Source organism: Cryptomeria japonica, chromosome 4, assembly GCF_030272615.1.
Source record: "Cryptomeria japonica chromosome 4, Sugi_1.0, whole genome shotgun sequence".
Classification (NCBI taxonomy): Eukaryota; Viridiplantae; Streptophyta; class Pinopsida; order Cupressales; family Cupressaceae; genus Cryptomeria; species Cryptomeria japonica.
Genome location: NC_081408.1, coordinates 712,817,499 through 712,889,587, shown reverse-complemented (window position 1 = coordinate 712,889,587; position 72,089 = coordinate 712,817,499). Strand labels below are relative to the sequence as shown.

The window sequence follows — 72,089 nt, the reverse complement described above, 5'->3', positions numbered from 1 at the left end:
AGTTAAACGATCATTCTGATCTTCCCCCAAAATGGTAGGTATACTATCTAGAAGCTCCCTTTGGGCCTGTATATTCAAATTCTGATCCTTAGCAAGTAAATTAGAGAAAAATTAATAGAAGCCTTGCTCATGGAATCATCATCTTCAACACATCTACCATTCACTTTAATCTGTACAATTCTATTTATGGCCTTATGTATTAGGGTGGACATATGGAAGTATTTAGTGTTCCTATCCCCCTGCTTTAACCAAACATTTCTCGATCTTTGTTTCTAGTAGGTTTCATCTTTAGCTATTATTTCATGATATCTCATAAGAATAGTATCTTTAGTGTTTCTAGACATATAGGTGTAACCATTGTTCTATATCTCATCTTGGATTTCCTTGAGTTCTAAGAGGGTTGTCACTTTTGAGGTAAAGATGTTCCCAAAGCAATCCTTATTCCACTTCTTGACATTGTCTTTAACATTCTTTATCTTTTTGACCACTTTATACATAGCATTGCCTTCAATACTGACCTGCCACCAGTCCTTAATCTTACTTTCCAGATCTAGATGTCTAGTCCACATTTTTTCAAATCTATAAGGGAAATGTCTCCTTCTATTCTTTACTTCAGCCATGAAGGTTATAGGGTAATGATCTGATCCTACCCTTATGTGAGACGATAAAGAACATTCATGAAGATTAAACCAATCTAAGGAAAGAAGCGCTCTATCAAGTCTAACCTAAATCAAATTCTCACCACTTCTTCTATTAGTCCAAGTGTATTTGACTCCTTGCAATTCCAGATCATGAATGGCATTATTGTTTATAAAGTCCATTAGGTCCAATCTGCTATCCAGATTAGCCTGACTCCCTCCCTTTTTCTCATTTTCCTTCAAGGGAGTGTTGAAATCTCCTATTATTATCCAGCTGTCCTCAACAAACCTTCTACTCAGCCTAGTAAGATATTTCCACATCTCGCTTCGACTAGTCTTAGTGTTAGGAGCATAAACATTAGTTAGGACCCACATAGTGCAATTCTTAATGTGCTTAAATCTAATACATGCCAGATTGTTGTCCTGAATTAATACCTCTCCTTCTATATTGTTTTTGTTCTAGAAAGTAACAATTCCTCTCGAAGCACCTTCTGAACTACCTCCATTGACTCCTCCATTTTTGAAAATATTCAAACTTTCAACTTTATCTTTAACCATCTTAGTTTCTTGAATCAAAAAAATGTCAGGGTTTTTGTCATGTTTCTAACTAAATTATGTTTGTGAGGATTATTAAGTCCCATAATATTCCAGGAGATGATTTTCATGGATTTTTAGAAATACCTGCCTCAAAGATGGTTCTTTGGGTACCATCTGCTAAATTCCTCTTGTTTCCAATGATCATTTTTTGGTGTTTGAGTGTTTTCCTAGAGAAGTGTGTTGCACTCCCACACCACCAAGCCTACTTCTAGTGTTTCTAGTCAGTGTACTATTTACTAGGTTATTATTATTCTTTTTTTTGTTCTTGTTCCTTCTTTTATCCTCTGCTACTTCTTCGTCCTTCTACTTTGATTCATTCTTCCCCAGTGCCTTTTTTATGTCCTCTTCATCTCCCCATTTTGGATCTTGTTCCTCCAAATAGGCCAACTTTCCCTTTGCTAGGGTGGTTAATGAAATTTCTGATAGCCCTTGGCTCAAAATGGTATTAGGTTGCACCTCCTGGAACCAGTCTATTTCTTTATCCTAATCTTGAGATTTTGAAACAAGGTTGAAGTTATCTCCTTCCTCTTTATTATCTGTGGGTTGTTTATCTACTTTCTCTACCTCTGTCTTGTCCTCTTTCTGATCCTCTTGCTGAGTGTTGTCTTTTTCTTTGTGTACTAAGTCCTTTACACCCTATTCCAACATCTGAATATTTAGTTCATTACCCACCTCACTGGTGATTTCTTCCTCCACCTGTCCTATCTAAGACTGCTTCTCCTGATTAGGATCATTGGATTCCTGAGCTTTTAGTGGCTTGTCTACTTTTTTCCAAACCTTAGTTTGGATATGGGGTTTATCCTCTATCAATGGACATTTTTTAGCCTAGTGTCCTACTTTTTTGCAATGAAAATAGGCAAAGGGGATTGTTTCATAAACAATATTCTGTTTCTACTTCCCCAGTTTTGATTCTATCTCTATTTCCTCTGGCATGTTCGTATCAGGTCCAACTCCAACACAGATCCTAGCATAGATCAGCCTTCTTCTAGAAGCCATGATCTGATCAATAGCGATAAGCTCCCCAAAGGTGTTGGCAATTCCTGCAAAAATGTCTTCCTCCTAGAATTCCATTGGGAGCCCGGGGAGCTTGACCCACATTGAGACTTGGGCTAAAAAATTATTTCCTTTCGCTACATTAGGGTACCACTTCTGGATGTACATGATGTATTTGCCTATTGCCCAAGACCCACTACATAGAATGTTTCTTCTATCCTCGTCACAAGAAAAGGAGAAGGATAGACAACCTTTGTTCATTGCTACCACATCAACCTGACCTTTCAGGTTCCACTTTCTTTTGACAAATCTATGAACTATTTCTATGTTAGGTCTAGATCCAAAGAAACAACCAATCAAAGTATTTTCCATTCAGGCGATGTTTTGATCAATGATTTGGTCAGGAACAATGATATAAAACTTGCCCTGAGACACATTCAAGGAGTTTTTAACAGGAGGTGATGAGGACTTACCTTTAGGCTTAACCCCAAACAACGAGGACCACTTATGTGTCTGTCCATTGGGTCCCCCTTTAGGGTCCGTTGACAAAAGAACCTTTTTTGGATGATCTTTACCTTCCACCGTGTTCTCTGAAACATAAGTCATTTGTTTTCCTTGGGCTCCTTCCAAGTTGTCGTCTTCTATTTTTGAAGTTTGAACCTGCCCTTTCCTTCTCTCTATTGCTAACTGCTCTTCACGTGGTGTTGGTCCTCCCCCTAGGTCCCCCAAATTCACGGGATCATCGAGGTCCTTGCCATCTGAACCTCCTCCTTTAACAAGAATCTCTAAATCATCTGTCGCATGCTGTCTCGATGCCGATCCAGAATTCTTGCTCAAATTTGAATTCTGGAATCGCCCGCCTTCCATCCGCCCACCTTCCATGATTGAATTGTTGTTTTTATTAGTTTTTTGTTTTTACATGATTTCAAATGATTGAATTGTGATTGTTTAATAGCTTGATTCCAAAAAATAGTGATAAGATGCATATTTATGGTTATTTGTTTGTTTATGAACTTTTCTTTACATATATATGTAATATGATTCTATTTAGGACAACTGATATCAACCATGGGAAAGAACAAGCGAGGAACAATGGAACAATGAGAGCCTCAAAAGGAAAGACAAAGGCAACGTATGAAGAAATTGCATGGCATAAGAACAATGGGAGAAGAAGGTATGTCATCCTCAACATCTCAATTCATTTTACCAAATGAATATAATGCACATAATGCAATTGAAGAAGAAACATTTGATAATTTACTGTTTGAACCTAATGCAATTGAAGAAGATATCACATTGAATAATCAATTAAATGATGAACATATTACACCTTCTCTACTTGATGAATTAAATGTACATAATGCACCAATGTTAACACCTCCTAGAATCATTCGTAGGAAACCAAACTATCTAATTGACATTGATGAGAATATATTGAAGCTAATGCCCAATAAAATGAATGAATGAACTTGTAGGAGAATGGTTAAAAGAATATGGCAAAACTATTTTCAAAACATAAATCAAACCGCAAGATGTCAATTAATTGTTCAAATGATTAAAAATTTGAATTTTAGAGAGACAATGAAAATTCTAGGCCTAAGATCATCTGAAAGTAACAATGAAAGAACTATTGTGAGAAATCTATTTGATGCATATCAATCTATTGGTTCAAAATCACGTAGTAAAGATTCTAATGCTACTCGACATGCCATTACATCAACCATAATGAGCAAGAAAATTAAAAAAGATCATTTGATAAGCAAAACAAGTCATTAAACGTTAGTAGAACAACATTAAGTGAAGCATTAAAGAGGTGGGCAAATCAAGTGCATTCAAAAAATCCACAAAGCTCAATGGCCGTTGTACATGTAAAATAGATAAAAAATAGTAATCAATCTACAAACCCCAACTAATACTTGATTTCAACATTTTCAAACAATTGTACAACTAAAAATGTGTTCAAGTACCTTCTTCACACATTTTGGCATCTTCAAGGAATTCTTTTTCGTAGGACGAGCCCTAGACGTGGAGGGGGTACCCTAAAAACATAAAATTAACATGAGATATTATTACAGATAATAAATTAAACATAATTTTAAAAATCTAAAATGAAATGACTTGCATATTCCATCAAAACAATACATAAAAAGAGTTGTACAAAATTTGATACCGTATAGCCTTGTAGGCCAAAATCGATCGCCGAGAATGTGATGTCATCAATCTAGGACATTTCGTCCCTTGTCAACACCTACAAACCAGAAATTAGACCAAGCATTAAAAATAGTTAGTATATCTTGTATTTTTTTTTAATTCAAAGTGTACTATTCTATTTTAACATGTTACAAAATTTATACCTCAGGCATCGAAGTTGCAGCTATAGTAACTGGGGGAGGTGTATGGGATATCGCTGTTGCATCCTAAATTGCATATTATTTGTCTCAATTTAAATCGATGTATAAATGAAAATTCATTTATGTAATTACAAATTTAAAGTGACTGATAAATAAAATGTTAGGAATTCAAATCAACATGCCTGTGTCTGTGGCTCATGGGCAAACACCATGTCCATCAACTCATCTGTCAGTGTGACATCCTCAACCGTGTGAGCTTGATATTTACAACCACAAATTGTGCACAAATGATATGTGGATCCATCTGTTGGCAATATAGCATTATAACAGACAATAGGAGACTGTTGATATTTCAATAAGGATATTGAGAAGGTTGTTGATGATTATGGATATAACTGATTAAGGATGTTTACTATCTTGATATTATTATCATTTCATTGATGTCAATAAAATAATTTTCTAACTCAGTATGATGTTGCCATATCTTGAGAAGTATGACTTGAAGAATATAAAGATATCGGTAAAAGGCACAGGAAAGATTATGATGAATAAGGTATTCAATGGGAAAGTATTACTGAGTCAGACAATGATGAGATCGTGATGTTTAGATTGTTTTAACATCATACATATGTTGTAAATTATAAAGGTTAATACTATACTATGTTATCAAGCAAGGAACATAGTCGGTAAACCCTAAGGTTATCACTATCAGTTAATGAAGGCGAAATGTCTACCGAGTGAAGTTTAGTATTTACCAAGTTGTTACCGAGTTGTAACCGAGCTATAACATAATGCATTAAATGGTTACATGCATTATTTAATGAAGGAAGCTGATGAGATGGAACTGATTAAATGATTGGTATGTCATAAATATAGTTTTTTAATGAATCTATGGCAAAGGAAAGTTGACATGAAGATCTACAACGCAGATTGAACCGCAATACCCTGGCACAAGTTCCAAGAAATATATGCAAGTTCCTAGGCGGGGTAAAACATTTTCAGATCGAAAGATGCATTGAACCTGGACAAGATTGAAGATCTGATGGCTATTATTGATCATGGGAAATGTGATCAAGGAGATTAAGCAGTTAGCTAATTGTTTATAAATAGGAAACTGTTGATAAACAATGCATGCGAGCAAGTGTATGCACAAGGGATGCTACATAGTGATTACCGAGCATAGAAGCTTGAAGACCTATTTGAATAACAGAGTATATAAGCATAGCAGATGGACAAGATTATTTCTATGTCTAGATGTATTGAATAAATAAGAATCTACTTTAGCATTTTATATGTGAAGTTGTAGATAGATTTTTATTACTGTTATTTTGTGAAAGTGACAGAAAATCTCTTAACTGAGTGGACTTAACAGTCTTATTTGTAAAACCCTCTAGCAAGGTGACATTCCGATTGAGTGTTTGAAATCCTTTAACAAGGTCACTTCTAACAAGGCGAAGATCCTAATAGATCTAAGGAAAATCCCTTAACCGGGTCACATCTAGCAATGTGTTTGTAATCTTTAACAGGATTTGCTTTTAACCGAGCATACTCTAGAAGAGTATATTTCTTAGTGGGTCCGAAATCCCAGAGTGGTTTTTCCCTATTTGGGTTTCCATGTTAAATCTTGTGTTATGAGGTTTATGATGTTTATATGCTTTTGAGTTTGCATGTTTAACAATTTTTTTTATATTACTAGAGTATATGTTACCGAGGTTGAATCTAATGTTTTTATGGAAGATTAAGTTTGTATGATTTACCCCCCCTCTCATCTTGTTGGTTATTGGATCTGTACTTATATTAAGTATCAGAACTATCAATTGGTATCAGAGCTTCTGGACTCTAGAAGAAAAGTTTAAAGAAACTTGAGTTAAAGATCCAAAGAAGTATAAGAGGGATGCACCGAAGCTGAACAAGTCAAGTTTCTCTACATGGCAGAAAAGGATGAAGCTGCATCTATCAGGAGTTGGAGAATATGTTGTATACTATCTGGAGAATGATTTTGTTACATCGAGCACCTATCCATTGACTATGGAAGAGATAAAGGCAAAGCAAGAACATATTCAAGCAATGATTGAAATAACATCTGCATTGACCGATTCAGAGTTTAATGATCTAGAAGGTTACAATGATGCAAAGGCAATGTGGGACAAGATCATATCAATGTATGGAGGAGATGAACATGTTCAAAGAGCAAAAGTAGATAGTCTAAGAGGACAACTTGAATCTATGAGGATGAATGAATGTGAGAACATAACTCAGTATAGTACAAGACTAAAGGAGATTGTTAATCAAATCAAAGGAGCAGGGGGAACTAGGTACTATTGAAGAAAAGGATATAACAAGTAAGTTGTTAAGAACCCTTCTACTGGCTTATGAAATCCAAGTCTCTGCAATCAATGAATTGAGGTCTGTACCTAATATGCCAGTTTCTTTAGATGCTACTATTGGTAAGCTACATGCATTCGAGTTAAGTAACTTTGATAACAGTGGATCTTCGGTAAATAAAGTTGAATCTGCATTTAGTTCTTTTCATCTTGATGAATCTAATGATTTCAATGAAAGAAAGTATAAGTACTCTGAAGGAGATCACAGTGGAGCGAGTGAAAGATTTCATAAGAACATGGAAGAAGTACACAAACTATATGAGGAAATCAGAAAGCAAGAAGAGTTTGAAGCACTATTAGCCAGAAGGTTACTGAGAGGCAAAGGTAAGTATAAAGGAAAACTACCTTTGAAATGTTTCAATTGTGATAAGATAGGACATATAGCTTATAACTGTCTTGACAAAGATTCTACTGAAGAGAGAGATTACCGAGATGATAGACAAAAAGATAATCATTACAGAGGACACCGAGACTTTAGAAGAAGAGATAGAAAGACATGCTTAATAGCTGATGAGGAATCTAACGATGATAAATCAGATGAAACTGATACAAAGGAAGTAGTTTATGTGGCTATCAAAGATGGATCAGATGAAGAAAGGTATGAAGAAAAAGCCCTAATATCACACATAAACACTAATGATTCTTGGATCATAGATAGTGGATGCTCACATTATATGACAGGAGATAAACACAAGTTTGTTATATTAGAATATTATGATGGAGGCTATGTTAGATTTGGTAATGATGCACCATGTCCGGTGAAAGATAAAGGATCTATAACACTTCTTGACAATGCAAGATGCAATGATGTTTATTGGGTTGAAGGTTTGAAATACAATTTGTTGAGTGTAGCATAGCTAAACAACACAGGTTACCAAATAGAATTTCAGAAAGGAATTGTCAAAGTTCATGACAAGAATGGAAAGTTAGCTACTACTGAGACACAAACAAAAGTTAACACATTTCACCTTTACTCAACTCGTAACAAGTGTTTGTATGCAAAGATAGATGATACCTGGTTATGGCATAAAAGGTTTTGTCATGTAAATTTTGATAATCTGATCAAAATAAGCAAGAAGCACCAAGTAAGAGGTCTACCGAGTCTTGAAAAACCTGAGAATGCTATGGGCCGAGGATGCCAGATGGGTAAGATGACAAGATCAAGCTTTACAAGTAAGTCTTACACTTCTAAGGGAATTTTAGATCTAATGCACACTGATCTTTGTGGTCCTATGAAAGTTCAAAGTTATTATGGTGATAAATATTTCATATTATTTGTGGATGACTATTCAATGATGATGTCAGTAATGTTTTTGAAAGATAAATCAAAAGCTTTTCAGATGTTTAAATGGTATAAGGCAAGAGTTGAAAATGAAACAGGAAGACAACTAAAATGTCTTAGATCAGATAGAGGAGGAGAGTTCACATCTGATGAATTGAACTTATTTTGCAATGATCATGGTATTAAAAGACAAGTCTCTGCACCAAGAACTCCACAGCAGAATGGAATAGTTGAAAGAAGAAATAGATCTATTGTGGATTGTGCTAGAACACTGATGATTGAAAAGAAGGTGCCACAAACATTTTGGAGAGAAGCAATAAACACATCAGTTTACACCCTAAACCGAGTACAATTGAAGAAAGTTACTTTGAAGACACCATATGAAATCTGGTATGATAAGAAACCTAATGTAAGTTATTTTAAAATCTTTGGAAGTAGACGCTATATACACAAAGATGATAGAAATGGCAAGTTTGATTAGAAAAGTGAAGAAGGAACATTTCTAGGTTATTCTTCTAGAAGCAAAGCATTTAAATGTCTGATCAAATCATCTAGCAAAGAATTTGAGATGTCATTAATCAGTGAGATAAAGTATTTTATAGGTCTACAAATACTGCAAATGAAAAATGAGATTTTCATTACTCAATCCAAGTACATAAAGGAAATCTTGAAGAAATTTGGAATGGAGGATTCAAAACCAATAAGTACTACTATGACTACCAATTGTAAATTATCAAAGAATAATGAATCTGCATCTGTTGATGAGACACTTTACCGATCCATGATTGGGAAACTTCAATATGTTGTTCACAGTAGACCAGACATAGCACATGCAGTAGGTATAGTTGCAAGATTCTCTGCAGATCCTAAGGAAACACACATGACAACAAATAGTAGATATCTTCACCAAGCCACTACTAAGGGACACTTTTGAATATCTTAGAAGTAAGTTAGGGGTCCCACCCCTATCTTCTACTCACTAACCGAGTTCGGTGAAAGCATCAATCCGATGACTATCGAATATCTTTTAGGAGTTGATGCTGCATTATACACTTTAGGATGTTTTCTAAAGGTGTACAGGAAATATTACGAGAAACAATATAGGGAACAAGAATTGAAGAAAAAATGCTCTGACCGAGACTAAATTGACACATTACAGTAGGAATTCACTTCATACAGGAAGAAATTATGTTTTAGTTCTTTACTTTTTGGCATTGTTGTCAAAGGGGGAGAAGACTAATAAAAAGGGGAGAAGACTGAAGTTTGGAAAGAAGACTGAGAAAATAGGAGAAGTCTAATTAATGGGGGAGAAAGTCTGATGACAGCAAGAGAGCATTTCAACATTTCAGAATCATAGCAATCAAAATCTTTTAAGGTTAAATCAATTGGTTTTGCCATCAATGCCAAAGGGGCAGATTGTTGGCAATATAGCATTATAATAGACAATGGGATATTGTTGACATTTCAGTAAGGATATTGAGAAGGTTGTTGATGATTATGGATATAACTGATTAAGGATGTTTACTATCTTGATATTATTATTTTGTCATTGATTTCAATAAATTGATTTTCTAACTCAGTATGATGTTGCCATATCTTGAGAAGTATGATTTGAAGAATATAAAGATGTCGGTAAAAGGCACATGAAAGATTATGATGAATAAGGTATTCAATGGGCAACTATTACCAAGTTAGACAATGATGAGATCATGATGTTTAGATTGTTTTAACATCATACATATATTGTTGTACGTTAGGAAATAGGAAATCATCACAAACAATATAAACATACTATTCATTAGCTCAATCACAAAAGCACTCATTGCAATGATCTATCCTAAACAACACTCAATAGAGACATGAAATAAAAACATTCAAAAGCAAAGATTATGCAAACCAAAGATGTGATTTGAATGCTCCTTCATGCGGCTCCATTGTTCTTCTTTCCTCTCCAAATAGCCTTTGTTGTGGATCTCACCTACAAGTGCACACACATAATTGAAAGCAAGTAGACAAGATTATTGATCAAGAGTACTAGAAATGTGATTGACTAGAAATTCGATAGTCTGATTAGTAATTAGCTTTGATTGATGAAGATCATCCAATTTATAGAAGAATTGGAGAAAAGACAAGATTAGCATGATTCAATTCAAATAAAAATTGCAAATCAATTATGTCAATTATGACAAATTATGACAAATTATGACAAATTATGCACTTTCTATGCAAAATTTGTTGATTGATAATTTATGACAAATTATGACAACTTCTATGTCAAGAATTGATTGATTGTCAATTATGACAAAATTATGACAAATTGACATGTCATTTCCATGAATTTAGGAGAGAAATAGGAGGAAATTGAAATTAGGAATTAGAAAATTGGAAAATTAGAGAATTAAGAATTTAGGAATTAGGAAATTGATGAAAATTAGAAATTAGGTAAATTAATTAATAATTTGTCATTTATTAATTAAATCACAAAGAGGAATAATTAGCCAATTAAATGACCATTTAATTGTGACAAGAAGACTTAGGATAAATAAACAATTTATTAATCCTAAAGGAAGAAAATGAAACACAAGGTTAAATGATGAAATCACGAAACTCTAGAAGATGAATTAGCAATGCGAGAATGACAATTAGGTCTTGACAAAGGATAATTGATATCGATTCGATTTAATTTTGGGTTGATGAATGACCAATGTGATAAATGATTTTGATTGAGAAAATGCGCCAATTGACAAGGAGCAATGACAAATTGATCCAAATTGACATAATTGAGACAGACAATGATCGATGGCAAATCGATCACAAAATGACAAGATCGAACAAGAGGACAAGGATTGATGACAAAATAGATTGCAAGATGACAGGTTTGAAAATGACCACGATTATGACAAATCAATCGCAAAATGACAAGATTGAACATGACAACGACCGATGACAAATCGATCATTTAAATGACAAGATTGAAAATGATAAGGATTGATGATAAATCGATCGCCAGATAACAAGATTGACAAGAGGACAACGATCGATGACAAATCGATCGCAAGATTGAGAAAAGGACAAAACCCTAATTAGGATTGACGATTTCTGAAATGATGACAAATAAGAACGCACATTGATGCAATAGGATAAGATCGATTAAAATCATGATTGGATAGTGTTGTTGACAAGACCAAATTTGAGAGCGAGATGATTGAAGAATGTAGAAGAATGACTCGATGCTCGCAAATGATAAAAACCAAGTACGAATCATAGGAGAAATGTTAATGCGACGCAAAAACCTAAAATGAGGCAATGCGCAAATGTTAAAGTATGACTCCGCAAGCGTTGACCATTTTTAGGTGTCTACAATTGTAAATTGTAAAGGTAAATACTATACTATGTTATCAAGAAAGGAACCTAGTTGGTAAACCCTAAGGTTATCGCTATCAGTTAATGAAGGTAGAATGTCTACCGAGTGAAGTTTAGTATTTATCGAGTTGTAACCAAGCTATAACATAATGCATTAAATGGTTACATGCATTATTTAATGAAGGAAGCTGATGAGTTGGAACTGATTAAATGATTGGTATGTCGTAAATATAGTTAGTTAATGAATCTATGGCAAAGGAAAGTCGGCATGAAGATCTACAGCACAGATTGAACCACAATACCCTGGCACAAGTTCCAAGAAATATATGTAAGTTCCTAGGCGGGGTAAAACATTTTCAGATTGAAAGATGCATTGAACCTGGATAAGATTGAAGATCTAATGGCTATGATTGATCATGGGAAATGTGATCAAGGAGATTAAGAGGTTAGCTAATTGTTTATAAATAGGAAACTGTTGATAAACAATGCCTGCAAGCAAGTGTATGCACAAGGGATGCTACATAGTGATTACCAAGCACAGAAGCTTGAAGACTTGTTTGAATAACAGAGTATAGAAGCCCAGTAGATGGACAAGATTAGTTCTATGTCTAGATTGTATTGAACAAATAAGAATCTGCTTTAGCATTTTAGATGTGAACTTGTAGATAGATTTTTATTACTATTACTTTGTGAAAGTGACAGAAAATCTCTTAACCGAGTGGACTTAACAGTATTATTTGTAAAACCCTCTAGCAAGGTGACATTCTAATTGAGTGTTTGAAATCCTTTAACAAGGTGAAGATCCTAACAGATCTAAGGGAAATCCCTTAACTGGGTCACATCTAGCAATGTGTTTGTAACTTTTAACAGGATTTTCTTTTAACCGAGCATACTCTAGAAGAGTATATTTCTTAGTGGGTCCAAAATCCCATAGTGGTTTTTCCCTATTTGGGTTTCCATGTTAAATCTGGTGTTATGAGGTTTATGATGTTTATATGCTTTTGAGCTTGCATGTTTAACAGTTTTTGTTATATTACTAAAGTATATGTTACCGAGGTTGAATCTGATGTTTTTATGGAAGATTAAGTTTGTATGATTCACCCTCGCCTCTCATCTTGTTGGTTATTGGATCTATACTTATATTAAGTATCAAAACTATCACCATCTACATCGGTTGCATCATCTATCCCCAAGCATATCCCTGAGCAACTAACACACATATGCTCGATGGGCTCTCTGTCGCCCTCTAATGGCTCATCATCGAATACAATAGGGTGTGCTAATGACATCCCATGCTGGATGATGGCACCAGTCAATGTTGCGGCCGCGTGAAGAGTTTGTAGGTCTATCGACTCTTTTAGCTCTAATGGGACAACCTGATGCACCTTGGGTTTGGGTGCTAGGGGATGAGGACTCTCCATGGCTAATCGCCTACATGCTCCAGGTCTATCTTGGGCAGAGCCACCACCTCTACCATGAAACTCTCTCATGTCAAAATAGTTTGGTCGCACATTGAGCACAAACTCATAATATATTTTTCTCAAAAAATATAATGGCACCTCATAATTATTACAAGGTGGATCGTCAAAGACCATCCACCACCTCTGCCAAAAAAGATTCTTCATCTACATATTGGTACAAAAATGTATGGGAAACCTCTTTGCATTAAGAGGTAATGCCTAACCAGTTTTGGGATCAACAAAAAGGGTACATATTTGTTGTTTAGTAATAATTTTATTTTTTACTCCATCTTATGATAGTCCATTGGCATAGAATTGACGACACCTATCCCTAAAGCTTCCCCATTTGGTAATTTTTTTGGAAACAACTATGGTACCACTAGCTAATGTTTCTAGGCTAGTGACAAGGGATTGATGATGGTCAAGTTCAAAAATTTTCAATTTAACAATCATTCTATTGATTTTAGACATATTTTGTCCTAACAGATTATTTAATTCTTCCCATGTTTTAGGTGTACGGTCAAAAGGAGGAATTGGGGGTTTTTCTTGTGTGTTTTAAGGAGGTGCATTTGGTTGTTCTTATGGGTTTTCAGGAGGTGTATTTGGTTGTTCTTGTTCTGGATTAGAAGAATCTGGTTTTTGAAACAAAAAATGAAAAAACCTAATCAAAATTAATGAAATTAAATTCAAAATGTAAAACAAATTGCATAAACCGGAAAGAAAGACAAAAATAAACAAAAACTAACCTTGATCGATAGCTCGGAGGACAAATCTAGCACCTTGTTTGTGGTTTAGGAGAGGAAATGGGGAAAAAATGAAGTTAAAAATGTGCTATTCACGGGTAAATGAGACCTGCTTTTAAAAAAAAAACTTTTCTTACCAGGCACCGCGTATGCGGTTTTATTTGGATTATTAGCGTGTGCGCGCTCATTTTCCTATGAGCAGTGCGTACGAGCTCATTTTCCTAATCATAGTGCGTATGCGCTTATTTTTCTAAAAAGAAGCACGTATGCGCTATCTTCTCTAGGCTCGAGAAGAACAAACCTAAGTGGGTACACGAAAATTTTAAATTTTAAAACCGCGTACGCGCTGCTTTTTTTCCATGTTTTTTTTGGGTGGTGTCCACTTTTCTGACCACCATCTTTGTGCACATGCCCATATATATATATATATATTCATATTTAAATTTATTTTATTATGGGTATTATGTTATTTTAGTATTATTTTAATACTGTAAAAAATTAATTTATGATTTGACATATATAATGTATATATATATATATATATATTTAATTTAAAGTTTGGGTGTTTTCAGAGAAGCTTGAAATTGTTAGATTTTATATTTATGTTGGAAACACATTAGGAGATTAATTTTTGTGTGATTGATTTAAACCTTATTGGACAAATGATGAGATTGATTTATTATCTGGAAAATCTTTATTTGCAAGTTATTTATGCTTTTGGTTGTTTTAAGAAAAGATTGCCTATATTAGGATCTTGTGTAAATGGTGGTTGCAGTCAATATTAATTTCATTGCAATTCTGGTTGAGTTGTCATTATGTCATATGTTATTATATCTCCTTAGTCATGTGTTGTTGCATAACCTTATTGATGTGAGCCATTTTGTGTTTTGTCCAAATGGTCAATCTTGGGTTAGTGATTGTGTATCCTTTACCTATAGTTTGTTAGGATTAGTTATGGCTATCTGTTTCACCATAGAGTTCTCGTAGAGAGACCTTTCCTGTTAGTGTCCTATGTGAGAGAGTGGCTTTCAAGCAAGGGCCACACTCAAAGTGGATGGCAGGATAACCCCGCGAAAGTTAGTTAAGAAGTGATAACCTAATAATTGATTAGGGGGTGGGTAGAATAAATATTAATTAAGATAATGTACCTCGTGCATAGGTGAGTGCTAGTATAGGTCTCATAATGTTGCGAGAACACCTAGAATGGAAAACTTACCACCTTGTCTTCATGAAAGGATAGGTAGAGTCCGCATGAGACTTAGATAGAGCCTGAGGTTTGGGAGAGGTTACTAGGATAACCCTGGATGGGGACCAGGACCTATGGAGGCCTACCATGGTAACCACCATAAGCCATGCGATGACACTCTCTCCTTAGAGTCACTAGTGTTTATGAGTTGAGTCACATAGATGTTTGTGGAGTCATTTAGTTCTTTCGTACTTGTCTTATTTTTCTTTCTTGAGGGTTTTCTACTATCTCCTAGCATGGTGGGGTGGTTCCATTTTGGGATCACATGGTCGGGTGGTAGTGCCACTTCCCATCAGATGTTTTGGATTGTATCTTCAAGTGAGGAAAGGCTTCGTTGGTGTTTCTTGGTTCATGGTTCATGTACCAGCTCAGGCTCATGATCATTGTTCAGTTGAGACCTTGTGGTCATTGTATCAGACTTTTATGTAACCTTGATATTGTAACTTTAGATTTAGTGGTATTTTTGGAAGCCATGTAATTATGGATATTATAATATTATGTCAGTGGAATGTATGTTAATTTAGTTGCTTTGATCTTATGTATAAATGAAATATGGATAAATAAATGCATCAGAATACTTTGATTCTTTCATTTTGGAATTTAGATGTATGTGTAGGTTTTATCTTAAGCATTTAATTTATCTAATTAAATGGACAATTGGATTAACCATGGTGTTAATATAATCTATGAATTAATCTTCATTGGTAACCCTTAGAAAATCACGTGTCAGACTTCCGTTGTGTTAGTAAATGTGCAATTATTATAGTTTATGCACTTAATCTTTTAAAAAAAAATTATTTCACCCTTTAGTTGCCTAGTTGTGTTGTTTTCCTTTAGGGTTTCGGGCAGGGCATTACATTTGGTATTAGAGACCAAGTTTCAATACTGGGTACTCTGGGTTTGTAGTGAGCCTTTCAGTTGACCTTTTTATTTAGGTCTTAATGTTTGTATTTCTCTTGTCTTATCCTTGCCATAGATCTGAACCGTTTTTCTTTTGTGGTGCTAGGTCATGGCTAGGAAAGCTAGGGGAGGTGGCCAGTAGAGTTTAAAATAGGTGTTTGTGTTTCTATAGATGCCTTTATTCCTAGTTGTGAGTTGGACCTAGGAACCATAGTTACCTCAATTGACCTTCGAGTCATTCCTTTGGGTTCTTATGGAGTTGTGTTGGGGATGGATTGGCTATCATCTCATAGTGCTCGCGTAGATTGTCGCAAGAAGACAGTGGAGTGTTTAGATGACTTTGGTAGAGAAGTGGAGATTGTTGGAGTTCAGAGATCGATATCCCTACATATGATTTCCACTATGCAACTTAAGTGGTGCATGCATAGAGGGTGTCAGCTTTTTGCAGTTACTCTTGAGGATTTGGATGATTCAGAGAGTCAAGAAATCACTCTTGATAGTGACCCTATTTTTAGAGAGTATGCTGATGTGTTTCCATTGGATATTCTTGGTATGCCTCCGAAGCGAGACATAGACTTTCGTGTTGATGTGGTTCCTGGTGCAGAACCTACTTCGAGAGCTCCATATCGAATGACTACTCAGGATTTGAGTGAGTTGAAGTTGTAGATAGAAGAATTGTTGGCTAAGGGATTCATTCATCCTAGTGTTTCCCCTTGGAGTGTGCCTATTATCTTCATTAAGAAGAAAGATAGTTCTCTTCGGTTATGCATTGATTATCGATAGCTGAATAAGGTTACCATCTGCAATAGATATCCATTGCCTCATATAAATGACCTTTTTGATCAAGTTAAGGGAGCCAAGGTGTTCTCTAAGATTGACCTGCAATCTGGATACCACCAATTGCGCATTCAGGTTGTAGACATTCATAAGACAACATTTTGTACTCATTATGGTCACTATGAGTTCACAGTGGTGCCATTTGGGTTGATGAACGTGCCTTCAACCTTCATGAGCTTAATGAATGGAGTTTTTTGGACCTACCTTTATCGTTCCATAATTGTATTCTTGGATGACATTCTGATTTATTCTAGATCTATGGAAGAACATGAGGATCACTTACGTCAGGTATTGCAGTGCTTGAGGGAGAATTAGCTTTATGCCAATTTGGCAAAGTGTGATTTCTTCCAGTCTGAGGTGAACTATCTTGGTCATGTGGTTTCAAGAGAAGGTATATTTTTTGGTCCTTTAAAGATCCAAACCATTGTTGATTGGCCAGCGCCGACTAATGTTTCTGAAATTAGGAGTTTTATGGGTTTGGCCGGATATTACCGTCGCTTTGTTGAGGGCTTTTCTCGGATAAGACACACGATTTCTTCTCTTTAGAGAAAAGGGAAGAAGTTTGTTTGGTCATAATAGTGTGAGGCAACTTTTTGGACCTTGAAGGAGCTCCTTGTCAATGCTTCGATTTTGGCAGTTCCTGATCCATCTAAAGACTTTATGGTATGCACAAATGCCTCTTTGGAAGTTATAGGTGTAGTGCTTATGCAGGATGGATGTGTGGTTTCTTATGAGTCTTGCAAACTCAAGAACCATGAGTTGAGCTATCCAGTTCACAATTTAGATTTGGCAGTTGTAGTTCATGCTTTGGTTAGATGGCAGCATTTCCTTTTAGGGCATCGATTTGAGCTGCATAGTGATCACTGCAGTTTGTAGTATATATTCACGCAGACAAACTTGAATGCTCGACAATGGAGATGGATGGAATTCTTTTGTGAGTATGACTTTGAGGTTTGTTATATTCGGGGGAAAGAGAACGTAGTGGTAGATGCTTTGAGTCGTAGGCGGCATGAAGTTTCAACATTGTCCCTCAGAGTAGACTTGAGAGAGAGGATTCTAGGAGTTCTTCCTTAGGATACTTGGTATCAAGATGTTAGAGCCGTGATAGAGTCTGAAAGGCCTTTAGAGGGTAGATTTCCTAGATATAACCTTGAGGTAGATGGACTTCTTTAACACCTTGGACAGATCTATGTACCTCTTTTGGAGGGTCTTCACATTTTGATCATGACTGAGGCCCATTGTGCACCTTATTCGGCACATCCAGGTGTCAACAAGATGCACACAGATCTTAGATAGATTTATCATTGGGCTGGTATGAAATGCAACATTGCTGATTTTGTGTCAAAGTGATTAGAGTGCCAGTGGGTGAAGGCGGAGCATCAACACCCAACAGGACTTTTACAGCCTAATTTGGTACTGGATTGGAAATGGGATATCATTTCCATGGATTTCATTGTTGGTTTTCCTATCTCTTCGCGTCATCATGATGCTATCATGGTCATTGTTGATAGATTGATTAAGGTTTCTCATTTTGTTCCTATTCGAGCTTCCTATATGGCAGTAGTGGTGGCACGAGTCTTCTTGGAAGATGTAGTGAGATTGCATGGGAGTCTGAGGTAGATCATATCTAATAGAGATATTGTCTTTACCTCAGCATTGTGGACCTCACTTCAGCATGCTTTGGGGACTCAGTTGAATTTTAGTTCATCTTATCACCCAAAGATAGATGGTCAGATAGAGCGAGTGAATCAGGTGTTAGAGGACATGCTTCGCATGTATGTGATGGACCAGCAGTCACGCTGGGAGGACTATATCTATCTAGTGGAGTTTTCCTATAATAATGGATATCATAGCTCCATAGGTATGTCCCCTTTTTAGGCATTGTATGGTTGTCCTTTCCGCACTCCTTTGAGTTGGGATCAGCTAGAGGACAGGGTGCTTATAGGATCGAATATTCTTCGAGAGATGGAGTAGTAGGTACAGCGGATTCATGAGCATTTGGTAGCTACACAGGATAAGAAGAAGAAGTATTTAGATGCTCAAAGGGTAGATCATCAGTTTTCTGTTGGCGACTGTGTGTTTTTGAGAGTGCGTTCGTGGAAGAGCGATCCATTATGGAAAGGGTTCTAAGTTAGCACTTCGGTTTGTTGGACCTTTTGAGATCCTTGAGAGGATAGGACCTGTTGCCTACTGTCTAGCCTTGCCATCGAGTCTATCCCACATCCACGATTTATTTCATGTTTCAGTTCTTTGACCTTATCATCCTGATGTGACACATGTTCTTGATTGGAACTCTTTGTAGGTTGAGGACGGACAACTTTCCATGGAGCCCGTGCGCATTCTTCAGCCTCGGGATTTGATGTTGTGAAGTTTGGAGGGAAATGGAGTGAAGATAAAATAGATATGGCAAAAAAATAGAAAAAATGTAAACAATATAAACAGACAAATAACAGAAACGGACAGTCACACTAAATTTAACAAAGCAGACAGTTGCACTAACTTTTTTTTTTTTTTTCTCAATTTAATAGAGCAGACAGTAGCACTAATTTTTATTTTTTTTTAAATTTAACAGAGCAGACAGTCACACTAATTTTTTTTTCTAAATTTAACAGAGCAGACAGTCGCACTAAACAGAATAGAAAAGTGCCAAAGGTCTGGATTTCTGATTGTCTAGATAGACAAGAGCATACTCTCCTACTTTCACACTTTCCTGTGGTCAAACAGATTATAATTAAACAAAGTAGAAATAGAAAAGAAACATAATTTTTAATTAATTCCTACGGTCAGACAAATTATTAAACATAAATAAAAAAGAAACAGAAAATAGAAGAAGAAGAGTGAGGAGGATATGGGAGAATGCACAGAGCGCTCGCCCTAAAATACAGTCGCCAAAGATTTTTTTTGTTTTTCTACAGTCGCGCTATTCCGGAACCTGCATCTCACAACTCATAAAAACTCAAAAAAAAAAAACATTAGTTCTTAGGGACGTGGGTCGCACCGAGCATGCCAAAATGAAGATGATAAAAGACTTGTGAGGTGGATTAGTTAATAAGCATGCAAATCAGTCATGAAAGTATATGAAATCAAAGACATGATTTGAAATGCTTGAAAACATGAATAATGAAAATGTATACCTCACAAAACCTTATACCTCTCCCTCGGATTGAGATTGATGAAGTGAAGGCGCCCCTTAGTGATGCTCCACTTGATGTGCTTCTCTTGCTTTCTTAAATGCATTTCTTATGTCCACACTCCTCAAGGTACATTGGGGAGACTTCCCAAGGTACCTTGAGAAGAGCAAAGTGCATTGGGAAGACTTCCCCATGTGCCTTGAGAGGAGTAAGGGATGTGACATTCCTTGAAGAATGGGGAGGAGGAAATTTAAAATTCTCCAAAAAGGGATAATCATGGGGATTGGAGGAATAAGAAGGAATTTAAAATTCCTTGGGAGAGGAGATGCCTAGAGGATTGTGAGATTTTGGAGATCTCACATTCACCTAGGAAAAGAGCATTAAAAGCTAGTAGTTGGAGGGAAGGGACAAGGAGTTGACTTCGTGGCTAATCATCATGATTAGCCATTAGCAATTCATTAGGAGGGGGATTAGAGGAAATGTTAGGTGGGATTAGGATTTGTAGGAGGATTTGACTAGGAGAGAGAATGAGTGGAGGGAATTAAAAATTAGAAGAATAAGGTTAAGTGAGTTTTAGGGAGTTTCTAAAAGACTTTATTAGGTTAATGATTTATTAAGAAGATGGTTTGCAGGAAGCATGTGGGTTAACTAATTAATTGAAATTAATTAGCTAAGAGGGAGATTTGTGAGAATTCAATTTTTAGAAGAATAAAGAAAGGGATTGACTTATTAAATAAATCAGTCACATACTATAGTGACAATATCAATTATATTTAATTAATATTGAGGAGAATTTGAATTAACATAATTAATTAATTAATTATGTGAGGAATTAAAAAAATTAAAAATAATTATTTTTAAGTGTCTACATTCTGCCCATCTTTGAAGCGAGGTGTGATGACGTATTGATTCAAAGAATAATCTTGTTTGATTCAATTCATAAGATCTAGATTCAGTCTGGTTTCAAGAAGAGTTCATCCTATATAAGACAAAGGTGATTAAAACATCTTGTTTTAGGAAGGATTCATCTTGTATAAGACATGATTGATCACAACGTCTGGTTTCAGGAAGGATTCATCATGTATAAGACATGATCAGAGCGTCTGGTTTCAAGAAGGATTCATCCTGTATAAGACATGATTGATCACAACGTCTGGTTTCAGGAAGGATTCATCCTGTATAAGACATGATCAGAGCATTTGGTTTCAGGAAGGATTCATCCTGTATAAGACATGATTGATCACAACGTCTGGTTTTAGGAAGGATTCATCTTGTATAAGACATGATCATAGCGCAACGTCTGGTTTCAAGAAGGATTCATTCTGTATAAGACATGACTGATCACAATGTATGGTTTTAGGAAGGATTCATCTTGTATAAGACATGATCAGAGTGCAACGTCTGGTTTCAGGAAGGATTCATCTTGTATAAGACATGATCAAAATCAGAATTAATTATGTGAGGAATTAAAAATAACTAAGATAATTATTTTGAAGTGTCTACATTTTGGCGATGTGTAGAAGATAGAAGAAGAAAAGGATGCCCCAGCGTAAAGCATGGGAGGTGTTGCCCCCTCGAGATTTTTTTCGAAAAAAGGATGAAAAATTCTGGAAAAAAAGAGGAAGAAGAATCAGAGTGGAAGGGATAAATGAGGAAGAAATATGAAGCAGACGTGAAGAATTTGCATAGAATAATAGTAGAGGTGAGACCGTGAGGGAAGATGGGCCCTCACGGGGGCCCATATATGTTGCAACGAACCCGATGAGGGGTCATTGTATCATGACGGACATATTTTCCTCTTTATATATATATGTATACATGATTCAATTGGTGATAGATGATGTGTAGCATTTATTGTGATGGATTATTTTTGTTTGTCTTATGATGTCATATATGGATGCAATCATGGATGTGCTATGCTGACCTATTTTGTGATGCAGAGTGAATGCTTATGTATGTATGTTTATGATGTGTTGTTGACATAGTTTTTGGATGCAGGATGAGTGTTTTTTTATGCTTTATGTATAAATACACATGTGTGAATGATTTATGATGTAGTCTAGATGTAATGTTATATGGATGAGTGTATATTTTATTTATGTGATGCAATATTATATGGTAAATGTTTTGTGGAAAAAATATTTGTCTAAGAAATGCACTCTACATGATGTGAATGAATTAATAAAAAGAGGGAATATGCCAATAATAACACAATGATCTTAGATAGAAGAATATGGAATAGATGGGAAGTGGGGGAAATTGAGAACTCCATGGGATTATTGAGTTTAGGATTTGATGGGATGATGGTGAGATTTTGTGCACAACAAATGTGGAGAGCCAACCTAGTTTGATGTTTCCCTAAGCACCACTGATTATAGAAATCAGGATGCCATTAGAAACCCAGGGCGTGGACTGACTCTGTAGACAAACGGGAATTTCTTGCACACAATAATGCAAGTGTTAAGAAACACTGATACAAAGTTGTGGGTTCATGCAAGGAAACCCTCAAACACACCGATACCTCTTGTACACAAGAAGGTAAGTACTGATAAACACTAGTACCAAGTCGCCAGTTTATACAAGAGGGATCCCAAACATGCCATACTATGAAATATGCCCTAGTATGCACCTATCATAACATACTTGGGTATGGAAGAACCCAGGCAATCATAAATAGTGGTAGTCATAGGGCAAAAGATGCAAGTCTATATGAAAAGATCTAACAAAATCTAACAAGTCACTTCCTTGCAACCAAATGATACCTCTTGCCAAGAGTAGAACTAGGATGAAAGATTAGGTTGCCAAGCGAAGGAAGGGGTCATCCCTAGGGCAAAGTGGGCTTTTGGATTAGGCAAGTGATTCTATGGTTTTGGAAAGTGACTAGTGGATTGGGGATTGTTTCTCAAGACTTCTTGAAGCTTACACAAAGGCATAAAAGCTCAGTTTTAATGGGACATTCCTTGTTCATGACTTAGGCGAAGAATAATCATCATACGCATGTTTTATTGGGAGGCGGAAAAGAAGGAATGTTGCGCATGGGTGGGCTAGATGGCAGATGATTTGTAGTATCGACATGATAGACAGTGGATCTGGTTATTTACCTTGGCACTTGCACAGAGGTTTTCACCAAGGTACTTGTCCATAGCACCACAAAGTGGTTTTCACTAATGGACGAATTGCTTTTCTTTCTTTTTTTGATTTTTTAATTTTTTTGTGTCATAAGGCGCCTGTTTGCTAGGTTTTCACCAAAGTGACAATTTTTTTCAGGATCTTTTTCTCATTTTTTATATTTATTTTTTATTTTTTTCTTGATTTTTTTGACAATTTAAGACTTTCTGAGGACTAAGCATAAAATCTTTTGAGGTACATGATATTCATTGGATCATCCAAAGGATCGCCTTCAAGAGTAGCCAACTAATAAGCTCTTGATCCATATTTTACTGTGATTACATATGGTCCAAGCCAATTAGGCTCGAACTTGCCTTTCTTTTCTCTTTCTTGTAGATTTTTTTGATTCTCCATGAGGACAAGATCACCAACTTGGAATTCTTGGGTTCTGACTCTTTTGTGATAACTCATCTGCAAGCAGTTTTGATATACCCAGAGATGGTTCAAGGCCTTGAGGTGCCTTTCATCTAACAATTCTAGCTCTTGTAAGCGGGCAATTCTGTATTCTTCCTCTGGTAGGATGTCTTGTAGCAATACCCTTAGTGAGGGGATCTCGATTTCAAGGGGAAGGATGGCTTTGGATCCAAAGACCAGGGAATAAGGGGTGGCGCCTGTGAGGGTGCAGATGAAGGTGCGGTAGGCCCACAAAGTGGGATGGAGTTGGAGGTGCCAATCATAGCCAGCTTCATTGACTATCTTTTTGAGGATTTTGATTAAGGTTTTATTAGAAGCCTCAACCTGGCCTTTGCCTTGGGGATAATATGGGGTGGAGAAGTGATGTTAGATGTTGAATTTTTGGCAGAGTTCATTGACATCCTGGTTTTTAAATTATTTGCCATTATTTGTGATAATAACTTTTGGGATGCCATACTGACTGATTAGATAGTTTAGGATGAATTTCAATATTTGCTTACCGGTGGTGAAAGTAAGAGGGATAGCCTCTACCCCTTGGTGAAGTATTCGGTGGTGGTGATAATGAATTTATGTCCATTGGAAAATGAAGGGTGGATTTTCCCAATGAGATTGAGCCCCCACTATGAGAAGGGCCATGGTGTAATGAATGGTTGCAATTCTTGTGATGGTGCATGAATCTTGTCACCATGTTGCTGGCAAGGGATGCATTTCTTCACATAGTTGTATGCATCTTGTTCCATTTTAGGCCAATAGTATCCTGTTCTCAAAAACTTTTAGCCAATGTGATCCCACTTGAGTCTGCCCCACAGATACCCTCATGTACTTCATGTAATGCCCATTCCATCTCTTGTTTATCTAAACACCTTAGGAGGGAACCATCAAAATGCCTTCTGAATAGGGTGTTGCCGAGGATGGTGTAACGAGCACATCGGCGGATGAAGGTTTGTTGTTGGGTTTTTGTGAGATGTGAGGGAATGGTGTTGTCTTTGAGGAAAGAAAAGGTTTCTTGGTACCAAGGGGACTCAAGACCAACAAGAAAACACACCATTTTAGACTCTGGTAGGTCATATGCTGGTACAAATAATTGCTTGACCAAGAACTCACACTTCTGACTGTGTGTTGGCATTTGAAGGAGGGAGCCAATGGTGGCCATTACATCTACAGCCCTGTTGTTTGATCATGGAATTTGATTAAATGTGATTGTTGTGAAATGTTTCTTAGGATCTTCAACCATGGTACGGTAAGGAAAGAGTTTATCATCTTTTGTCTAGTACTCATCATTGACTTGTTTTATAATGAGCTAAGAATCACCATAAACTTGTAACTCCTTTATTTTCTAGGGGATAGCCAGACACAAACCTGTGATGAGTGCCTCATATTCTGCTATGTTATTGGTACATGCAAAGGCTATCTTATATGATTTGGGGATGCCATCTCCTTGAGGTGTGACCAATAATATTCCTGGCCTTGATCCATTTTGGGTGCAGGATCCATCAAAGTATAATAACCATGTGGAGGATGTGGAAACAATCATAATGAACTCATCTGGTAATTCTGTGAGAATAGGATGGTCACTTGGAAGTGGAGCTTCAACCAACTGATCTGCAATGAATTTTCCCTTGATTGCCTTTCTATCCACATATTCGATGTCAAACTCACTTAGGAGCATGACCCATTTGGCGGTTCTACCAGTGAGAGCAACTTTTGACAGGAGATATTTAAGTGGATCAATTTTAGCAATTAATTTTGTCTTGTTGTTTACAATATAGTGTCGTAGTTTTTGTGTGCTAAACACTAGTGCCAAACATGCTCTTTCAATGGGGGAGTAATTGAGTTCATATCCTACCAATGTCCGACTGATGTAGTAAATGGTGTGTTCCCTTGATCATTTGTTTGTGCCAGTAATGCCCCCAATGCCACTGTAGTAGCACATATGTACAAAATGAGGGGTTTTCCAGGGGTAGGTGGCATCAAAACTAGAGGTAATGCTAGATATTCTTTTAATTTCTCAAAGGCCTTTTGAGATAAGCAATCCCATTTGAATTTTGTGTCTTTACGCAATAGGTGTGCAAATGGATGGCACTTGTCTGCTAGCTGTGAAATGAAACGCCTGACAGACTGGAGTTTTCCCTGGAGACTGCGCAGTTGTCTTAGAGTTCTTTGTGGAGGCATTTCCATAATAGCTTTTACCTTTGTGGGATCAACCTCGATGCCTCTGCGGGAAACAATGAATCCTAGTAGTTTTCTCAATGTGATGCCAAACACACACTTTTTAGGATTTAGGCGTAGCTTGTATTTTTTCAATCTTTCAAAAATTTGTTTTAGAATAGGGATGTGCTCTTGTCTTGTCTTGGATTTGCCTAGCAGATCATCCACAGAGTCCTCCATAATTTTGTGTAAGAGGTCATGAAAAATTGTTGTCATGGCATGTTGGTATGTAGCTCTAGCATTTTTGAGACCAAAAGGCATGATCCGATAACAAAAAGTACCCCATGGTGTTGTGAATGCGGTTTTATGTTGATCCTCATCTACTATCCTGATTTGGTTGTATCCAGAAAACCCATCCATTAGTGATAGCATTTCATGTCCTATTGTAAGGTCCACAATCATGTCTATATTGGGGAGCGGGAAATCATCCTTAGGACAAGCTCTATTTAGATATCAGAAATCTATACAGATGCAGATGCCCTCGACAGGTTTACCGACAGGTACAATGTTAGAGACCCATTCAACGTAGTCTACTGGTTTGATAAATTTTGCTTCTAACATCTTTTGGAGTTCCACCTTGACCAGGAGTGCAATATGTGGGTGCATTTTGTGCAATTTCTGTTTTACAGGTTTTGCTTCTGGGTGGATAGTGAGATTGTGAACCACCAAGGCAGGATCCAACCCTGGCATATTGGAATAGGACCATGCAAAATTGATTTTTATCTCTATAAGGAAGTTGATGAAGTCTTATTTCTCTATTTCTGTGAGGGATTTGGCAATGAGCACATTTTTCAGAATGACTTCGATGCCCATGTTGATGTTGTTTGTTTCTTCTATCAGTAAATTTGATTTGTCTTGTGGAAGGTAACCAATGATAGGGAGGTCAAGTCCCTCCTCGTCAAGTGCCTTTTCCAAGTTTTTACTTTCGGATATGCCCTTTTTTTTTTTTTTTGTTCATCCAAAGGTGCGTCAGGGAGGTTTTCACCTAGGGAATCATGTCTTTTCCTTCTATTATCTTTTTTGTGGCTAAGGGCATTGACCTGACTACCAAAGTATCCCTTTTCATGTAGTTGAATACCCTTGATTCTGTTACAATCTTCTAGGTTTTGCGCTGTCAAGAGAGCAATGAGAGGATTATCATCGACGCAAATATCTAAAGTGGGTTTGTCTTGTTGGCCCCAATCAATGAGTTCAGGATGGAAAAGATGTAGCTCGTGTGAAGTGGGAGGGGTTACGGGGGTGATGGTATTGATGTAAGTGTTAAGGAAGATATCTTTCTCATATTCATAGGGCATTTTGTGGAATTCCTCTTTGTTAGCACTTTCGATATCCAAAGGACTAGAAGGGGCACCAGCGAGAGTAATTTTAGGCACCGGGGTGTACCCCAAGCCTCTGTGGTATCTGTAGGAGATAGGATTTATGGGTGCTTTTCTTCCTTTCCCCTCTGGTCCCAGGCCGTGTCCTTTGTAACCCATTCTTTCAACCATGGCAGATGCTTTTGGGTACATTTTTTTAGATATTTTTGCTAGATCATCATCCTCTTCCTTGTACAACTAGGAAGAGACATCTGCTTCAAGGCTCTCCTCATTAAGTGGGCCCCATCGCTAGAAGGTGGTATCTTGGCATTACATGACTAGTTTCAGGTCCTTTTTGAGCTCTTTTGGTTTTCCAAATGACTTAGGAGAGAGAGGGAGGTTGCCTATTAATAATATGTCCTCTAATTTGTATTCTCCAGAGCCATTGTCTAAGATCTTGATTTGATTATCTTGTAGTGATGAAGTGGAGGCAACATTTGATGTGTCAGATGGAGGCATTGGCGAGGGTATATTTAGTGGGCAATGATACAGATGCTTCCCCTCTAATAGTTTGCAATATTGAAAAGGTTGGGGATCACCTTTGATAGTGATCTCTCTTCCATTATAGGGGAATTTGATGTATTTGTGATAAGTGGAGGGTACAACCTGCAAGGAATGAATCCATGGCCACCCGAGGAGAATGTTGTAGGGGAGATCAAGATCTAGTACTTGGCAAGGGGTTTCAATTGTAAAGGGGCCCACCTAAAGAGGTAAGGTGACCATGCCCTTTGAAATTCTTTCTGTATCATCATATGCCTTTATTGTGATCCTTCCTAATTTGTCTATTAGATCCTCATAAAGTCCCAATTGTTTTATTAATTTGTATGTACATAGATTAAGCTAGGATCCACCGTCTATCAAGATACGTTTGACCTTATTCTTGTGGATAGGAGCTTCGATGTGCAAAGGTTTGTTATGGTCTTCATCTGTGGGAACATCTTTGGAGGTAAATACAAGGTGTTGCTAGGCAGCAAGGTTTCCAATGAGGGCTTGGAATTGGGTGGCATTGATGTTATTAGGAACACATGATTCAAGAAAGGCTTGTTCCAAAATTTCCTTATGGACCGAGGAAGTCTTGAGAAGTTCCAAAATGGAGATCTGTGTGGGGGTCTTCCCAAGTTGGTCAAGGAGGTCATATTGGTGGGTGGAAGACATAGGCGGGGGGTTTGGTGGGGGAGGGACTCCTTGGATGGTGACTTTACCTCGGTGTGTAGTTACATTGCAGTCATTCTGGAAATGGGACGTGGAAGGCGTGGCGCCTTGAATGACTATCCTAGCAAGATTTGGTCTGCTTTGGGAAGAAAGAGGATTAACTCCTTGGATGGGTATGACACTGACATGAGTGTCTACAGGTTCAATGCAACCTCCTAAAAAATCAAAGCCAGTTATGTGATTAGCATAGTCATAACCCATTGCATTAGATGATGAGCCTTTTCCTTTATCATGCTTTGGGAATGGTTCCTGGTACACTTTAAGTTTGTCATTGTTATTACCAGGTTTTGCATTTTCTACTTCAATCTCACCCCTATCAATGAGATCTTGTATGTAGATTTTGAGCTTCATACACTTTCGTGTATCATATCCCTTGATACGCTGGTATTCACAATACTCATTTTCATTATACCATCTTGGTTTAGGTTGATTGGGGTCAAACGGGTGAGTGATTGGAAAAACCACTACACCTTCTTGCACAAGTTTTTGAAACACCATTTCAATAGGCTTAGCCAGAGGAGTGAAGTCTCTTGGAGTCCGGTTATTCGATCGGGGTGGTCGTCCCTAGATTGAGACATTGTTGTGAGGTTTTTGGGATTGATTTTGGTTGTTTTGATTGTTGAATTGATGATTATTGGTGGTGGATTTTTGGGGAGCAGCCACTGTTTGAACCCACTTTGCGTTAGTTACACCATCATTGACCACATTTTTGTTCTTAGACTAGAATTTTGGCTTGTCATTATGATAAGAGGAAGAACTTTGTGTCGATTTCTGGTAATGTTTCAAGGTTCCCTCCTCCAACAAGACACATTCGAGGGCGAGGCCCTTATCGGTCAATTTTTGGAAGGATTTGAGACATTGGGATATTAAGGGTCTCGAAAGTTTAGGCACCAAGTTCTTTTGAAATAGCTCAATTTGGTGTTGTTTTGGCATGTCCCACTGGAATTTTTTGATAAGATGTCGCCATCTTTGTAGGAAATTGGCAAAGGTTTCTCCGGGCCTTTGTTTTGTATTGCATAGGTCCATCATAGAAACATTATTAACCATGTTGTAAGCATAGTGGGCCACAAATTTTTCTACCAAGTCTAGAAAGGAGACAATGGAACCTTGCGGTAGATATGAGAACCATGACAGGGAATCTCCTGTGAGACTCTTGGGAAAGAGTCTGCAAAGATAAAGGTCACTATAGGAGACTTCTTGGCATAAGATGTGGAATTCTCGGACATGGTCGTCGGGGTCTCCTTTGCCTTCATACTTGGTGAATTTGGGGATCTCAAATCTAGGGGGATAGGGTGCAACTGATATAGACGGGTTGTAAGGACAAGGGCAAAACTCTTTGAATGAGTAAGTTTTCCTTTTATTAATCCTTTGTTTCATGTCCTTGATAATATTTTTCATGTCTTGAATTTCCTTGATGAGATCTTGTTGTGGACTTTGATAATGATGAATTGTATTTGCCCCAATAATTGGGTGAGCCAAAGAAGGTGCACCACCACCAATGTATTGATATGATGAGGAGGTGAGAAATTGGGATGTGAGGACCAATATCAGAGAGATCTGTGTGATAGTTGGTTGCAGTCCACAAACTGTTGTGACGGGATTGAGTACGGACCGAATGAAATTTGCGACATTGTTGGCAGGAAGGGAAGTTTGTCGAATAGAAGTATGTGGTTGAATGGAAGGAGGTGGTATAGAAGTGTGTTGGAGAATAGATGAGATTGGATTTGGTAGTGGTATAGATGGTAAGGAGGAAGAAGGTGGGATGGAGATCACAGTGGGATGTGCCGCGGGTGGTATTGATTGAGCTTGGATGATTGATGGGGCTGCGATTGATTGAGTTTGACTAATATGTGTAGTACTTTGTGTGGGAGTGAGGTCTCCTTGTGGTTGTTGGGCGAGAGCGGATCTATTAATTTCGGGCAGAAGTTGAGCTCCATTTTCAAGGAGAGTTTTTAGAAGTACAGTAAGATTATGTTGAATAAACTTTTCCATCATCTCTTGGTTATAAGAATCCGCTAGGAAAGTTTGCACTTCCGGAGAAAGTTCATCTTGGCTAACCATGTTAGGATTTTGGCTTTGATCTTGATTGCTAGGTTGCTCACTTTGTGTAGGATCTTGCATGGGATCTTCATATAGGACACTAATGTCCAGCATGCCATATTGTTGTTCAGCCATCCTTCTCTTTTGGGATCGAGTTGTAGCCATACACGAATAACCTTGGAAAAGTTTGGAGGGGGAAATTTGTGTTGAAAGGACTTAGCAAGATATTTGTGGAATTTTGGATTTTGTCTTTTATGACAAGGGATTTTGTTGATTGGTATGGTTCTTGGATTAGAGCCCGGATTTGATTAGGATTTGACACCTTAGTCCTTGGATGAGGATTTTAGGTTGTGGATGCAACCACAAGTAAGGTGATGGCCAAGTTGTGTAGAATTTAGACCTTGGATTGATGATTAAAAAGCCTCTCTTATACCAAGGGTTGGCTAATGACCCTAAGCAAAGTAAAGATGTGAGTTAAGAGTCTTGATCGACTCAAAAGGATTAGGAAAAAGATACTCAGAGAGGATTACCCTTCAAGCATGAGAGCCAATTGATTAATGATGAGGTCTAAATGGAATTTCACAAGGCATGTAACCTTAACGCGAGGTTAAATTGGATTAGAGGATGATTGGATTTGAAATTTGATAATTGATTTGATAGTAGAGGGAGATTGATTTGATGTGCTAAGTCCTTGGGAAATTTGAGGATGATTGATGGAGGAGGTATGATAGTGATGGCTTAGAGGAAACTTGATGACTAGGTTGTTACTCAATGGAGGATAGATTCGAATGGCACATTATATGAAGGGACATGGCCACCCTGATTTGGACAATAGTTGGTGTTTCAAAGGACAATCTTGAATATTGATGGAGAGGATGGACTCTTAGCTTCTCTCTTGGGCTTATGAAACATGGGACGGATGGAGTTTTGACGCAATTTTGGACTTTGTGTGGGTAATGACTTGGACAATTGTTTGTGTCTTGACAAGTGTTGTTTTTTTTTGCAAAGTGTTTGGGGATAGTGATGTGTCTTTAGTCTACTCCTGGCAAGTATGTATCAAACAAAGCAAACACAATGATAAAATGCATATTATCTCAAAGACACTCATGCTCATATACAACATTCTTAAGGCTGACAAGGACAATAGTCATTGGATCCCAATTGGTTTCCTAGCTACACTTACCCAAAGCGGACACTTAGATGCTTGACCCCACTAGCTCCCCTCCACAGCACTCACTTCTCGAGGCAGCCAAGCATCAATTCCCATGAAAAATCCTCATGGTGATTTTTGTGTCTCTACTAAGGGCCATAAAAATATGGGCGGCTTCAGAGGTCCGACCTCCTGCACCAATGACTAGAAGGTTTTTGGCCACTGTGAACAAGGTGTTTAGTAAGTCTTCCCGTTAGGAGCTACCCTTCGAAGTTGCGCAAGAACAATTGAGGCCTATATCCCAACGAAGCACCAAGAACTTAGTAGTCATGCAAGCGTGATTGAGATCTTTAGGATCCTACTAAGCACCCAATGTGAGAGTGAACTCTCATATAGCTCCAACCATTGACCCTTTCATAGTTAATGGCCTATTTATTATAGTGAGTTGGGAACCCCAGGTCCGGGTGTACTCACTTGGGTCGTTCCCCTCTTACCTTCTCAAAGAGAAAGTTGGGAGGGTAGGCCAGCTAGAGGTAAACATGCAATCAAACAAGAAAGGGTTGGAGGGTCTAGATTTTTGATCGTCTAGCTAGATGAGAGCATACTCTCCTACCTACAATGGTTCATTCCATTTTAATTAATATCTAGGTGCCTAATGTAAATAAATGCATAATGTCTGGTCGGATTTCTTAGGCAACTTGCAAAACAACTTGATTAGTAGTTTGAAAAATGGAGTCTTCAACAAGCGTCCTGCAAAAGACAACAAAATGACAAAAATATTAATTTTTTTGAATTTTTGGGAATAAGTAGAAAAACATGAATAAAAACTTTTTTACTAATGACAAATGTGGATTTGGAGGAAAATTTGATGGGTAAATGGGGTTTGACTAGGTTCTTGGTACTTTCCAAGGGATAAGAAAGCAAAAAATGGAGATTTTGGAGGAGAGATGAAGGAATGGAAAAATTTGTCCAAGAGGGACAAAGAAGCAAAAGTTGGAGATGGACACTATGGAAAAATTTGGAGGTGATTGGATAAAAGGGGAAGGAGTTATGGCAACCCCTAAAAATAGAGGAATGTGGGTTTTTGGGCTTGAAAAAATTGATTTTTGGGATAAGGCCCGTAAGGAAGGAAATGTGCAAAATGGCAATGTGGGGGATCTAGTGAAGTTTGGAGGGAAATGGAGTGAAGATAAAGCAGATATGGCGAAAAAACAAAAAAAATGCAAACAATGTAAACAGACAACAGAAATAGACAGTCCCACTAAATTTAACAGAGCAGACAGTCGCACAAACTTTTTTTTTTTTTCTAAATTTAGCAGAGCAGACAGTCGCACTAATTTTTTTTTTTTTTTATAAATTTAACAGAGCAGACAGTCGCACTAATTTTTTTTTCTAAATTTAACAGAGCACACAGTCACACTAAACAGAATAGAAAAGTGCCAAAGGTTTGGATTTCTGATTGTCTAGATAGACAAGAGCATACTCTCCTACTTTCACACTTTCGAGTGGTCAGACAAATTATAATTAAACAGAGCAGAAATAGAAAAGAAACATAATTTTTAATTAATTCCTACGGTCAGACAGATTATTAAACAGAAACAAAAAAGAAAAAGAAAATAGAAGAAGAAGAGTGAGGAGGATATGGGAGAATGCATAGAGCGCTCACCCTAAAATATAGTCGCCAAAGATTTTTTTTGTTTTTCTGCAGTCGCGCTATTCCAGAACCTGCACCTCACAACTCACAAAAACTCAAAAAAAAAAAACATTAGTTCTTAGGGGTGTGGGTCCCACTGGGCGTGTCAAAATGAAGATGATAAAAGACTTGTGAGGTGGATTAGTTAATAAGCATGCAAATTAGTCATGAAAGTATATGAAATCAAAGACATGATTTGAAATGCATGAAAACATGAATAATGAAAATTTATACCTCACAAAACCTTATACCTCTCCCTCGGATTGAGCTTGATGAAGTGAAGGTGCCCCTTAGTGATGCTCCACTTGATGTGCTCCTCTTGCTTGCTTGTTTGCTTTTTTGATGTGGATGGCTCTCCAATGTTGTGCACAAATGGAATGGATTTGGAAGATGATAAGGATGAGATGATCAAGTGTGGATGAGATATGATTTGAACAAGATAAGGTTGCCAAGATGATTTCTTGGGCTCAAAAGGATAGCATAAGATTACTAAATTTGGAGATGAAAAATAGAGGGATGGAGTCCTCAATTTATAGGAAGAGGAGAGGAAAAATGGATGGCTAGGATGGATTCAAGATGAAGGGCTAGGATTGCTTGTGAGCTCACATAAGGCCCAAGAGAGGGTGTGGAGACCAAGAGATATGCCTTAAATGCATTTCTTGTCTCCACACTCTTCAAGGTACATTGGGGAGAATTCCCAAGGTACCTTGAGAAGAGAAATGTGCATTAGGAAGACTTCCCCATGTGCCTTGAGAGGAGCAAGGGATGTGACATTCCTTGAAGAATGGGGAGGAGGAATTTAAAATTCTCAAAAAAGGGATAATCATGGGGATTGGAGGAATAAGAAGGAATTAAAAATTCCTTGGGAGAGGAGATGCCTAGATGATTGTGAGATTTTGGAGATCTCACATTCACCTAGGAAAAGAGCATTAAAAGCTAGTGGTTGGATGGAAGGGACAAGGAGTTGACTTCGTGGCTAATCATCATGATTAGCCATTAGTAAGTCATTAGTAGGGGGATTAGAGGAAATGTTAGGTGGGATTAGGATTTGTAGGAGGATTTGACTAGGAGAGAGAATGAGTGGATGGAATTAAAAATTAGAAGAATAAGGTTAAGTGAGTTTTAGGGAGTTTCTAGAAGACTTTATTAGGTTAATGATAAATTAAGAAGATGGTTTACAGGAAGCATGTGGGTTAACTAATTAATTGAAATTAATTAGCTAAGTGGGAGATTTGTGAGGATTCAATTTTTAGAAGAATAAAGAAAGGGATTGATTTATTAAATAAATCAGTCACATACTATAGTGACAATATCAATTATATTTAATTAATATTGAGGAGAATTTGAATTAACATAATTAATTATGTGAGGAATTAAAAATAATTAAAAATAATTATTTTTAAGTGTCTACAAGATGCATAATTTATTTGCAATATTTTAGTACTTGTGATTTATGGCATTTTATGGATTATTTCTATATACCGACACTTTACTTTATCTATGCAATGTGGAATTTTATGTTGTGTGTCTACAAGTGTATTGGATGAAAAGGGATGATTTTTCTTCACTCATCTTGGTGAGACAGGGAACATTGTGATTCTCCTTCATCAGTGTGTATGCCATGTTTTCTATATTGTATATATGCATGTGTGGTTCGGTGATGCAGGTTATTGTAGGTATAAGTACTAGGTAGGTACAGGGTATCGTCTCCACCTAGCTTCACAGGTCTGAGTGTGCCTTATATTTTCTAATGGGATTGGAGGAGATAGTAGTTGAACCTATTTTTACTCAGTTACACTCATGTGAGTGTTGTTGGTCAACCTGTCAGTTTGTTCGGCCTTCGTATTTTATCGTTTGACCTTTTTATGAGTATGTGCTTGAGGTTTGTCAAGTTGTGTGTTTAGTGGTTTTAATTAATTAATTAAATTTATGGATTTATCTCATAGTTGGTATTCTTGGGAATTATGTATTTATGCATTGAGATTATAAATTTAGTTAATTAAAAGAAATTGTTAAATTAAGTTGCAAGCTACATGATATTAGAAATATATTTTATTTAAATTTTAGTAGAAAAATAAATTAGATTAATTGCATTTATTGTTTACTAGAATTTTAAATAAATAAAAGAATAAAAAAATAAGAGAATAAATAAATAAATGAATGAATAAAAGAATTCATTAAAATTATAGTATTGCTTTAATTTATTTATTTAGAAAATTAATTGAATTGCATGAGAAAAGAAAAGAAAGAAACAAAATACTTTTTAATTATTGCATGTTAACTTATCCCTTTGTTAGAAAATTAGAAAAGAAAATAAAATTGCTTTTATTACTAAATTTAGGTTTTTGGGGAAAAAGATATTCAACCTAGAATTTTAGTTTAAAAGGGGAATAGGTCTTTATTTTAGAAATAGACAAGAAACAGGTCAGGGATTTAGGTGAGGAAATTTATTGGAAGCTTGTTGAAGGATTGGTGCTCTTCTACAAATTTCTTCCAGGAAAGCTATACCAGGTTGGGTGGCTTATGTTGATTGTTTGTTTTAAAGAAAATATTTCTATTTCTTCTATGTTCTGAATGACGTGTGTGTCAAGATGTTTGCGATATCATGTCTGATTAATTCTTGTTCTTGGCTAGAGTCTATTCATGAACTAAATTTCAGGTTGATGGAAAGAAGATGTTTCCTGGGTGTTTGTAGATTAAATTTTGAGAAAATTGGGAAAAGTTATTATGGCAAATTTTGCCAAGATTTTTATTGTCCATGGAAGTTGCAAGATTTGGGGAGAAATGATATTACCAAAGAAAATATTCCCTATTGTTTGATTTTTGTTTTGATACTTGGCTATGATAGTTCTTTTTAATATTGTATATCTCTATGGAATTATTTAGTTATCATAAAAATAAATTTAATCATTAAATAAATTTATTAGGATATTAAAAGTTAAAGGAAATTGTTTTATTACATTATTTTGGAAAGAAAATATGTATTAATTAATTCCCTATAAATAATTTAATTAGAAATGAATTTTTGGTTGAAATTAGAATATACTGGTTGATATATTAAAAAAAAAAAATTAAAAATAAAATAAAAATATACCTCAGTAGCCACTACCGATGGTAGTACGACTACCGTATGGTAGTAGTACTACCGACTGTAGTATGCTACCTACAGTAGCATCTGCTATCGGCGATAGCAGTGCTACTTACAACAATAGTGCTACCGTGTGGTAGCAGTGCTACCATTGGTAGCATAGGCTACCGTACATATCATGGGCTACCGTGTGTAATTTCTTCCCTGGGTTTTTCTTGTGCAGACCGAAATTTAATATTTCAAATTTTCGTGCAAGGTTGTTAAAAGTTGATTTTTTAAAATTAAATAATATATATGATATATGTATATATATATATATATATATATATATTCATATTTAGATTTATTTTATTATCGGTATTATGTTATTTTAGTATTATTTTAATACTGTGAAAATTAATTTATGAGTTGACATATATAATGTATATATATATATATATATATATATATATATATATATATATATATATATATATATATATATATATATATATATATATATATATATATATATATATATATAATTTAAGGTTTGGGTGTTTTCAGAAAAGCTTGAAATTGTTAGATTTTATATTTATGTTGGAAACACATTAGGAGATTAGTTTTTGTGTGATTGATTTAAACCTTATTGGACAAATGACGAGATTGATTTCTCTGTATTAAAATAGTTGTAATTTCTTATTATCTAGAAAATCTTTATTTGCAAGTTATTTATGCTTTTGGCTGTTGTAAGAAAAGATTGCTTGTATTAGGATCTTGTGTAAATGGTGTTTGCAGTCAAGCTTAATTCCGTTGCAATTCTGGTTGAGTTGTCATTGTGTCATATGTTATTATATCTCCTTGGTCAGGTGTTGTTGTATAACCTTATTGATGTGAGCCATTGTGTATTTTGTCCAAATGGTCGATCTTGGGTTAGTGATTGTGTATCCTTCACCTGTGGTTTGTCAGGATTAGTTATGGCTGTCTATTTTGCCATAGAGTTCTTGTAGAGAGACCTTTCCTGTTAGTGTCTTATGTGAGAGAGTGGCTTTCAAGCGAGGGTCGCGCCCGAAGTGGATGGCAGGATAACCCCTCAAAAGTCAGTTAATAAGTGATAACCTAATGATTGATTAGGGGGTGGGTAGAATAAATATTAATTAAGATAATGTACCTCGTGCATAGGTGAGTGCTAGTACAGGGCTCATAATGTTGCGAGAAGGCCTGGAATGGAAAACCCTGGATGGGAGCTGGGACCTATGGAGGCCTACCATGGTAACCACTGTAAGCCATGTAATGACACTCTCTCCTTAGAGTCACTAGTGTTTGTGAGTTGAGTCACATGGATGTTTGCGAAGTCATGTAGTTCTTTCATACTTGTCTTATTTTGCTTGCTTGAGGGTTTTCTACTATTTCCTAGCACGATGGGGTGGTTCCATTTCAGCATCACATGGTCGGGTGGTAGTGCCACTTCCCATCGAATGTTCTGGATTGTATTTTCAGACAAGGAAAGGCTTTGCTGGTGTTTCTTGGTTCGTGGTTCATGTAACAACTCATGTTTGTGATCATTGTTCAGTTGAGACCTTGTGGTCATTGTATCAGACTTTTATGTAACCTTGATATTGTAACTTTGGATTTCATGGTATTTTTGGAAGCCATGTAATTATAGATATTGTAATGTTATGTCAGTGGAATGTATGTTAATACAGTTGCTTTGATCTTATGTATAAATGAAATATGGATAAATAAATGCATTGGAATACTTTGATTCTTTCATTTTGGAATTTACATGTATGTGTAGGTTTTATCTTAAACATTTAATTTATCTAATTAAATAGAGAATTAGATTAACCATGGTGTTAATATAATCTACGAATTAATCTTTGTTGGTAACCCTTAGGAAATCATGTGTCAGACTTCCATTGTGTTATTAAACGAGCAATTCTTATAATTTATGCATTTAATCTTTAAAAAAAAAATTATTTCACCCTTTAGTTGCCTAGCTGTGTTGTTTTCCTTTAGGGTTCCTTGCAGAGCATTACAATAGGACATAATGAGACAACAAGTGGAGGTATATCATTTTAAGTATTTCTCTTTTAATTATTTCATTGGTAATTTTAGAGTTTCCTATAGGTTTACATTATTGTGAAACTAATAAATCTTGCAAGTTCATTCTTGGAATATTTCCAGGTTACACATATACCATTTAATGAGACCAAAAAAGATGATTCTACAACTAGCGAGGTATTTTATGTCATGGGTCCATGAAAATTTTTAAAACAATGAATTCTATTGGCTAACAAGGTGTGTTATGCTTGGTGATTCATGATTGCATCATAGATTCTACTTAAACATGAATACGAGCATATGTTCATAATCCCAATAAAATGTAGGCTAAATGTACTGTAGTAAATTACATCCTTTTACAATTTCAAACTATATTGGAGCCCTTATGTTAGTGTGCTTTCTTGACATAGAAATGTTTGGAGGGTCCTCAAAGAGAACTATCTGGACTATGCAACAAGATTAACACGAAAACAACAACAACACGGAATAGGGAGGATGCCAGATCAAGCTTTAATTATATCTTGAATTCAATTACAACTGGTCAGCAACATATAGGCTATAAGAAGGCTAACAAGCCTGATTATAGATATACATTCAATTCAATACCAAAGAGATGTTCAAACTCAATCTATCTTTATCTTATCTTCATCTGCCATCCACTATTGCTCATCTAAAATCTTTAATAAATCATATATAGCATTTAAAACATATCCGGGTTGACCAAGAAAGATTACAATCCCCAAGGTAGGAAAGTGTAACGTGCAAATAGGTCAGCCCAAAGCATGAACAAAATCCTCCAAAACAGAACTTAAATAAAATGTGGACCAAAAGGAAGGTTGGCCAAGCATATGGGAACATCGTATGAAGTGCCAATCGGCTCCACAAGATAAGGAAACACCATCTAGCCATTAAGGTTCAAACTGGTTTGGAAATTGAGAACTTCCAGACATTTTGAAAATGAAATCTTGCCGAAAAAAGATCCAAGCGAATTGAAATCCAAGATCAACATGCAAGAACATGTTTACAAGCCAAATCTAGCTCCACACATAAATGAGCAACTCAGAGGGATCCGAAGTGAAACACAGAAACTGAAAGCAAATATTTTTGGTTGATGCAAGATTGCTAATGAACCAAGGATTCTCCTGCATCATTTATCCTAGATCATTTTAAGACTATTAGGGCCATATCCTACTCTACAATTTAATATTAATTTTACAATTTATCTATAGTCAAATATACTCAAATTAGGACTTGATTTAACATCAAAAATATTAACACTCATGGCTCCCTTTTAGAGGCCCTATTTTGGTAGAACTAGAGTTTCGTCCAAGGATGTTACACCAAAATTCCTTGAAATGATAGACATTTCTTGTGTTGACTTTCACAATTTAGATTCTAGTCTTGATTTTTGTAATTGATCATTCTATGCCAGCCTAAACATAAAGAAATATTCTGTCATTAAAAAGGTCTAAGAAAAACTCTAAGGATAAAATTATTATCAAGTGTTATGTATTTAAGTATTCAGTCAATTGACCAACAAGCTACAACAACCTAAATTCAAGTATGATTTAAAGTTTGATTTTTTATGTTTGCCATGTTATTGCATTAACACCTGGAGTACTTGTCAAAAGAGAATTGCATCACCATCATTATCATTCCTAAGGTATAGTCATTTCAAAATTCAACATTTCAATTATGATTTAGCATTTGTCCTAAGTCCTCCTTGAGGATAAGATCCCTTTTTTATCAAGCATAGTTGTTGTGGAGGTGGTAACAAAAACACGGGATTCAACTTAGGCAATCCCTTATACATCACAACCCTTTTTTCCTATTTTTGTCTATGGAAGATAAAATCCAACATTAGAGCAGCATTACAGTAGGCTACAAGTGCGCAAAGTGAGACAAACAATTCCATATTTTGAACAGGCAAACATCCTTCAACTAGGGAGGGTAACTATGTCAAACACTTTTTGGCTAGAACTCTAGGAAATGGGCTTAAAGGACCTCTTGACTATATTTTTGAACATTTCTATTAGTTTGGACACCTTTAGGACTAGGGTGCCTTTGATATGTCTCTATCACTTTCACCTCAATTTTATCTATAGGTTCCTCTCTATATATCATTCTCAGATTTGAGCTACTCTGTTGGTTTTTTGTTCTATATTTCATGTTATGTTAAAATTTATCATTTTGATATAATAAAATCTAGCTCATTAATACACACTTCACAATGTTGATTCATTTATAACAAAGGAACAAAATTTCAAGTGTTCAGTTCTCCTATCACTATAGCTAAACCTATTCGTGTTCCAATTATATGCAATACAGATTTGAGATCTTAGTTTATGTTCCTATGTTAGAATCTCATTTCCCCACATATCACTTTCTATTACAAATAATATTAGAACTATGATTAGAGTCTATTATTTGTTTCAAATTTATAACAAGTGTTAAAATTTTGTCTTCTCTAAAAACTGAAGATGATTAACAAAAAAATAAATGCTCAAATTATATTCTAGATTTGTGTAGAATATGGAACAAACTTGGCCATTGCCATCATAATTTAGAGCTTTGCGTCTTCTCTTTGAATTCCAAAATTGCACATGTTATCTCAAAATATATTTTGATGGCCCTTAAATTGTAATACTTTTTAATGTAATGGGCTTGAAGACAAACTAAAAAATGCACCTTGTATTATTTTTGAATCTTTTATGTACTAATTTAGAAGCTATTAGAAAAAAAATATGATATCTTAGAAATAAACAAAACACTATATTTTTTTTTTGATCTTTTCTCCCCTAATTTAGAAGCTATTAAAAGGAAAAAATATAAAATATTTAATTTCTTTGGTCTTATTTAGAGGACTCAAGAAGCCCCAGCTTAAGAAGATCAAATAAGGATCTTCCTGCGCCTAACCCCACATTATAGATTCTAATCACTAATTCATAGCTCAATGCCTTAATCATGCATGTTTTACACCACTGCAATCATAAAAATTAATATTCCTCAAATTATAAAACAAGATGGTTGCTAATTAGCAGTACAGTACTTAGCCTACTTAGGTAGGGACTTATTTATGACTTCAAAGTAGGATACAAAAAACATTCAATCCATGAGAAATTTTCAAGACTTCATCTATTCTCTTTACAAGTTGATTTCACTCCATTCAAAATCAATTGCACTTGGCTACAATAAATACAAAGGAATTTGATTACATTTGAAATGATAGCCTCAGTAGGAGAAATATAGATATATACTTTATTACATATCAAAAGAAATGTTTACATCTTTATTATATAGACAAACAAAAGAACAAATTAATTGTCATAACTACTTAAACTGACCCAGTGTAAGAAAATAAATCATTTGAGTACTACAGATCTAGAAATGTCCTTCAAAATCAACCTTCATTTGAGAAATATGTATTTTGCCAGTCTCTATTTCATCTGGGCTCTTGTTGATCCTAAATTTCATTGATTTCTTCTCTTGTAAATCCTGAATGATCCTTTTCTTGAATCCCTTTATTGAGTCACTAAACTCTCTCAGTTGGCTTAGTTCTAAACTTTCAATATCTCTTCTCCACCATGAATTAACCTGTTTATTTATTGCTTGTGTTTTGAGCTTCTTTTCTACATCTACTTCACTCAGTAACAATTTGTATTCTTGTTCTAATCTCCATGCTTTTTGAAATTTCTTATCACTTACATGGACTGGAATGTTTTGATATTTATCAACCATAAAATTAATATCAGGAGTCCCAAATGTGAAGGCCTTCCCTGCTAGAGAAAAGACTATGATTGCAATTTGTGCCCCACACAATATGGATAATTCACTACATGACTCATAGTAAGCATAGCCTTACTAGGCTAGGAGGTAGTGTCACTTTTTACCTCTCTTCATGTGTTGCCCCTTTTATCTTGATATTAGATTTATAAGATTTGAAGTCCCTAGGGGATTGGTGTTTTCTTGTCTCTTTATATCTTGATGAAAGTTTTTCAATGCTACTATATTGTCCTACTAAATTGGGGGCTAAATGTAGCATCATAAATTGTATCCATATACAATTTCATGTTTCCATAGGCCTCACTGTAGCACTCCATACTTTTGTGATTTGATTATGCTTGATTCTACTGACACATACCTCAAACTTGCAATCCTCATCTTGCACCTTGCTCTTCTCTCTAGTCCTTTGTTCAGACCTAGTTTCATAAATGGTTAATAAGAATCTTATGATTGGGAATACTTTAGATGTTAAAGTTTGCCAAGTCACATGAATGTCAAAATTAGTTATCATTCAATTATTTATAAAAAGTTAGCATTATTATTTTATATCATTATTATAAAATCATTGGTAATTACTAATGAGAAGAATAATTTAAATAAAGATTTATATTAGCTTATTAAAAGTTAGTATTTTTATTTATATCTTATTAGCTTATAATTGTTTTATAAATTCATGAGGCTCCGAGGTCTTGATTTTGCAGCCTTTCTTTCATTTTTTGCAGCCTTACAAATGATGGACTTGTTTATCTATGATGTCTAGATCTATTACAAAATACATTGAAACTGTGAGTAGGGCTTACTATTTGTCTTGAGTTTATCACAATTGCTAGAATTTTATCTTCTTTTAAAATTAAGATGATTAAGAATAAAATGATTTTATAAATTATATTCAATATTTTTGTAAATGATGAAACAAACCTAGTCATTTTCATAATAATGCGGAGCTCTACATCTTCCCTTTTCTTATATGTTTTTAGTGATTCCAAAACTATATATGTCTAGATGGCCCTCAGATTAAGTGTATTTGGTTAGGAGATAAACTAGAAATATAATTAAGGTAGACAATCAATGGTAAAATTACATTTACAAACTTGATTTTAAACTTAATTTATAACATTCACCACAGGAAAATCTTTTGCAGTGATCTGGAGTTGCATCCAATACTACCAATCACTATTATTCTTGAGTTATTAAGGTAGGGGTCCCATGAGGGGGGATTCAACTCTAATTTTAAGGAAGAGGTGGTCCCATGAATAAATTTTTTTTGTGCTGTGGGATTATTTGGAATATTTTCCAAAAAAATAGAAGCCCCTACTTTTTAGGCATACAAATTTGAGTGGGTGAAAAAAGGGTGGCATTAGAAATTGCCCCACTAGCTTAGGGATGTTATTTGCCACTTGTTAAACATCTATGTTTAATTTCTATTAAAAAAAAATTTTGGAGGGAAATTAATTATTTTTGCTTGTTTTTTTTAATCGATCATAGGCCGAAGACGATAAGATGTACATACCCTACCCCCTATGGGATTTGAACTTGTGACCTCTCTTTCAAGAGAACAAGTTCTCCACCACTAGGCCAACTCAAGCTGTACTTATTTTTACTTGTTTTTATTAAGCACAAATGAAGATAATATTTTCATGAGACGACTAGCTTCCTTAAATTTTGGAGTTTAAATTTTTAAGTTGAACTACACTACAAAATTTATGGGACCACCAGCTTTAAATTTTCCTAAAAAATCTTAGCAATTCTATCTCTATTTTTTAAGAAGCTCCCATAAATGGGACCCGAGCCTAATAAGGCTAGGGTCCTATGGAGGGGGGATTCCTAAAAAAAAGAGCGGGTGCTCCAAAGATTTTTTAGGAATTTTTTGAAGTGGGTGGTCCCACGAAATTTGTAGTGCATTTCTTCTTAAAAATTTAAGCTCCTAAATTGAAGGAAGCTGGTGGTCCCATGAACAATGCAATTAAACTTAAAAGTTTTAGCTCTTAAATTTAAGGATTAATTGTGTCTATTTTTGTAGTGTGCAATTTTAACAATAATTTTTTATTGAATTATAACTGACAAGTGACATAAATTATCCCTAAGTTGTAGGGGCTATTTTTCCCATAAGAGCGCCTTTTCCATAAAAATAGAGCCCAAGCCCCTCCCATGGGACCCAACCTAACTCTCTATTTCTTGCTTGTTTGGAGCTACTTATTACTCCTCTAGTATTCCTTCTCTCTCCTGAAAACTATTGTTTGTAAAATATTCTTCTTCAAACGTATTCTTCATTGAAAAAAATTCCTTCTATTTTGTCTCTTCCTGTCCTTTACAAAATTTCCCACTCAAATTCAACATTCAAACTTACCTAGCAGACTATTGTTCATTGAAAAACATTCCTTGTATTTTGTCTCTTCTTGTCCTTTATAAAATTTTCCACTCAATTGCAAAAGTCAAACTTACTTACTATTCATTGAAAAACATTCTTTCTATTTTGTCTCGTCTTGTCCTTTACAAGATTTTCCACTTAATTTTAAAATTCAACCTTCCCTACTAAACTAGTTGTTCATTGATATATATTCCTTCTATTTTGTCTCTTCTTGTCCTCTAAAAAATTTCCCACTCAATTTCAAAATTCAAACTTGGCTAGTAGACTAATTGTCCATTGAAAAACCCTCCTATTTTGTCTCTTCTTGTGGTCTAAAAAATTTCCCAATCAATTTCAAAATTGAAACTTACCTATCAAACTAGTTGTTCATTGAAAAACATTCCTTCCATTTTGTTTCTTCTTTTCCTATAGAAAAATTTCCCACTCAATTTCAAAATTCACACTTGCCTATCGGACTAATTGTTCTATTTTGTCTCTTCTTGTCCTCTACAAATTTTCCCACTCAATTTAAAAATTCAAACTTACCTACCAAACTAGTTGTACATTGTAAAACATTCCTTCTATTTTGTCTCTTCTTCTCCTTTACAAAATTTCCCACTTAATTTCAAAATTCAAACATACCTTTCAAACTAATTGTTCATCGAAAAAAATTCTTTCTATTTTATCTCTTCTTGTCCTTGCAAAATTTCCCACTCAATTTCAAAAGTCAAACTTAGCTACCACACTAATTGTTTGCTGAAAACCATTCTTTCTATTTTTTCTTTTCTTGTTCTTTAGGAAATTTCCCACTCAATTTCAAAAGTCAAACTTGCATACCATGCTAGTTGTTGTTAAAAACCTTTCCTTCTATTTTGTCTCTTCTTACCTTTTATTAAATTTCCCCCTCAATTTCAAAATTCAAAATTACCTACCAACTTTTACATGGTTGGCAAACAAATAAGTATTGTTGTGCTTTCAAAAGAAGAAGAAATAAAATTCCCAATAAGATCTTCAATTGGAGTCTCTACAATGTAGATAGCAATAGATAGGCTCAGAGAATAAATTTTCTAACAATTCAAACCTCGTTAATTAGACTTATTTCACACCTCTACAATCATAAATATTCAATCCATGAGCAAAGGAATTTGATTACATATGATACGAGAAATATAGATAAAACAACCATTAAACTCTTATTTTAAAAAAAACGTTCATTGAATACATACAAATGTAGAAATCTCATTTGTTGTGGGTGATATTACACCCACTTTCAAAATTCAAACTTGCCTACAAGACTAATTGTTCATTGAAAACATTCTTTCTATTTTGTCTCTTCTTGTCCTTTAAAAATTTTCCCACGCAATTACAAAATTCAAATTTACCTACCAAACTAGTTGTTCATTGAAAATCATTCCTTCTATTTTGTCTCTTGTCCTTTACAAAATTTATCACTTAATTTTAAAAGTCAAACATACCTTTCAAACTAATTGTTCATAAAAAAACATTCCTTCTATTTTGTCTCTTTTCGTCCTCTACAAAATTTCCCACTCAATTTCAAAAGTCAAACTTAGCTACCACACTAATTGTTCATTGAAAACCATTCTTTCTATTATGTCTCTTCTTCCTCCCACTTTTTTTTTTTTTTGTGAATAGTGTATATTTAATACTTTTTTCATGGAATGTCTATTCATAAAATAAAAATAAAAATCCCACTCAATTTTAAAATTCAAACTTGCCTACTAGACTAATTGTATTTTGTCTCTTCTTACCTTTCATAAAATCTCCCCTCAATTTCAAAACTCAAAATTACCTACCAACTTTTACATCGTTGACAAACAAATAACTACTATTGTGCATTCAGAAGAAGAAGAAATGAAATTCCCAAAAAGATCTTCAACTAGAGTCTCTACAATGTAGATGGCAGTAGATAGGCTCAGAGACAATAAATTTTCTAACAATTCAAACCTCATTAACTAGACTTGTTTTACACCTCTACAATCATAATATTTTACTTTTAAAAACTCTAAATCAGTATGTGCAAAATTTGATTACATATCATACGAGAAATATAGAAATTAAAACCATTAAACTCTTATTAAAAAAAAGCGTCCATTGAGTACATACACATCTAGAAATCTCATTTGTTGTGGGTGATATTACACCCACTTTCAAAATGATTCCTCAGAGAGCAATTGTCCTTTCTCAAGAGGCATGACCACTTTTTGCAAGTCAGGCAGCCCTCATGGGATGCCATGCCTTCACTATGAGAAGAGGATCCCCTTACAGAGTGAGCTTTACGATCTACTTGCACACCCAACATAGCTAGAAAAGATTGTCCTTGACACATTTCTTCAGCCTCTATTTCATCTAGCTCCTTCTTCCTATATTTCATTGCTTCCTTCTCTTGTAAAGCCTGAAGAATCCTTTTCTTGAACTCGTTTATGGAGTCACTAAACTCTCTCAGTTGGTGCAGATTTAAACGTTCAATATCTCTTCTCCACCATGAATCCACCTCATTATTTCTTTCCAGTCCTTTGAGCTTCTCCTTGCGTTTGTTTTCTGCATCTAACTCACTCAGTATGGATTTGTATTCTTGTTCTGATCTCCAAGACTTTTGAACTTTCTTATCACTTACATGAAGTGGAATGTTGAGATATTTGTGAAGCACAAAATCAATGTCAGGAGTCCCAAATGTGAAGGCCTTCCCTGCAGGAGAAAAGACTATGATTGCAATCTCTGCCCCACACAATGTGGACAGTTCACTCACCTTTTTAAACACACCCATCCTCCTTTTGGAAAATGACACCTGCCTCGCATTTGGGTTCTCTATCCTTTTTATTGCAATCTTTACCCTGCCCATTCTTGCCCAGTTCTAAACATCAAAACGAACTGTCAGTATATTTAAAAACAAAGCAGCTATATATAATAGATGGATATAAACTTAATGATCTCTTGTGTAAAAAAAAAAAAAAAAAACTCTAGCAGAACTGCTAAGGATTTAAATATCCAAAAATTAAAATCGTTTGTTTCATTAGTAAAATTTATTTTTCTACATAAATATGATCTCAAACTTCTAACCAATGATTAAAGTAAACTTGTTGCTGCTTCCTAATTAGATTGTGTGTGTTTTTTCAACTAGTGACACTTGAATGATTAGAATCAAATCTTTACCTTGGATTCTGAAATATTTTGTGGCTGACTTCAATTTTTTACTCAGATAACTTCAATTAAATCACTTCAATTTCTAATGCTTAAATTTTTAAAATTTATGCTTTCAATAACCCACCAAAATAACCTTCAAAATAAGCTTACTTTCAATAAGCTTTATGACACAAGGTGAAAGTCATTGAACATGCATCCTATTTATAATAAATCTGAAGAATTATTTAGAAAAAGCAATGCATACATACTATTTATGATAAACTGCGTTAAATTGTTAAAGAATTATTTAGAAAAATCAATTCAAGATGGCAATTATGCTTTTTAGACATAACATCTTGCCAAATGAGACTAGCAAAGCCACATCTAAATTAAGGTGGAGGATGACAAATTATGATAGACTTTGTTAAATATATTCATGCATGCTGTTTATGATAAACTGCGTTAAATTTGTTGAAAAATTATTTAGAAAAAACAATTCAAGACGGCAACAATTATGCTTTTTCGACCTAAAATATTGCCAAATGAAACTAGCAATAAAAAGCTGCTTCTAAATTAAGGTGGAGGATGACAAATTAAGATAGACTTTGTTAAATATATTCATGCTTGTTATTTTGATAAACTGCATTGAATTGTTGGAAAATTATTTTTAAAAAAACAATTCAAAATGACAACAATTATGCTTTTGGACCTAAAATCTTGTCAAATGAAACGAAGAAAAAAAAATTAGCCTCTAAATTAAGATGACGGATAACAAACCATTAAAATTAACATAGACTTTGTTAAATATATTCATATTTATCTTGTTTGGTGTCGATAAGATTAGAGAGCCAGCTGATCTAAAATAATGCTTATGATCTCCGTGGAAACAGCCAAATTGTCCATCTCCATGTGAATTGTGTGGGTTTTACCCATTTTAACATGGAAAGTGGGTACCATATGATATTATTTTGAGCAGAGAGGATTATAAGGTTTCCTTCATATACGGGTAGATCATTTATAAATATTAAAAATATTTTGTAATATATATTTCTTTTCAAAAATCAATGTTTTAGAATTATAACAATTTAAGTGTCCTTTTAAATGTAAATAAAATTTGTAATTATCAAAGAATTTGAAAGTTTATATGATTATTTTTCAATTTTAGATCACCTTGAAAATTAATAAATCATATAAATTGTTATATAAAACATAATATAATATATTATAATATAATATAATATAATATAATATAATATAATATTTTAATTTATAATATTAATATATATATTTAATAATATTTATTATAAAAATTCCAATTGAAACATAATTAAATAGTTTCTAATATGAATTTAGAAACTTTCTTTAAAAAGTAAAATTATATAAAAGTTTATATTAGATTATTATATTTTTATTATTCATTGATGTTTAAGTATTATGATTCTCATTTAAAAAATATTTAATTATTTTTAATTATTCATAATAATATATTTTAAAATAATAACTAAATTATTTCCATTGCCTTTTTTAAATATGTAAATTTTCATTGAAATTTTATATGATAGGTAAGACTAATTTAATCAATTGTCATATTCTTTAGAAGGGATGTTCAATGTTTGTTTAGATAAATGTATTAAGCTAATTTTTAATTAAATTGATAGTACCAAAGTTGCAAGAAATATTTTAATAGTTTAATATATTATTTTTTTTAAATAAATAGAAACAAAAAGAATAAATTATTATACTAGGAGATTTATGAATTTAAACTACTCCAATTACACAAACATATAACTATATAAATGACATAAAGCTAGTTTATTTTACTTTGGAACTAACTTAGGACAAGAAAAATAGACAATTTAGTTTTCAATTTATGTTCTTGTTTTACTCTTGTAAGTCTAACTATATAAGTTTTAATTTTTATTTTTTAAAAGAGGAAATGAAGATAAATAATTTATGGTGATTGAAACTTGTATTCTTGTAAGTCAAGCAATATAAGCTTTTGTTTTTGTTTCTCAAGATGATATGAACAAAAAAAAGCTTATTTTCATTTTCATTTTCATTTTGAATTTGACTTTTCGTATTGAATAATAATATTTTTACAAGTAAATGGGTGTTAAATTTAAAAAGTAAAACATAATAGTTTTTGCTAACACAAACAAATCACTGTAGAAGACCTCTTGATGTTATTTTGACAATTCAAAAACCCTCCTTAATGAGAATTGTGCATCTCTTATTCATGTAAACTTAAATTTCATGATGAGAGATTATGAATCCAAATTTTTTACCACTGTCAACACCAAAGAAACAAGTAACAAATTGGATTGTATTTCTATATTACACACTTGCAATTTTGAATTTCTAAAGTCTTTTTGAGGGTTTGAGGTTGATGGATCTATTAGGGAGGTTAAGCGGACCCCCCATCAAAGGTGGCAATTTTTGAAGCTATTTTAGCTCTACCAAGTAAGCATGAGGGTTTTGTTAATTCCAAGGTCACCTCTAAGGTGAAGGAAATAGGAAGAAAGGCTTATTTTTCCTAGTTATGGTCTCCACTCTTTCTTTGTGGAGGAATAATTTGTTTCATTTGTGGATAAGATGATTGGATTTAAATATCCGAAGATAGGCAAGTGTTTTGCATTGTTGGTGTCTATATCTAAAGAAGGCTTGGAGTTCATTGTGTTGGATGATTTAATGGAAGAGGTGATTGTGGGAATGGATCTTTCTCAAGTTGGTAGGTTTGTTCCATTTAGGCCTAATGTGGATCATTTTAGGAAGTTGGTGGATGTTACTTGTAAATTAAGGGTAGTGTATGTATTAGTGCCATAACCAATGGGTTGTTTCTCTTTAGTTTTTTTGACAAAGAAGATCTTATCAAAGTCTTAATAGGTGGGCCTTGTGATTTTGATAATTAACTTAATTACTTTCTCTATCTTTGCAAGTGGAAGCTAGGGTTTGATCAATCAAGGATTCTTGGCTTACTTGCCCCAATGTGGATTAGGATCTTGGATCTCCCTATGAAATTATAAAGTTATAGAATTTTTTCAGGGTATTGCTATCTCCTTTAGACATCTTCCTTTTATGGTTAAAGTCATGCAACAAAAATCTCATCATTTTTCTTAGATGTGTGTTGACAAGGCCATGAAAATGGTATTTCTTACTCATATCACCCTCAAACCTCATCTTGGGGTTTGGGTACAACCTATTGGATATGAAAATGCTCATATTTTTTATAAGATTTCTAAGAGGTATGGGCATCTAAGTGGTAGATGCAATCTAAATAAGATTTTACAAAAAGAAATGGTTGAAAATACATAATGATAAAGAGAGTGAGAGATAGAAGGATAACCATGGAGAGAAATATATAAGGGAAGACAAAAGTAGAGGAAAATAGAGATATGCAGAGGGAGAGTTCTAGGAAGAGGGAGACACAAGCATAGAGAGATAGAGAGGTAAGAATATGTTAGGAGATAGAGAGGGAGAGATATAGAGTTAAGAATATATTGGGATATAGAGAGGGAGAGATATAGAGGGAAATGGAGAGGGAGAGTGATATAGAAGGAAAGATAAAGATATAAGGTGATATAAAGATCTATAGGAAGAGGAGATGAGAGAGGTAGAGGAGAAAAAAGATAGATATAGAGAGGAAGATTGTTGGCCTATTGTCATTGATGTCATTGATGTGATTTGGTCCAGCATGTATGTTTTTAGTTTGGTCCAACAATTTGCTCCGGTATACACTATTTCTTTGTTATGCGATATGCTTACTTCATGCACTTCTGAGGTCTAGTATTTACCTTACCGGAATGTACTTTGGCTCCAGTCCCATCCAGATGTAATGAAGGCATAATCTACAAGGTGTTTTTGGATTTGGTCCTATCTAACATATTGGAGGCATGTTTTACAAAGTACCCTTTGGATCATGATTGAAGCTGACATCTTATGAAGATATTTTTGATGTTGTGTGTGGATATTTTGGTCTCACCCCTTTCCAATTGAGCCAACTGATCAGAATATTTGGTGCAGATATATATAACCATCAGTTTTGCAAGTTAGAGATATGGTTGTTGAAAAACAAATATTGTGTACATATTGTATATATGAAAAGGATTGTGGATGTGAATATTGTTATGCGATGTATGTATAGTGAATGTAAAGAGAAGTTTGTGCACTTCAAAGGAGCTATAATTAATACATATGTCAGATGAAAATCTAACATTTCAAATTTTGAATACCATCATTCACTAGAGAGCCTTTTGTATTTGGGCAGTGAGCCACCCCTTTGTACTATGTAACCGGTTACATATTGCATCATACTTGAGAGATCATTTTCTCCATGCCTTTTCCCATATTGGGCTTTCCACGCACAAATCTGTTGTTATGTGTTTTGTGTTGATTTCATTTACTGCATATTAAATTATGTTATGTGATTGGTTAGTTAGAAGTTTTAATAAGTTCAAGGGAATATTGATTTACCCCTCCCCTCTCAGTATTCTGGATATTCAACAATTGGTATCAGAGCCAAGTCCTTTGGAAGAGTATAACCACTCAAAGGAGATCTCAAAAGTTGAACTTATGGATTTAAGCGAAGATCTTAGGAATGCTCTTGATGATCGAGGCGATAAAAATTGTAAACAAAGATATAAATGAACTTTTGGAGAGAATGCTTTGATATCATGTAATTAGTTTGACAATATCATTATATGGAAAATTGAACTAAATATAATTAAATTTGAACGTTAATAATCAAGTCTTTTAGTTTAAGGTTCTTCACATGGTGTAACGATAGGTCAAAAGCATTTTACGTATACCAAAAACCAAAGATGGTAATGTTAAAATGTTTGCGTGACACTTTTCATATAACTATCAAAATACTATTGAACCTATGAATCCAATTACTAAAATTCAAATCATAAATTAAATTAATCATTATTAATTACGCATCTTTTCCCTATAAGGAAATCAAATGTCGACGAAAGGTAAATAACATGAGGCCATATAGATAGTAGGTGAAGGCTCCCATGGCACAGACTGTAAGTGCCAACCACAAACACTTGGGTGCTACCATTACATATACACCAGTGATGAATGAAAGTATCGTTGCACCCACTGCGTGCTGCACAAAACCTAATCCATCATAACCTATCCACTTACTACCAATAGAGAAACATAATACCCCTCTATGATATACAATGCGAAAGAGGAGAAGATCAACAACTTCCCTCTTCCTCGATTTAAATGTCAAAGTAAACAATGCGAGCATTGAACTGCAGAAAGCTATCGAATCGAATAACGTAAAGATTTGCAGTGCAATTGCATGCATCCGTACAGGAACGCCGTTGTCGCTCCGTACTCCGCCTGGAATTGTGAAGGCTGCTGCAAACGTCACTGTGAAAACGAGAGTCGCAATTATTGAGAGACTGTCTACACCACCTTTTTTATCGTCACAGTACACCTCTGGGAATATCTCTGGTTCATCTTCCAGCAATGGTTTAGATGTTTTAAGCAGAAAATTTGTCCATGCCTTCTGGTAGGCTCCTCTTCCTCTCAATGGTAAGCCATAGAGCCAATTTTGAGGGAACGTTGTCTTGATGTCGATCACATCTAGGGCTGTAAGACCGCTGATATCTACTGCATTCAGATTCCATGTCGATATCTTTGCCATTGGAGATAGCATCTGCAAATAAAGTCACAGAAAATTGTTTGAGTATTTCATTAACTTTTATAATTTTTAAACCCGTTTTCGGTAATACTTTTATGAAATAAGATAGCTTGTGTACATTTTTTATTTTTTATTTTTTATGAAATGAGATAGCTTTTAGATTCAATTGTGTAGGGTTTTTAAAATAGAATCACTTTTCTTTCTAATGATGAATAATCGAATGTGAAACAAAATTTTTCTTTCTAATAATAAATCATTAAATATAAAACATACACAATTAAATCTAAAAGCAATCTTATTATATTACATACACTATACACACTAATACCAACTCTAATATTTTCCTTTTAAATATTAGAGTAGATCCAATAGTCTAAGTAACCCACCCACGCTAATACCAACTATTTATAAAATATTAGAGTAATATTTTTCTATTGAAAAAAGATGATAAATGACCAGTGTACCTTTGACAGGTTTTGGCATTTAAGAATAGCCCACCTCATGTATAACAAGAGTGGTACATTACCAATAAATAGTCTTCATAGGTAGCTCACCTATATATAAAGAGGTAAATAGTCCTGGTATCTTATCCAAATATAATAAGGATAAAATGTTTCTAAACTAAACAAAGACATAATTTCATCAGTCTCTTATCATTTTATCAGCAGTGGAGTTTAAACACCACATTTTCAGTTTCTATATATTAGATTTGAGATAAACCACATCAAAACTTAACATACATTTTCTAAATCAGAATCATATCAGCTAACTAGAAAACCCTAAACAACTTACAAGAAATTTGAGCATGAACCGGATGCAAGAAAGTTAAAGAAAAGCCTGACCTTTGAAGCCAGTTCCCGATCAATGGCTGCTTTGTGAAATGCCGTCTTGCCATCATTATCAGCATGATTGATTAAAAAAGCCGGGTCCATGGAGTTGAACAGCAGAGTATTAGCCACTGAAACATTACCATATTCCAGAGCAAAATGCAGGACATTCTTATTGTCCTTCCCAAGAACTTCTATACAATCAGGTACATTGTCGATCAAGCAACTCACAATCTTCTCATAGCCCATAAGAGCCGCGATATGAATCGCAGCCATCTCATCCTGGTTCTTCTGAAGAGCCATATCTGGGCTTATTCTCAATAACTCCTCTACAAGCTTTGCATGACCTATTATTGCCGCTCCATGCAATGGAGTGTTACCTGAAGCGTCCTCCTTTTTGGCCAATGCAGGTCTCATTCGCAGCAAGTGGAACGCCATTTCTGAAACAAAGAGAAAGACCTAAGACAAAAGTGCCCATATAATCTACAACATAAAGTTCTACCTATTTTAGGGTTTGTTGGGCATTACCAGAGCAGTCCATATTAATGGCTACGTGAAGACAAGTCCGACCATCCAATCTAGTATCAGAAACACGAACATCTTTCTCCAACAATCTCTCTACTACGTTTAAACACCCCTCTTCACATGCTATAAACAGTGCAGATTCCCCAGCTTTATTCACAATCAATGCAATACCCATCACTTTCTTCAACAACAAACTCACAATCTCCACGTAATTACCCCTTGCGGCATAATGCAGGGCCGTTTGATCATCAGCATTTCGAGATCGGCATAAATCCTGATGATTTAATCCTCCAGCTTCTAAATCAAAGCCCTCCACATGTTGGCATTCAGAGCAATTACAGCGTGCATGGCTCGTAAAATTGAGAAAAAGCTCAACAATTTCCAAACATCCCGCCGCCGCCGCTTTATGTAGCGCCGTCTCTTGCATTGCATTCCTTGTTAACATCATGCAAGGTTTCAAGGAAATCAATACTTCAACTAGCTTATAATCCTTTCGACCTGCTGCTACGTGGAGAGCTGTATTACCCAAAGGAGTAACCGTTTTGAGAATGTGAGGATTATTTTTTACTAACTCTCTCACTTTCTCTGAATCTCCCTCTACGACAGCTTTGCACAGACTTCTATCCATTGGACTCTTCTGGCCCATCCAGTTTGCAGTAAGTATTTCAGGACCTATCTTCATCATATTACAGAGCTTTTTTTGTAGTTACATCTCGTGACCAGCCACCCCCCATTACGTGTCCTTATCACATTCCACAGTGCCTCTGCGTATCGGATCTTGATAGAGACTGCTTTGGACAAGATTTCAGACGGGGAAGGGGCAGATTCAATCCACGGAGTTTGGATTGCATTATATTTCAAACAGGGAATTTGAACAACTGTAAGCAATTTTACCCGGAATATAGTCATGGCCCACAGAAGAGTGTTTTGATGAACTTGACAGAGCATGCAACCATGCAAGGACTGATATATGACAATCCATTTACTTTGCACCAACCATTGATGCTCCACTGACGTCAGAGACCAGTCATTTTGCTCCATACATTTGAAAGATGTGACATTTAAAACCTTCAAGGCCATGGAAATTGATCGTATCGTTCACATGATAAACTGTTCACTTTTGTTGTTACATCTCATCACCCCATTTGACACCTACCAAATTATGGATCCACTTTGCTCCCTCCACTCGGAAGATAACAATATCTTTCTAACACAGATCGAATGAGTGCTTATTAGTGGGAGCTTGCTTGTTCCAAATATAGCTCCTCAGACTTATAAAAGATACGAAAGCAAAAGAGCATTACCTATTACGACAATAATCAAAATAATTCAATTTCACCTCATTACCTTTGAAATATACTAGTAAATAAATGTGATATTATATATTAACTTAATTAATAGAAAATGAGTTAATGAAACATATATTACAAATTTTGTTATAAAAAATTAGATTAAGTTTGTTATTTCAATAATGGTGTAGAAATTGTTTCTTATTATTGAAAGTATGGACAAATTATATGAAAGTATTATAAAGCTTTGATTTCATTGAATTTGGTATAAAAAGATTAATTATAGATGGAAATGTTCATTTTTTAGTAGTACACAAAAAGAAGAAACTTAGATGTTATACAAAACTTTCATAAGGATTCAATTCTAAATATAGCTAAGTAAATGTGACTGTTTCTTTTTGTTGTTTCGTTTTACAATTGAGATTTACACGACACACAAAGCTTAAAGTCATGGTGGCTTGATTGAATTTGATCCATTCACTCCAAGATAATATGCCCTTTAGGAAATATTACTTTAAGTGAATGCTTGTTAACAAACTTACTTTTTGAAAACTCGAGATAATATTTCTTGTAGGAAAATTCTTTTGAATGTGGTATTGAAAAATTGCAGTTTACAATGATAACCAAATTCCAATACGAAAAGATACAAAAAAGTTAATTTTTGAAATTATTAATTATTTAATATTAATAGTTCTTCATATCTATTAAAAATATGACTTCTATTTATATAAATAAATTATAAAAAATTAAACAAATAAAATTTACTATTGTAAACAATTTTTATTTTGGTTTCAAATTCTAAGCATACTTACTAGTTGGAAGTTATCTAGTTTATATTTTGAAACCAATGTCAAATTTCCTTCTTACATGCAATTCAAATTTACTAATTTAGGGGACTACATGGGAATCTCGTGGAATTAAACCCTTGATTTATAGTAAATAGTGAAGTGAAGTTACTTGCTCTCCTCTCTAAAAGATCAATTTTTCAAAGTTTTCAATTTGATATTTTCACATTTTTTCTAATTAAATAATACTAATTTGAGATATTTTCATTTTTCCTTCATAATTAAGAGAATAAAATGAGGAATATTATAAATTATGGGTCATATTAAGAAAAAAACCTCTTTTACACAAACATAGTAATTAAGTCAGTTTATTTAATAATATCTAAATTAAAAATAGATAATGGAACTATGATAAATAATGATTTTTCTAAAATCTCATTAAATTACCTCATCCTTATGACAAATTGGCTCTACGAATTATAGGAAACATGACTCTTGAAGGGAAAATAGATAATGGAACTATGATAAATAATGATTTTTCTAAAATCTCATTAAATTACCTCATCCTTATGACAAATTGGCTCTACGAATTATAGGAAACATGACTCTTGAAGGGTGGTCCAAATTTTTTTAATACTTTTTAATTAATATAATTGATTCTATTTGGTTTTGTTTTTGGTCTCTTGCCCTTATTTGTATCGTAACATTTTTGTTTGGATTTTTTATTTATTCATACAACTTGTCTATTTCTAGATTATTGTTATGATATTTCAATAAGTTTATATTGTAAATTAAATGGATTGGAAAATGTTGAAACTTGCTTTTGATTTATATTGTTCCCTTCCTTTTTCTCAAATTTTCTAATCATGATTCATGTTATTATATTTTACCATTTGTGATTCACTAAGTATATAATAAATATAAAGCATGTTTCATATTATTGAGAATTATTGATAGTTAATTTTTCTATGCGATTAAATTAAGATTACTAATTGATACAACCATTATGAAAGATAAACCATATAACACAACCACAATCATCATTCAAACACAATAACATTTATGAAAATACAAAAGCTTTCAAACATTCATTACAACTATATAAATTTCACCATCTTGGTCAAAAATGATATGCTTTCTCAGATTGTTTACCACAAGTTCATTTCAATTGATCTCCCATTTTCAATCGTTCAATGACCAACTTAACCATATATATAGTATTTGATCAACTAAGAGCCAACCTCTCGCATAACCAGCCAACCCCTTCTTTGTCTTAATATCTCGCACTTATACTCTTCATGGGAATTTGAACCAACAATCTTCAGACGATCCAATCATCTTTTACCACGTGACATTATACATTTGGTTACTATTCATATCACCTTCCTTTGTTGAGCTTCAATACCATGTGCATTCATGCTGGATCGGACTATGGAAATTAGATGAGTGCCATGACATTTTAACCATCGAGCAAGGAAGTTTTTGAATGTAAGATATACTCTTCAAGACTCCACCTATCGACAGAACCACGAATTGACGAACTCCTCAAGTGAAAATCGGCAATTCGACAAAACAATGAACTCATGAACCTTTCAAGACTTCCTCTTCCAGTGATTGGAAATTTGAGAAAACCACTTTGCTTTCTTGCTTGATGAGTGAGGGGCTAAAGTTCGTGATTTTGTTCCTCATAAACACATCAGAGGTTGGTCTTGATACTTATTGGCTTCTGGAGGAAGATTATTTCATGCATAACCTTGGAAAAAGAAACAAACAAGATGATGTTTATTTATATGTCTTCATGGATCCAAAAGTAAAAATGGGATAGGTGGATGTGAGATGTTTTTGTCTCTATTGCACGAAACATATTAAATTCTTCTCAGTTTTTAATTCCGCTTTGCAAACAATTTAGTCGAGAATGAAGCTCTCGTACATGGTCTCTATTGGATTGGAAAGAGAGAACTAAGATGTTTATAGGTTTTTTGGTTACATTGAATTGATTATTGATGAGGTAAGGGGGTTGAATGTGACTACCATACAATCATAGAGTATAGGACCTCATTGAGGACTTTGATGACATTATTGCGTAATCTTTTGAAATTGGTAGTTTCTTAGGGTTTTAATGTATTTTCCTAAGGCTAAAATTATGAGTCCTTTAAACACAAATTATGCTTTAATTTTCTAATCTTTCATTGATCAAATCGATCTATTGAATGTACTTAAGTTGCGATTTCATGTATCAAGCTTCTCTTTTTCATTGGCCCCTTCTCCCAGTGACCAACCAAGCCTTTTATTTTCATGCCTTTCTATGTACCTATTGTTGGCAGCAATGTAGCAAACTAAGAGAGGGGAGCTAAATCAGTTTGCACCAAAAATTCAAAACCTTACAAAAACTTAACCTACAAAATATATCTAATATTAATAGTGAAAGCAATAGACAACACCACATCAAAAACACACATAACACCAAGATTTTTGATGTGAAAAACCCAGCTAAGGGAAAAACCATGGTGGGAACCTACCCACAATGAGATAATACCCTATTAGGAGTAAGTGAAATATTACAATGGGGAATGAACATTCATCCAGGCACACTGCCTAGAGCACACTGCTCAAATTATAAAACTTGGAAGGGCTACAACCCTTAGGGAAGGTTTACTACCTTATAAGAAGTGACACTAACTTACAAAAGCATTTGGATCACATCTAGAGAATCATGAACTGATAGAATAACATCTTCCCATGTCTGAGTATAGTTTTGGTTAAGCTCACTATCAATTCTGCTCTGCAACACACCTTTACACAAATTCACACAATATCCCTGCTACTAAATGATTATTACATTATCCACACATAGCATTGTCTCTCTCAATGATTATTGCATAAATTTATACAAGTCATCAATCATGAAATAAAGGTTGGCTCACCACATGCTACATATTACAAAAATATAATCACACACACTTCAATAATGCATGCGAACCAACAATAATGTTGGCTAGGACATAGTCTGGACCTAAACAACCACCACAAATATGAAACACTTTCAAGAATTATGCCTCGATTATCTGCAACATTCTACACCACCAAAAATATCACATAACACGAAGAACATCACTGGACCAAGAAAATATTCAATAACACACATAATAATTAATGTGAACCACCAATACGCATAGCACACAATCTAGAAACATCCACAGGAAACTTGAATCACACCACAAAAACCACAACATCTCACATTACTAGAATCATCATCATCTTTCTACTGAACCTCAAGAACATCAACAAAATTGACTGACAAACTGAAAGATTCATTTGCGAATTTCCAAATCATGAACCACTCAAACCTAAGGACACACATCAATGTGCAAAATACATCCCACACATCGACAACCAAAGATATTAAATTTTTAGAGAACAACAAACGTATTCACAAAATTTTCAATACTGAACAACTGAATAACTAGCCTCAATACCGGATCTCACAACTCAGTCAAATCATCATGCGACCTTAGAAAGTTTAGCTAAATCAACTAGAGATAAATATCTCACAACCCATTAAACCAAATCAGTTCTTTTGCATCAAACGGGCTCAACCAGCTCAACCAATCTGACTATAACACTAAAACACATATTTACTTCACATGTGTTGACATCAATGACAACATATCAGCCAATATGTGACAATCTCCTCCTTTGGCATAGATAGAAACATATGAATGTGAAAAACAATCAATGCAAAGAAAGAAAATCAATTTCTCCAAAATCAGAAATATCAGCTCCCCCTTAAACCAATAACTCAATATCCTCTGCTCATCACCCAAAACTGGTTTAGGGTTTTTCACATGCTTCTCTCCCCCCTTGACATCAATGACAAAGGTACAGAAATAAGGATTCTCTCCTCCTTTGAATTATCACATAGATGTGAACATCTGAACCACAACACTGACTACCTCTGTTGAGAAGCAACCATCACTCATCAATCCAAATCACAAGATGTCTCTGTGAAGCTCACTAGACCGCTACAACTTCATGCATCTTAGATCTCATAAGGAGGGGCCATCACCCCTAACTTCTCCCAGAGATACTCAAAAGTATCTTTAGGCAAAGGATTATGAAAATATCGACAATCTATTCCTTTGTAGATACATACTCCAATCTAACTTCTTCCTCATTAACCTTCTCCCTCAAAAAATGATACTTGATAGATACATGCTTTGTCTTCGAATGTAGTACTAGATTCTTTGAAATATTAATAACACTTGAATTTTCATAGTATATAGCAACAGGCTCATCATAAATAGCTCTTATATCCTTCAACATCTTCTTCATCTAAATTACCTAAGTACAATTGCTAACAACAACAATGTATTCAACCTTTGTAGTAGATAATGAGATAGTATTATACTTCTTACTTGCCCATGATACTAGCTTCTTTCCCAAAAAGAATGCACCACCTATAGTACTCTTTATGTCATCAACATCACCTACCCAATCAACATTTGTAAAATCACTCAATGTAAAGTCATCATTCTTAGGATACCATAAACCAAAATCAACTATCCCTTTTAAATATCTGAATATCCTTTTAACAACAGTAACATGAGATTCCTTAGGATTGGCTTGAAATCTAGCCACAAGACCTACAACATTCATAATGTCAGGTTTAGTCTATGTCAGATACAACAAACCAGCAGTCATAGATCTATATCTAGTCTGATTAGTCATAGATAGAACAAACCAGCAATCATAGATCTATACTACAGTTCTGTTATTCCTTTCTGCTATGCCATTCTATTGTGGTGTCCTTGGGGTAGATAACTGCCTCTTGATACTACTATCTTCAAAATACTTGTTGAATTCACCAGAAGTGAATTCACCTCATTGATCAGTTCTTAGGCATTTTATCTTTTGACCACTTTCCTTCTCTACTAATGCTCTAAAGCCTTTGAACTTTCCAAAAACATCAGACTTTTCTGTCAAGAATGTGACCCACATCATTCTTGAGTAGTCATCAGTAAAAATCATGAAATACCTATCTACTTGAATACTTCTAGTTTTCATAGGACCATACAAATCAATGTGCACAAGATCAAGTAAGTTTTCTACTGAAAAAGAATTACCTTTGAAAGTTGAGGAAGACATCTTCCCAAGTTGACATTCTCTGCATAAAGCATTCTTCGGTTTGTTCAACAAAGGCAATCCTCTTACTGCCTTGATCTTACTAGCTTTTACAATATTATCAAAGTTCATATGACAAAGTCTTCTATGCCATATCCAACTGTCATCAAACTTTGCCATTAGACACCGACTTATCTTGGTATTCAGCTGAAACAAGTTACCTCTAGTCTTCTTATCAGTGGCAATAAGTTCACCATTCTTTCCAATTATACTGCAGACTCCACCATTGAATTCCAGAATGAGTCCTTTATCATTTAGCTAAGAAAGACCCAACAGGTTATGCTTAAGACCTTCTACCCAGTAGACATCATCTGCACTGCTCTTTCCATTCAGTGAGATGGATCCTTTTCCTTTTACCAAACAAGGTGCATCATTGCCAAATCTGACAACACCATCATATTCTTCTAGAGACATAAAATTTTCTTGATCACCAGTCATGTGGTGAGAATAACCACTATCAATAATCCACTTGTTAGAAATGTCAATGCGAGAGACAAGTGCTTTCTTGTCAGACACTTCTTCCTTTACAACTACAAACAATATGCCCTCATTCTCTTCATTCTTTGATTCTTCATCAGTAACACCTTCATCCACTGCTACAAGACAATTTCTTCTATTTTTTCCTTTATACTTTATAAACCTCTCTAGTTTATCCTTATTATCATTGTTAGGATAGTTAATAGCTCTATGTCCTATCTTATTGCAAGGAAAACATTTTAAAGGAATCTTACTTCTATATTTTCTAGTGCCTTTTGGAAGTCTCTTCGCAAGAAGAGATTCAAACTCCATCATAATCTCTTCATCATCCATACCTCTGCTATGCATGGATTCATAACTGGTACTTACTTCTTTTCCTTTTATGGTTGGTGCAACAGATGCTCTAAAAGCTGACTCAGTCTTCTGAACACTGCAATCATAGCTATTCAACTCATATGAAGTCAAGTTTGCAATGATAGAGTCTAAGGATACCTTGGTTTTGTCAATAGACCTTAGTTCCTGAATAGCAGCAACTCTAATTGCATAGACCAATAATAATAATCTCAAAACTTTACTAACAACTGTGGCATCATCAACTGTTCCACCAGTGCTCTTGATATCTCCAACAATAGTCTTGACCCTTATGCCATATTGTTGAATGGTTTCACCTTCAACCATCCTCATGTCTTCAAATTTTCCTCTAAGGCTCTCTTCCTTAGCTTGCTTGACATGCTCATCACCGCCATAAATAGTTTTCAGAGTGTCCCATACATCCTTAGGAGTGTCCTTATCTTGTACATTAATGAACTCAATATCGGACAAACTGCTAATAAGAGCTTCTATAACTTGCCCATTTTCTTGAATCTCTCTTTTCTGATCATCGGTTAAAGTGCCAGTGGGGATTACATAGACATTCTCAACATAGCTCTAGTGTTGAGCACCCAAACTCTTGATATAGATCTTCATTCTATCCTTCCATATTTTGAAGTTATCTCTATTGAACTTAGGACCTTCCCTCTTCATCATTAAGGCAGGATCTTTTTCCTCAAGCAATTAAGCTTATATCACCGAGGACCTAGAGTTTCTCTGATACCAATTGATGAATAATGATAAACAAATAATACCCTAACTGGTACTAAGAGGGGGGGGGGCTGAATCAATACATACAAAAACTTCTCAGCAACTTATCAAGTTAAAACAATCTTAACCGATTGTCTTCATTACGAAACTTAACCATGGCAATACCGATTAAACACAGTAAGACTTCAGACAACATTAACAGGTAAAACTAAATACTTCAAATACATTCAATACTTGATAACTACTTCACCCATAAACATATGCATGTGGTATATGAGCAATACCATAACCATTAGCTCTACATGCATAATCACTTAAACAAAGAATACTTAATCATCACATGAAAATGCACAACTCATGACACGCGGATTTTTCATGTGGAAACCCAAATGGAAAAAACCACGGTGGGGATGAATACCCACAAGCTTGTTTTGAACTCTTTTGAAGCTCGCTCTGTTAGGAGCCTAGTCTGATTAAAGACTTTACAATAAGGTTCTTCTAGGAACTGATCCTGTAAAAGATCACCTAGCTAAGGGATGGCTATATACCCTATTAAAGGTTGAAACCCTGTTAAAGGTTACCTTGCTAGAAGATTTAAAGAACTGAATGAACTTGAGTCATCTGGTTAGAGGATTTATAATAAGCCTGTTAAATCCACCCAGCAAAGGGATTTTCTTTTTGTTGAAATGATTAAAAGACAATAGGTAAAACTTTGATCTGATAACAACACTATATGCTAAGGCAGATCCTTTTCAGTTCCTCTACTCTGCAATCACACTCTGCACTTTTCTCTCACTAGGTCTAGCAAGTATCTCATCTCTCAGATACACACACAACATTTGCCAACAACTTACAATAACAAGCAACATCGACCTTATAGACAACAATTAGGTCGGTAGCATAAACCCTAAACCCTAATCATTTAGGTTTACAATTACAGGTGGTTCAATCTTGACCGTCCAAACACTTTTCATAGAATAAAACAATCTCAAATAGATCACAAGTCATTCTGCATCATCCATTTGTCACCGCACATAGAAATCAATAACCCATCACGCTTTCTTTTCATACCACTAAGAAGAATGTTCATTCCCGAGGTAGACATTTAATGCAGTCGATCCTCACATGCAATATCCTGAAGGAAATCCTTCATGTGCACAAAATTGACTGGGCATCTCAATCTCATCCTCATTTCTTAGCTAACTCATCATAGAATAACATCGATTGCATCACACAAGCTAGATTGCCAAACTGGAAACCCTAGAGCGAAGACCACCAACCGATAGTCACACTTAGTGAAACCCCGACACCGGTTCACGACATCTCTTCATACTAGTTCTTCAACTTGATCATCAATAACAACTACTTCCAATATTCATACCAGTTGACCTATACTTATTGACATCAATGACAACATACATTATTATCATATCATCATGTGCCAACATATCGGCTCATCAAATGCCAACATATCCTTCTGATAACCTTGAAATATTTATGATAAACATATGCAAGAAATAATCTGATAGCTTCAATTCTAGCAAGAGGAGAAAAGGTCTCCTCAAATTTAATTCCTTCTTGTGAATATCCCTTACACACAAGTCTAGCTTTAATTCTGACAACTTCACCCTGTTCATTTAGCTTATTCTAAAAAACCCATTTAGTACCAATTACATTTATATCCTTAGGCCTAGGTACGAGTTCCCATGTATTGTTCTTATCAATCTGATTAAGTTCTTCTTCCATAGTTTTAATCCAATTTTCATCTTTACATGCTTCATCAACAATTTTAGGCTCAATCTTAGAAATCAAACAAATTTCTTCTGCAAGTCTTTTCCTAGTCATCACACCTCTATTATTGTCACCAATAATCTTAGTCTCTAAATGATTCATTCTCACATACTTGGGTGTTTTAGGATTTCCTCGCTTTTCAGGCTCTGGAACTTTTTCATTTGCATTTGCAACTTTTCTTTGATTCTTTGTCTTTTTCAGATCAATCCGAGCTTGATTTTGCACTTATTTTCCTTTATCTGCACAAACTTCCTCATCATCTGAGTCATATCCATAAGGTCTGATCTATCTTAAATTTCCTTCATCAACCTTCACATTAGCACTTTCAACTATTTTTCTCAATCTTTAGTTATAACATCAGTAGGCTTTACTTGTAGTTGAATAACCAAGAAAAATTCTTGCATCACATCTAGCATCAAATTTTTCTAGATCTTCATCTATTTCAATGTAACATTTACTTTCAAAAATTTTGAAATATCTAATAGTAGGAGCATGACCAAACCATAACTCATAAGGAGTCTTACCTGTATCACCTTTGATATTTATGTGGTTAAGAGTGTATATTGTAGCACTCATAGCTTCTCTCCAATACACATGCGACACATTTCCTTCAATCATCATGGTTCCCGTAGCTTCTTGTATTGTTCTATTTTTCCTCTCAACAACACCATTGTACTATGGTGTCCTAGGAGCAGATAACTATCTCTTAACTCCATGCTCTTCACAATATGCATTAAACTCACCTGAAGTGAATTCTCCTCCTTTGTCATATTTCAGACACTTCAGCTTCAGTCTAGTTTCAGTTTCAATCATAGCTTTGAGAATCTTGAACTTCTCTAGTGCTTTAGCCTTCTCACTAAGAATGTAACCCACATCATCCTTGAATAGTCATCAATCACCAACATGAAATATCTGTCACCATGCAAGCTTATTATTCTAGAAGGACCACACAAATCAATATGCACAAGATCCAACAAACCATTAGAATTATATTGTTTTCTCTTATATGTAACTCCCGTCTTCTTTCCCAATTGACATTCCTTACATACCAAATTAAAGGGCTTTAATAACTTAGGAAAATCTCTCACTGCTTGAGTGGAACTTATCTTAATCATGCTATCAAAATTTACATGACACATCCTTCTATGCCATAACTAACTTTCATCAATCTGAGAAATCATGTAACTTTTACTTTCATCATTCAAGTGAAAGATATTACCTTTTGTCTTCGTACCTGATGAAATCTCAGTTCCAGAGCTACTCAAGATCTTACATTTGTCATTCTTGAATTGCAAGTCATATCCCTTATCAACCATCTGACCAAAACTCAAAATATTATGCTTTAAAACTTCAACATATAAATCATCATCAATGTTATTCTTACCATCAAGAGAAATAGGACCTCTACCACGAATTGCACAAGATTTGTTATCTTGAAATCATACCACAACACCATCATACTTTTCCATGTTCACAAACTTACTCTTATAACCTGTCATATGATGAGAGTAACCACTATCAATAACCCATTCATCTTTCTCCTCAACTTTCACAGCAAGGGCTTTCTCCTTATTAATGCAACTTGTAGAATCTATAGTAACCATATCATCTTCTCGGATAGCGATGAACACAAATTCGTCTCCACAGTTTCCTTTATTAGACTAATCATTAGTCACACTTTCATCAGCAACATAATAACACTTCTTCTAATATTTAGACTTATATGGATTGAATGGCTTCTAAGGATTTATCTCTTTTCAGACACCTTGATGCAAAATGTCCTATCTTATTGCATGAAAAATATTTAAGAGGTAAATTTCCTTTATACTTACTAGCACCTTTAGGAAATATTATGCCAATAAGTGCTTCAAGCTCTTTAAGCTCCTTTTCTTCAGTTTCCATCTCTTTATCACATCTGGATACTCTTGTAGTAATTTCTCCCAAATCATATCTCTTCTTCCTAGATACAAGTTCTCATATTTTCTCTTCAAGCTTTGCAGCTTAGCAAATTTCACATGAATGTCACCCTCATGTGCAAGGTCTCCAACTTTACCCAAATCTCATGAGTAGTCTCAGGATCCATCACATTAGTCATTTCAAAATCTAACAAGGCACTCAATAATGCCTCCTTGGATCTAATATTGTATTTTGCTTCCTTTAGCTCATTTGGAGTAGAAGGACCATTATAAGGAACATTATAGACATTCTTAGTGATCTTCTAATACTCTTCTCCAATGCATCTCAAATGAACTTGCTTTTGTCTCTCCCAGAGAGTGCAGTTTGATCTATCAAATCTCGAACTATCTTTCTTGTAAGCAAAGGTTGTCATCCTGGATATCCTCAAGCGATCAAGATTATTCTAGAAGATCTATCTCTGATACCAATTGTTGGCAACAATGTACCAAATTGATCAGGAGGGAAGGGGGGGGGAGGGTGAATCAGTTTATGCCAAAAAATTCAAAACCTTACAACAACTTAACCCACAAAATAGATATGATATTAATAGTTAAAGCAATCTAGACAACGCCACTTCAAGAGAACACATAACACCAAGATTTTTTATGTTGAAAACCTGATTAAGGGAAAAACCACAGTGGGAATCTACCCACAATGAGATAATACACTATTAGGAGTAAGTGAAATATTACATTCAGGCACACTACCTAGAGCACACTACTCAAATTACAAACCTTGGAAGGACTACAACCCATAGGAAAGGTTCACTACCTTATAATAAGTCACACTAACTTACAAAAGGATTTAGATTACATCTGAAGAATCATGAATTGACAAAATAGCATGTTCCCATGCCTGAGTACAGTCTTGGTTAAGCTCACTATAAATTCTTCTTTGCAACATACTTTCACACAAATTAGCACAACTTCGCACAATATCCCTGCTACTGAATGAATATTACAATATTCACACACAGAATTGTCTCTCTCAATGATTATTGCATACATTTATACAAGTCATTAACCATGAAATATAGGTCATCTCACTGGACACACTACATATTACAAGAATATAATCACACACGCTTCAATAATGTATGCAGACCAAAACAATGTCGGATAGGACATAGTATAGACCTAAAAAATCTCCGCAAATATGAAACACCACCAAGAATTATGCCTCGATCATCTCCAACACACTACACCACCGAAAAAATTGCATAACAAGAAGAACATCATTGGACCAAGAAAATCTTCAATAACGCGCACAATAATCAATGCAGACCACCATTACACATAGCACACAATCTAGAAACATCCATAGGAAACTTGAATCGCTTCGCAAAAACTGCAGCATCTTGCATTACTAGAATCATCACCATCTTTCTACTGAACCTTAAGAACATCAATAAAACTGACTGACAAACTGAAAGATTTACTTTAGGACTTCCAAATCAAGAACAACTTGAACTAAGGACACACATGAACATCCAAAACACATCCCACATATCTGCAACCAAAGATATTACATTTTCAGAGCACAACAAATAGATTCACAAAACTGTCAATATTGAACAACTCGATAACTAGCCTCAATACTGGGTCTCACAACTCAATCAAATCATCATGTGAACCTCTAAAACTTCAACTAAATCAACTAGAGATAAATATCTCACAACCCATTAAACCGCATTAGATCATCTACATCATATAGGCTTAACCAACTCAACCAATTTAATTGTAACACTAAAACACATATTGACCTCACATATGTTGACATCAATGACAACATATCAGCCAATATCCAACACCTAATTCATCCTTTAAATAAGTTCTCATACACTAGTTCTCTTTTTTATCTATGTGGATACTCCTTATTTAAGCATACATCTTCCTTATTTTCAAACATAAGAATGATCTCAAGGTGAGGAACCTTGTATATGAGATGAAATCTCCAAAGAGGTTCAACTTCCTTTTTAACCTATATGTAAAGTGTTGGTCCAACCCAACACTAGAAATCCTACAATTAATCTTGTTCTATTGATTACTAGAGAAAATAGTAAGAAGAAATACATGAAAGGGAAATGGTAGTGATGCTCCTTGTTTGAAAGTGTTTCTTCCCACCTCATACAACATAAGGAATGAATAGAAAAGCTAACAAAATGTACAAAATCCTCAATTTCAAGACATCAAAAAGTAAGCATGAAGGTGAAGGGATTTTGATAAGCATTAAAAGGGAAGAAGAATCCATAGATATCCCTTGCAAGAATAATTCCACACAACATGCATGTAGCCTATTTGCAAAACTATAAAATCGCATGCCACTATAGAAAATAAAGAGAAGAAGCCTTACAATAGGTAGTGGTATACCTTTTATTTTAAAGTTTCTACTCACATTTATTAAGTCTCCACTTAGGGATTTTTTAGTTTTTGTCTCTTTATATGGTTAAGATACATGTACTAACTATTGAGACACTTATCTCATGCACACTCAACACCTCCTCTCACAATTGTCATATGAGTTAACATGTATTGCACATTTGAAGAGGTAGTCAAATGGTTAGTCCTATCTTTCTAACTCATCTATCTTAAAATTATATGCAAGGAACTTATTGAATATTTTAGAAACTCTCTTCTCTATTAATAGATGTGTTTTTTGTACTTATTTTTCACTTGTGGAAGATATCATTACATTTAAATACATATTGGTTGCTCCAGCAAATAAACCTCCATAGCCTCTATGACAATTAGAAATGAATTGAATATCTTTTTCAATGTCACTTAGGTGTTATAATATTTTAATATAGTTATTAATTGGGTATGTGCAGGATCATGGTGTGCCAAAACAGACCCTTAAGTGGCATGAAATTTCAAAAAATTAGAGTAATGCAACTTGACATGAAAATTTGAATAAGTTGTGAACATTATTTTTAAAATATGTAAGAAGAGAATATATAGAAAATTGAATGTAGTTTCTAAGCTACTAGTTGTTTTTTGGAAAAAAAAATCCCATTTGATGAAAATTTCAAATTTCAATGCAATGGTACTAAAATTTCAGGAAAAAAATAAGTAGACATATGTCTGACCACCCTAATCACAATCAAATCATAATATTTTTTTATAATATTTATAATATAAGTATTAGACTCATGTCCGGAAGTGACACATATTTTTTTTAATTTTTTAGAAAGTAAATAATTATTTATGAATTTTTTACTATAGTTTTTCAAAAATTCAGAAACTCCTATGTCTGACCACCTTAACTTGGTCAAAACCTTATGAAATTTAATTTTTTTTATTTTTTCCCTATAATAGATGAAGCATAGAATGTGATGCATATTTTGGATTCAAAAAATGTTATACCGTTTGAAAGTTATCGTTTTATCAATTTTGGCTACAAAAAAAGTCATCAGCCACCAGTGTAAAGTCTGGAAAATCAAGGAATACTGAAAAAAAGGTTTTTTCAGTTGACTTTCCAGGCTTGTCACTTCCAAGCCAAATACCAAAGCATTCCCGAGCTGAAATTTGAAATTTTAAAATTTGACTACAAAAATCAGATATCTGATATAATCAGATATCCAATTTTAATATATAAATTTGTGGTCCCCAAAGATATTCCCATTGCCACCTTTTATTTACTGAACTGCCACATTAATGACAATGGCAAAAATCCGATAAAATCTGATATTAGTCATATTTTAGAGAGAGAGAGAGAGAGAGATAAATTGTGTTGTTATGGGTCATATGTTGTCCTAAGAGGTTGTAAGACACAAGATGATCCCTTAGGACACAATATCTTATTTTAATCAGTAAATTCTCTAACTAGATTTGTTTATTAATATATTATTTTATATATAAATTCATATATGATATTAGGGAGAGGGAGAGGGAGAGGGGGGAGTGGGGAGAGAGAGAGAGAGAGATAGGGAGAGAGAGAGAGAGAGAGAGAGAGAGAGAGAGAGAGAGAGAGAGAGAGAGAGGAGGGAAGGTAGAGAGAGATAAAGAGATTAGCAAAGAGGAGAGAGAGAGAGAGAGAGAGAGAGAGAGAGAGAGAGAGAGAGAGAGAGAGAGAGAGAGAGAGAGAGAGAGAGAGAGAGAGAGAGAGAGAGAGAGAGAGAGATTAGTGGAGAGATTAGAGGAGACAGAGACAGAGACATAGAGATTAAGACATCATAGGACATCATGAACCCTTCTCACATTAAGACATCATGAACCATTGTGAGATTAGGGGAGAGAGAGAGAAAGAGATTAAGACATCATGAACCCTTATGACCTCTTAGGACACCATATGACCCCTAATGACACCATATTGGGTCGCTTTGGGTCATATTGTGTCCTAAAGGGTCATATTATGTCCCAAGGGGTCCTATGGTGTCCCAAGACACCATATGACCCCTATGGACACCATATGAGCCCTAAACACACCATAGGACCCCTTAAGACACCAAATAATGTTGTTAGGGGTCATATTGTGTCTTACGACCCCTTAGGATACAATATGACCCCTAACGACACAATTTGGTGTCTTAAGGGGTCCTATGGTGTCTCTCCCTCTCTCTCTCTCCCTCCTCTCTCTGTTAATAAAATCTGATATCCGATTATATCGGATTTCTGCCATGTGGTAGTTTACTAAATAAATGGTGGCAACGGAAAATTTTTTGGGGACCACAAATTTTTGTACTAAAATCGGATATCCAATTTTAGTACAAAGAAACAAGAAAAAAAGGGTTTGTGGGCCATTTTGTAGATTCCAATGGCCCACAGTCTGCATATTTTGTTTTCTGTCGAGGATCACGGGTTTTCAGACAACTAGAGACAAATTTGTGCTTTTGGGAGATTTTTAAAGTGAAAACGTACATTGTCAATCATGAAGGAGCATATGTGTGGAGGGAAATGGGGAGTAGTAGTCGTCGGAAGTCTAAACGTAAAAGTTTCAAATGACCAAATTGAAGTGTA

At 34.9% G+C, this 72,089-nt stretch overlaps 2 protein-coding genes across 2 annotated transcripts; both read right to left on the bottom strand.

The window, feature by feature from the left end:
* Window positions 1–46,563: 46,563 nt before the first annotated feature.
* Window positions 46,564–47,286, bottom strand: LOC131047439 (agamous-like MADS-box protein AGL62). Its single transcript, XM_057981325.2, has one exon. It carries the CDS (start codon window positions 47,284–47,286, stop codon window positions 46,564–46,566), a length of 723 nt encoding a protein of 240 aa, XP_057837308.2.
* Window positions 47,287–52,460: 5,174 nt separating this feature from the next.
* Window positions 52,461–55,396, bottom strand: LOC131047436 (ankyrin repeat-containing protein ITN1). The gene is made up of 3 exons (XM_057981321.2): window positions 54,579–55,396; window positions 54,066–54,490; window positions 52,461–53,238 (listed from the first exon to the last, which is right to left on the bottom strand). The coding sequence occupies exons 1-3, from the start codon at window positions 55,258–55,260 to the stop codon at window positions 52,513–52,515; spliced, it is 1,833 nt and encodes a 610-aa protein (XP_057837304.2). The 5' UTR covers window positions 55,261–55,396; the 3' UTR covers window positions 52,461–52,512.
* Between the last annotated feature and the right edge of the window lie 16,693 nt (window positions 55,397–72,089).

Excerpts from the sequence above, each read along its gene's own strand:
- LOC131047436 (XM_057981321.2), bottom strand. The coding sequence starts at position 55,260 with ATGATGAAGATAGGTCCTGAAATACTTACTGCAAACTGGATGGGCCAG. Across the intron at positions 54,491-54,578 it reads CATTAATATGGACTGCTCTG|AAATGGCGTTCCACTTGCTG; the intron begins GTAATGCCCAAC and ends TCTTTGTTTCAG. Across the intron at positions 53,239-54,065 it reads ATCGGGAACTGGCTTCAAAG|ATGCTATCTCCAATGGCAAA; the intron begins GTCAGGCTTTTC and ends CTTTATTTGCAG.
- LOC131047439 (XM_057981325.2), bottom strand. The coding sequence starts at position 47,286 with ATGGGCAGGGTAAAGATTGCAATAAAAAGGATAGAGAACCCAAATGCG.